We start from the raw sequence: 72,089 nt of genomic DNA, 5'->3' as shown, positions 1-72,089 counted from the left end.
ATCCTGACTAAAGGAACTCTTGTCATTGGGTTAGCACTCTAAAGTCAAGTATTATTTTAGAAGGTACCAAGTGAATCTTAGTCATCCTCTTATATTGGCATTGTAGTCGGTACAGTGGAAAATACATTAAAGAATTAAACAGTTCTCTTTTGTAGTCCTGAGTCTGCCACTTATCTTGGATAAATAACACCTGATTGTATAAATTGGTTAGCAGAGTTTAAGGCACATCATTTGTGTTTAAAAGGAGAGAGAAGTGAGAGGGAGAGAAAGAGGGAGAAAGAGAGAGCACACTTCTATTCCCTTTCCTCTATAATGGTGCTGCTTTGTAACTGGTGCGTTTGGTATGATATAGAACACATCAAAGACTTTCAGATGTCTTTGGGCTGTTGGTTTTAAGGCTAAAAAAGCCAGCAATGTTTGGAACCACATCAAGGATTCCATTCCCACTTCCCATCCAGTGAATGTCTAGTTAAAAGGCCATGCCCAAGTGCGTGTTGGATACAAGAAAAGACAAGTTCATAGCCAAGGAGACCTGGCACATTCCTTAAATCCTTGTCCAGCTATGGGAAGAGAGCTAGGATCTAAGTAGATGTCCAATTGAGACCCAAATTATGTGTGTATTTGTGAGTGTTAATAAAATAGTACAGATAGATTATCTTTGTGGTCACTATTCACTCTCCATGAAGCTACATAGAATGAGAACTGGCTATCTTTAGGGACAATACCCTGCGGTAGGAGGCATTCTTATTGTTAGGATGTGTTACAGCTGGTCTTTCTCCCACTGCTGACCTGACACTTGCATGGATATATTCTTACAGCCAGAAGTTACCACCAGATAAGCTTTTCCAGACATGGTTCTTATCCCCCTTCTCATGCTCTAGCCAGTTTCTTTGTCTCCTGTTTTCTCACGTTAAGAAAACAAAGCAAAGCTATTCTATCACTTGTACTGCATCTCTTCTACTAGCCTTTCAGAGACAAGCACTTTGCCTTATTTTACTTGCTTTGCCAGTGTGGCCCATTTCCAGACAACTCCTCAATGAATGCAGAAGCAAATACCCTAATCCAACACTTGCATTCTCAAACGTGGTATCTGACTTTAGGTGTCCCACAGAAAATATTGAGCAAAACACAGACAGAGGTTCAAGAATTCTTCCCTTTGGTTATATCAAGGCTAGTACATAATGCTAAATCAACACATGGAATATTAATTTGATCAAAGATCATATTAAAAATATTCTGTAACTAGTATGTTATGAGCACTGAACAGACAGAACCAAAGTCTAGAAAGCTCTCAAATATATCAGGAGTGAATCCATTAAATGCCAAATCAAGAGAAAGGGGATCTATTCCAGGTAAGGGGCCAGGGAGGTAGAGGGGCACTGGGTGGTTTATGAACTAGAATATATGAGTAGTTTTATAAACTGCTGATACCAATACATGCCATATGCATGTCAGTCTTACATTCAGTAATTATTTCACATATACTTGGCATTTTGCTAGCCCTACCTGCCAATGGGACCAACAGTAACATTTTTTACCTAGTAAAATAAGCTTCATCATTTTTTGAATCTCATGTGATCAAGAGGTAAATTAAGATAAAATCATAATTATTTCTATTTATCTAACTTAAACCTTAACTCCATTAGATTTTAGGCAATGGGTTAGAAAAGAATCCTAGTAATTTTCCATTGAATATTCAATTAATATAATCAGAGAAAATCTTTCTTGAATACACCTTTTTTGTTTGTTTGTTTTTTGAGATAGTTTCTTGCTATGTAGCTCAGGTTGACCACAAACTCACTGTTCACCTGCTTCTGCTTCAGCCTCTTGTACAGGTGTGAGCCACCATGCTAAGCTTAAAGACACCTTTAATTTACAAAGTAAAATAATATGCTTTGGAAAGTGTCTTTCCTAACTTAAGTATTTAAGTAATGAATTCATAACCTCTTTGATCTAAGTAAAGAAAACATGATATTGCTGTTATAAAAATGATTGTTTGAAAATCTTATTCTGTCATCTAAAATGTGCTTTAAAACCTGTGTTTCTGGCAGTTCTAAAAAGAAAAATCTAAGCACTGATTTCTTTTACAGGCATAATTCAAGATCCATCCACAAGTACTACTCAGGAAAATGCTATACATTGATACAGATCATCAGAAAAATGCTATGCCTTGAAAGAGATCCTAATCCCCACTGTAAAAAGAATATTGAGTCCACCTGTCTAAGGTAGCTGAAAAAGATGAAACAGGGCAAGTGGCAAAGTCAGTGTTGGAATCCAGCTAACCACATTTCTTTAAAGTTTCTTAAAGAAATATTCAGTTTTATCTTACACCCCTGCTGTTTTAATAAATCACCCTAAAAAATAAGTTCAAATGCAAAGCACACATAAATAATTTACTATTATTTATAATAGTTTATAATAATTTACTATTATTACTACTATTTAAGTTTTAAAGTTGAAATGGGTCCAAATATACATAACACAAATGTCAAAGCTTCTTTAAAAGTCTAACACAATTCATTATCTGTTGTATTTCTAATTATCAGAATAAACATTTTGGTAGCACTGGATTTGAACACAGGATAAACTTTTATTGTCTCATGTTAGTTCATAGCCTTTTCATCTAAAACAACACAATACACAAAAAAATGTATGCATAGCCGCAACTCAAGACTCTACCTTGCTTGCTTGCTCTAACTTTCCCTTCAAATTTAATGCAAAATCTATAGATGTGCATGTATGGATAAGGTGGATTGTCTTTACAGAGCAAGCCTATCCTCTGTTTTCTCAGACAGAATGTTTTTCCACCATCACCCCACTTTGCACGACTTCCTTAAGCAGAATGGGGAGCCTGGCATGTGAAAATAAAAGAAAGCTGTAGAGGGAAAATAAGAAGTGAAAACGTTTCTGAGAAATGAACAAATATAAAAATGTATGCACATGTGTGTGTGCATAGTTTACATAGCAGGCATAGAGTTAGCACTTTGGTATAAGAAGATAGATCCATGGTTGATAATTAGAAAGTAACAAAGAGTTCTCTGAATACCAGAATTCTTTAAACCTGATAAAAAACAACAAAAAGGCCATCTATGGATAAAGTCAGGAATGGATACATAACTATGATAATAATTATTACAGATAAAACTAACCAGTTTTCAAAGGATGAATTATTTATGCTAACAATAATTATTATCTATCCTTAAATGGTAACTGTCATAGAGGTGTCATTCTGACTGTTGGATATTTTGGTACAATACAAGAGCACAAAGCTCACAAATGAATTTTAGTGAACAGAATGCTGTTAGGTGCACTTTTACAGAACACCGGGTAAAGCAGCTCTTATCACAGTTTTTAAAATAGATGGAAAGATATTTTTCTTATACATAGGTTATAAACTATTCAAAGCTTAAAAAACTTCTGGGGGTACAGCCTGACAAAGCTGATTGATCTTTAAATTATTTGGTTAGACTCATAAATTTAATGGACTATAAAGGAATCTAGAAATATTTGGGGGTGGGGATTTCTAGCTTTCAAAATGACAATTGGGAAACCACAAAGGAGGAAAAGCCCTAGGCTGATGGTATAGCTTGCAACATTTCTTATTCTCTTGACATTAAACTCTTATGATTAATAACTACTAATCTGATTTTTATAGATATAAATCATGTTTCCAAAAGAATTTAAGGAGAACTGGATGTTAATTGATAAGTTATATGTATTTTCTAAAAGAATAATTTTCTGCCTTGATCCATGTTGAAATTTGTGAAGAGAAAGATTCTGAAATGAAATTCTTTCTAACTTCTTCATTTTATGTAAATGCAACTAGCAATAAAAAATGAAAAGAAATTATTGAAACATAATGAATATTAGTTTTTTTACCTTCTTTCCATATCTTGGAATTAATACATTAAAGCTTTGCTCAAACTAAATTAAATTACTGATTTGATATTAGTAAATTAACTGTGTTTAATGTATTCTTATTAAGATATTTTCTCTGTCACTTAGAAAGTATAGCTTGCTAAATTAATATGATATCATTCTTTTTCATCACTAGTATACAATTTCTGAATTTCTCAATGCTTTCTCAGAAATGTGTTCTTCTCAAATACTGTCTCATTAACTTATTTTAAACAAAGTCTTCTGAGACACCTTTACAGTAGAAGTTCATTGTTAAAGAGCTCTAATTTGGGAATCATAGAAAATTGGAGATGAACTGGGTCCAAGTAGCTATCTAAATATCATAAACTTGCCAAAACAGAATTTCTTCTGTATAGAATAATATCATTTGCATCTATTTCCTTGTATATTTAAATGTTTTAGAAATTATCCTGAGTTTTACTAGCTCTCATAATTATAATTTTTGCCATTTTCTTTTAGTTCAGTACTTTTATTAAGCCTAGTCAAAAAAGAGCTTCTTATTTATATTCTATGCATACATTCTTCTTTGATGTTGTTTTTGAAGAAATAAATCTTTTGCTGATATGAAATGAGGCAATTTGATAATTGCCTATTTTTTTTCAATGGCAAAGTTAAGAGAGTAGAAAACCCAAATAGTGAACTGGGAAAGGAACTTAAAAACAAATTTGTTAAATGTTATGTTGTTCAGTATTCATCTCTTTTCTTTCATTAACACTGAAGCTACCTCCTCCACATCAAGAAAATCTGGAAAGTAAAATGTTTCCCTTTAGAAAATCAGAATTAAAAAGGCAAAAATTAGCATAGTGGTACTACCACTAACAAGGGATAAAAGCGGATCAAGACTAGAAGTGTGAATTTTGTTTAGGGTCAGACATAAGGTAAAAACAAAGAAGAATGTAGCAGAATGAACCATCATTCAAAGTAGTATGGAGAATAAGAAATCAGCACTCAACTGATAGGACAAATGGAACACCAGAGATGACAATAATGCACTAGTAATCAGTTACCCACTAGTTATCTAATACATATTCTGCTTTGTGATAGACACTGGTTAACAATATGGAAATATAAGGTAGAACCCCTCAATAACTTCAAGGTGGTGGACAGACTTAACTAGGATGACAATACTCTTTTTATCTTAAAGCTCTTACTTAAGAGTTACTAATACTGTGAGCAATCAGAAAAGACTAGTAACCTTTGGGAGCAGGTTAGGTTTCTATGCTCTGCCACCAGTCCTAATACTCATTTGTCGTTTGGGCCCTTATCTTCATAGCCAAATATGCAAAGAATGATTTTTCTAGAATAACTTAGATTTTAAAGGATGGTTTCAGAGAGAAAAATAATATATCTCACAATCCAATTAAAGTGCTAGCTGTTGAAAAATTCTCTTCATGATTGCTTTTAAAGCTTTCCCCTTTATGCACTGAAAAAGGAAAAAAGTACAGAAACACTTTGAATGTGAAATACACTATTGTACAAAACTACTTTGTAGTAAATTTTGTTCACTTAATTTTATGGAATAGAATCTGAAAAAATAATCTGCGAGAAATCATGGAAATAATCTCCACTAAACTTCTTTTATGGATGAGGAAACAAAGCCTAATGATGTGTAAGTACTTACTCCCAGTCACGTGACTAGTAACTGGTAAGACTCCATGTTCTTTATTCCACACTCTTTGCAGTTGCAATATTTTCCAACTGAAAGTGATATTCTTTCTATGTCAACAACCTACAAATTTAGAAATTTCAGGTTATATTAATAAATGTTATAAATTTCAGGTTCTTGAACTGGAGTCAAACAGTGTTGAACTGGAATCATATTTAACTCAGCTTCTAAATAGCTGTATGATCTTGAGATGTTCATTTATTCATTTGTCGGATGTTTCTTGAGCACTTAACTATATCTCAGCTACTTTTATAGGCACTGGGGACAAGTGGCAAACAAAAAACACACATTCTTGAAAAGGGTGGTTGAAAATAGACAAGTAAATATATACTTACTATGTCAAGTATGATACATCTAAGAAGAAAAATAAGGCTGAATGAAGAATCAGAATCAAAGAAAGTTTTATAAAGACTATTAATAAAAACCTCTCCGAAAAATAACTACTATTGACAGAGTTCTCAGTATGTGCTAATGCTTTACATCTAATTATCCATCTATTTATCTAATCACCATTAAAACTCTCATAAAAAGTTATGTAATATATCCTATTAGTTATCTTCCCTTTACAAGTTGAGGGAATGAAAGCCCATAGATGTTAAGTACCTTGACCAAATTTGTCCTGATAGCAAGCAACAGAGCCAGAGTTCTATCTAACTCATAGGTCTGCCTCCAGAATGACCTCTAACCACTCTTCTCAACTGCCTTTCTAATAGGGTAAGCATGGGGCAGAGGGTTCTCTGAGTTAAGTTTAATTTGTGAACAGATTCATCTGAGATGTTTAAAGTATATAGAGTTCATCATGGCGGTACACACCTGTTAATCCAGCACTTGGAAGGATGAGGCAGGAAGATCATGAGCTTGAGGCCAGCCTAGGGTACATAGTTAGATCCTGCCTCAGGGAAAAGAAAAAGAAACACAATGATGTAGTATATACTGAAAACTTAGTACTGTATCTGTCACACAGTAGGTTCTATAAGGCAGAATTTTCTGGATGCAATTTATAAAAACCAGCTAAAGGTGTCTTAATAAGAAAAAAAGGTACTGATTCATATAAATGAAAGAAGGGACAGAAGAGGCCTCAGGAATAACTGAGGTCAGGGACTTGAATGCTAAAATGGAGACTTCTTTCTACCGCTGTGTCATTGGCTTTATTCTTTTCTATTATGGAACAACTTTCTCTTGTTAAAGTCCTTAGACCACAGGCTTATATTCTTTCAAATTTCAGTAAATGCTTGCTGTAATTAAGAGCTTTCCTTGTACTCACAACAAGTAAGCCTCACAATAGTTTTGTGCAATTGGTGCAACAGTTCTGCCCATTTCCACAAGAGGAAACTGAGGCATAGATATTTTAGAAATTTATCTAAAACCACTAGCTATAGGGGACACAAAATCAAGCAATCTATTCTAGGCCTCGTGTACTTAAATCAATATATTCTGCCTAAGCTAAATTTAAATTGAGTAATTTAAATCAAATTAAGAAAAAATACAGGTATTATGTACTTGAGACAGAATTTGTACCACCAACTCCAATCAGATTATGCTTGGGTCTTCTTCCTGTTTCCTGTACATTCTGCCTGCTCTACTCTAGGTCTCATTAGTCTCTGCACTTCTTTTCTCCTTTTGTTTTGGGTACCTTTACTGAATCCTTGCTCAATGACTGTGAACATTCTTTCTACTTTTGAGGCTAGTTCCTGAAACATGCCTTTTTGTTTTGAGGTTAGTGCCTAAGTCAGAAATGGAATGAAGCTTCCAAATACAGTATCAGTCAACGTGTTTCATATTTCACTTTCAAGTATAAAAGAAGTTAATTACCTAAAATGGAAGGAAGGGAAGATGGGCTCCCCTTTATGATGGGAAGACAGTCATAAGCCTCTACTGACTTCATTTAGCAATGGAGAGAATCAGTTATATCCAAAGTATTGGGTTATTTATTTAAAGGGAAACTTATTCGAGGATTGCACAACAGGTTTAGACTCTCTGTTCCTCTCTTTATGGAGCTTCATTTTGAAGTACCTTCAATGTCACATTTGCTGCAAATATGGATGTCAATTCACTTTGGCAAAGAACTTTCATTTTGTTTATTTCTTATGGTGTGAGAATCACACCCAGAGCCTTGCACATGCTAAGCAAGGTCTCCACCACTGAGCTACATCCTCAGCCCAGCAAAGTACTTTTATAACATCACAACCAATAAAGTTTTGTAAATGGGTATTGGGAAGAAAGATAATTGATTACTACAGTGAACTGCAGAACTGGGGCCATATCTATAACTAAAAAACTCTTTTTGTAACTGCTAGGGATGAAAATCAGTCCTAATTTAGAATTCTTTATTGCTCTTCTAGTTCATTCTAGTAGTTTAGCACACTGAGTTCAGTTTCCTCATAAAAGAAATGGTCTAAAATTAATTTTATGACATCCATAAATATTGATACATTAGATAGAAATTTTTTAAATTGATGACTGATGATATTGTTCAATACACTATAATTTCTCTTAGTATAATCAATAATATATTCTCTCATCTTGTGTCTATGACACATCTATAAAGCAAAAACAATCAGGCGAGTGATTATACATAGGCTAGTGTCTAGGGACTATATTATGGGAAGCTGGAAGATCAGATACCTGGGATCCATTAGATTCTGAGTTGCTTGGGGTAGAGGTGCTGTGTTACTCATTTCTACATTTCAGTGATAATCATAGTGCCTGTCACACTAGGCACTAAGTTGTTTTATATAGATTATTAAATGACTTGCCTCTGCTGAGACTTGATAAGGAAATATAATGGTAAGAGGAGGTGGTCTAAGTTCAAAGTAAGAGACCATACATTCCTGAATGGCCAAAAAAAGCAAGTCTGGCCTGGCACCAGTGGTTCGTGCCTATAATCCTAAACTACTCAGGATACAGAGATCAGGAGGATTACTGTTCAAAGCCAGCCTGGGCAAATAGTTCACAAGACCCTATCTCAAAAATACCCAACACAAAAAATTGCTGATGGAGTGACTCAAGTGGTAGAGTGCCCAAGTACCACCAAAAGAGAGAGAGAGAGAGAGAGAGAGAGAGAGAGAAAAGGCAAGTCTAGAAAGTGTGCTAGGGAAGGTAGGAGAGCTGTGGCAGTGATGGAATGCATGAGGACCTTAGCTTAAATAGGACCAAAAGATTCCTCTTCTGTTGAGCCCAAGTGTTCTGGGTTGGAGGAGGTCCATGCTAAACTCAAGACAATATGCTGATTGTTTGGATAGTTGTTTCCACTAGCCCTAAGCAGGTGAAAATAACTTTTCTAAGAAATAGCCATATGATAACATAAGAGAGAATTTGGAAAAAAGAATTGTATAAAGTAATTGATCTCTATTATCCTAATTCACAATTGTCATTATTCCTGTGTTCTGATCAGCTGCAGGATCAGTCACAAACCTGGAGCCAGTTTTCGTCAGGACAATTATCATGATGATGTTGATGATGATGATAATGACAATAGCTAACACTTATCAAGCATTTACATGTCATTTAGTTTTCATATTATTTCAGTTAATTGTTTCAACAACTCTCTGAGATAGATGTTAGCTAATAGCTCTAGTTTACATATATGGTTAGTAAGGCACAAAAAATTAAGTTGCCCAAGACTACACAGCTAGCAAATGAAGAATTTTGGCAGCCTGATTACAGAGTCCATGCTCTTAGCTTTCATGCTATGATGTTTCATTTAAGTTCAGATTCAGGTGGTATTTGAGAATGAGTAGTGTTGGTAACTGAGGCTGAGCTCCCAGAATGCCCATGATAAGCACTGGACAAACAGGCATCCATTCAAATTTTCCCTGCTTCCAAATTCCTCCCACATGTGCTTTGTCTGTAGAGGCAAGTTTTCCTTAATCCCTTTCATTATTACCAAAATGAATTTATTCTAACAATTGTGAAAATCTAATGGAAAATTGGGAACAGATGGTAAATCTGAATGTGGACTGAATATGAGATGACAGGAAACATATTTTCTTAGGAATAAAAAGCATGTGAGAGATGCATTCTAAAGAATTTAAAGGCTAAAGGTCTTTTTTTTTCATGGTCTATGATCCTTTTTTTAAATTTCTTTTATTCATATGTGCATACAATGTTTGGGTCATTTCTCCTCCCTTACCCCCACCCCCTCCCTTTCTCCCGCTCCTCCCTCTCTCCCCCCCACCCCCTCACTACCAGGCAGAAACTATTTTGCCCTTATCTCTAATTTTGTTGAAGAGAGAGTATAAGCAATAATAGGAAGAACCAAGGGTTTTTGCTAGTTGAGATAAGGATAGCTATACAGGGAGTTTACTAGCATTGCTTTCCTGTACATATGTGTTACATTCTAAATTAAATCTTCTCAAACTGACCTTTTCTCTAGTTCCTGGTACCCCTCTCCTATTGGCCTCTGTCACTTTAAAGTTTCTGCATTAGTTCCTTTGCATTGAGGACATCAGATGCTATCTTGTTTTTTTTTTTTGGGGGGGGGGAGGGGTTTCTTGCCTATCCTCATACCTCCCAGGCTAAAGGTCTTGATATGTGGGGATTTCTTTAAAATATCAAACAAAAGTAGTTGAAGGAAATACAGTAAAATGATAATACTTACTAAGACTGATTGACCAATATATGGGACTTTATTATAATATTCTGCTTTGAAGTATATCTGGAAATTTTTTAAAAAGGTTAAAATAAATGTAATGCTTACTAATTCTGGTTACTATCACACTTTCCCAATTCCTATAGTAATAGAGAGTACAGTCTCTGATATGAACCATCTCTGAACATCATTTGCTTTGCTGGGCATAATTTCTGCCCTCAATGAGCAAGGAGGGTAAGGAATATTTCTTTGTCCAGTGCAGCAGATCACAAACTCGTTATGCTGAACTATATCTGCTAGGTGATGTGTAAGTATGTGACACTCCCCTTGACATGATCACTTTCTAGCTTTCAGACTTGATATCAGCAACCTGCTTGCTATAGATCTTTGCTTAAAAGGAGACTATAATTGCATCTACTCTCAGACTGTTGTTGAAATTCAGAAGATTCTCATTCAAATCACTCAGCTCTGCCTGAAACACAATGAGCACCCAATAAACATTAAATATTTTAGCAGTGGTCAAAATAAATATATAATTAGAAAAAATATAATATAATTATATATTATATTATATATATATATATTTATATATATTTTAATATAATTATATTTGTATAATTAGAAAAAATATAATAAATATATAATTAGAAAAAATAAGTCACCACTTAGCAAGAAAAAGTACTGCTCAGTTTTCATCTTTCATATCTCAAGCAGAAACATTATGTGGGTCTTTCTCTCAAGCCAAAGAAGTTGTTTTCCTTTCTACTACAGTATTAATTCCCTTGATTATTGAGCAAGAAAACTATTGGACAATTTGTGAACTGTGAATAAGCAAATATAAAGGGGTTGAAAAAGCTGGGTTTGTTGAGCAGGCATGTCCATTCCAGACTGATGACACAACTTTGAGTTAAGAATAGTGAAAATAGAGAAAGCAGTTGCACTAATATTTCAACACATTCTTTTGACCTTGGTCATTACCACCCAGGCTTCTGGATTCAGGAAACTGACCTCTCTCTATTGAGGACATTCATTTCAGAGGTGTGCCTTTAAACGAATTGAAAAGAACCCTGAAGGGAAAACTTGCCTTTCATGTCCCTTCTCTCCTCAGTGAATCTGGATCCAGGGCTTTCATCTCCTCATCTCCCAGCTTAGGTCCCCTTTGGTTTTGTGATGCCCTGTTAGGTTGCTTTGTTTTGGTTTCTCTGGGAGGCCTGCCAAGTGGGCCTCAGAGCAGGTTTGAAATGATGAGATGGAAAGTTCTGCAACAGTGTTACATTCCCTTTTCTTCCCCAAGGTTTTCTCTGTTTAGCTCCATGCTAATGTCTTTTCTTCCTTACTTAGTGCCTCTGCAGTCAGAAGTTACTAAGTTATCTAATCAAATACTTTGAAGTGAGGCTAAGAGGACTCAAACTCAGCTACCCAATATGGGAATCTCTTGCAACAATGGTGACTTGTGCTTATATTCAAATGTGACTTGCACACCCTTCATAAAAGGAAATTCATTACCACACTGGGTGCTAGTTTGATTTGCTTAATTTTATTTTTGGAAAAATTCTTCCTTATGATCTTAGTACTATAAGTAGTCCTAATTCTAGCTAGGACAGTATGCTTATATAATATCATACTCCAGATTTAGGATTCCATTTTTTGAACATTATGGAGAAATTAAGGTGTGGAATTGGAGAGTGGTCATAAAAACTCATAGACGTACAGACTTTACAGAGTTCATTCAGTCATTCAAAAAATAGATCACAGTATGAGCCAGGCACTATACTGCATTCTAGGGCTATATAATAGCATACACAGTACTGAACACAGAGTTTACAATCTAACAAGAAACATAAACATAAGAAAGATTATCCTAAGACAATTGGGGTGAAATAAGACTGTACAATGGGGGACCTTTTCCTATTTGAGTAGTCAGAGAAGGATTTTTGAGCAAATAAATACTTGATTACCTGAAAAATGTAAGAAATGACCAAACAAGACATGTGTGTGGAAGAGATTGATATGGAGAAAAGGGAGAAAAAGAAATACATTCTAGGTTGGCAAAGCAGTATTTGTAGCAGCTCAGAAGTGGGGAGGAACTTGATATATTAAAGGAATTGTAACAATATCAGTGTGATTAGGTCCTCTTTGAGTTAGAAGAGAGTCTTCCAGGATGAATCAGAGTTTTGGAAGGACTCTGAACTTTATTGTGACAAAAATAAGAAACCAGGGTTGCTGTGAAGTCACAATGTTTCAGACATTGTACCACTGTGTTCACTCTCTTCTGGACAGATTCTGGTTATTCACCATTATGCCTCAAATGTGGTACGTAGCACTAACCACACCCACTAGACAGAATCAGGTGTCAAAAGTAGACTGGGACACCACTGTCTTTGTTCTGGACCTTGGATAGTTGTATCCTAACATTGCATTTGCTTGGATGATCAGTTTGTCATTTTGTGTTGAATCACATAGACTACAAGGTCTATGTGATTCAACACATAGACTTATACTTATTTGAGGTTGGAGTTTTTATCCTTATACACTACACAGAGCTAAAAACTTAGGTCAAACTCAGATATTCAGCTTTAAATTCTTCTCTTTCTCCATTTTAATTTGCCTAAATAGTTAGAGAATTTATCTTTCATTATGGTTTTTTTCTCTTTTCTTCTATAACTTTTGTTATTATTAAAAACTATAAAAAATATAACAAAACAAGCAAAAATAATAACAAATAAGCACACATACCTACTATTGTTGCCACTTACATGGTTGACTAAGTATCATTTTCTACAGTTGAGGTCAGACTGTAAGGTAGTTTTATAGCCTGTTTTATAGCTATCATTGTTAGCTCATAAGACTCTATTTTCAAATGTTATCAAGTGACATTTGAAATGTCTTACTTCAGGACATTCAAGGTTTTTAGTTTTTTTACTTTATAAAGAAAATTTGCAAAGAATACTTTTACAATTAAATATTTGCTTACACTTAAGAATATTTCCTCAAAGTAAAATGCCCCCAAACATACTTACAGCTTCTTTCACTCATATTTATAACTTCTTTACAAAATTGCTCAGCCAACTTTAATTTATGCTTCTTACCCACATTGTGTGTTTTCTTTAAATAAAAAAAATTAACCACACTGCTTAGAGAAAATATAAACATTATCATCATAACTTTCATTTTTAATTGTTAGTGATGTTAAAGTTTTTTAAATGTTTATTAAGCTACTTGTATTTTCTTGTCAGTTCTCATCTTTTTTCTTGTACATGGTGGTCTTAGTAATTGTCCTATAAATTCATACAATCCTTTTATATGTAAGAATTTTAATCCTTAGTTTGTCATAGATGTTATAATTATTCATCCCAATGTATTTGGAATTTTTAATTTGTGATTTTTTAAAAAATGCAAATAGTCCTAAAAAGACAGCCTTTACTGTACACGTACCATTTGACTGAGACTGCAGTGAAAAATACAGAGGTTCCTCCTATGACTTACTTTCTCTTTCAGTTTGACACAAGATTAAGAGCAAAAAAGAAAAAAGCTTTCATTGCTTCACTCTAAATAAACTTATTATAAATCCTTTCAGATGCAGACAGAATAAGTCAGGAAGAGTCTTCATTTTCTAATAAAAGTAAGGACTTTAAAATGAAACTAGAGGTATGAGTTGAGGCCTGCAAAGACTAAATTCCAACACCTACCTAAATATTTCATAGTGTGTATGTTTGTGTGTGATTAAACAGAGTTCTAGCAAGGAAATTGGTAAAATTCAGATAATTCTATTTTTTCTGGTATGATAACTTCTCAGCCACTATCAAATGATGTTAACTTGTCATTTGTTATAACTTTTGTTTTAATTCTAACCTTAAACCAATTCTTAGCACAACATTGAGGACCAAACAGCTCTGAGCCTATAAGAAAGACATCCTTGCAGTGCTTTTGTTAAACTGTGACAGAAAAGATAAGGTACTGAGTCAAGGCAGCACACATGAGATGCTTGAGATTTCAGACTCTGCTCCACCTCACCCTCCTGTCCTGGGCCATGAAAGACTGTGGGTCTTCAGAAACAGAAGGTATGCATCTGAGTGCAGGCATCCTGCCTTAGCATGAGCCACACAGCTGGGCAGGATTGGTAACTATATCATTTATTTATTTGATATGCAATCTAGTTTTTGCTGTTGTTTTGTTTTTTGTGTTTTTTTCAGACAATGTCTTTCTATGTAGTCCAGACTGGCCTTAAACTCAAGATCCCCTTGCTGCCATCTCTCAATAGGCTTGCACCCCCATGCCTGACTTCAACAGCATTCTTGAGAATCAAGCATGCAGCTTTGAAATTGTTAAAGGCCCTGGCCATATACAGAGAATAAAATTATCTTTCTGCATTGATAAACCAGAATGGGATATTGTGAGTAATATTTTGAGAAGTATTTAATTGAATTTTTATGATGCTGCTTTAATCCTAAATTTCCCTGGAAACAGGGAACAATCACACTGACTACATTGAAGAACCATATAGAGATATCCATGAGATCAGCTCTACAAATGTGCTATGAGATAGTCTAGAATAATCAAAGGAAACAACCCACTTATTGAGCAACTAAGTATAAAGACAAGGATTCTTACAACACACTATGCCATCCATCATTTAATGATACAGGTATGGCATATGTGTGCTTAAGAAATATTCTAAAAAAAGAAAATTCCAATAACAAAAGTGAACCATTTGCCAGTGGAAGAATTGCTGATTCATATTTCTCCAACAGGACAAATTACTGGCCATTTTACTTTCTGTGATATTCAAGTTTCTTGAAGTAACACAGCTTTCAATAGTAAGTAAACTGTAGATTTGTTTTTATGATCTTATGATTCACATTTTCCTCATGTACTTTTTTTTATTTTTAAGATATGTATACTTTTTTAAATATTTAATATTCACAGCATTGACATTATGCAATGGAAGTTTCTGCAGTCTGCAATGCTACTCAGTGAAATGACATTCTTTTTTATTACTGTTGTTGTACTGGAGGTACATTGTGACATTTACAAAAGTTCTTACAATATATCATAGTTGAATTCACCCCCTCCATCATAAGATTTGTATTCTTAATGCTTTGCTAAACTGAGAAATTTTATTTTAGAGAAGAATGGTAAAAGAGATTATCTTTCACCTACTTAATTTGTCTTACTGAATAGAATAGAAACTTAAGCCTTTTAAAGAATACTAATTGCCAATAATGGAAGTATTGAGCCTTTTTATTTTTAAAGGCAATTGTTTTCTGACAGTTGGAAAAATCCTACTTTAAAGAGTACTTGTTAGAGAAGCAGAGAGCTAATTCTCATTTATCTCAAATTGTGAATTTCTGATCTTTCTCTGAGACCCCCAAATCAGCCATATTTTAGATTACTTCTGTGATTTCCAACAGCAGACCTTATTTCTGGAACAGTAAATAATTTCCATAGGAGGCTCTTTATTCCTGAAGAAATCAACTACTTTATCATTAGATTAGTGCTTGATGTTTCCAAATGATATTTCTGCCATTCGATTAAACACTAGGTTTTAAGTGAACTACAGAATATTACTTTTGTTACCATCATGGTTCACACTATTGGGTTCTACTGTCTTCTGTACTTGGTTCTGGGACCTATTTGCTGAGTCTGACAAGTAGATCATTGGTAACCTTTCCAGATTATGAATCTTGGATATTTAGGAGGTCAAGTAGAGTGGGAAATTAAAGAGAAAAAGGAAAGCAAAGGACAGAAATGAAAGTAAAGGAAAAAGCAAGAGACAAAAACAAAGGGAAATGGAAAATATCTAGAGTAATGTTGGTGTACTTTAAATAATTTAGCATTTTTCTGAATCTTCTGCAAGAAGATGCACCAACAAATTGATTTTTATCTCAAGGCAGGATTGTGGAAAGTTTTAAAAAGAAACCTTGGAAGTGACAGAAATCTCTCCTGGCATGTTCTGAGCACAGGCAACGTCAGGCATTTTATTGCATTTTAACTAAAAGCCAAAGTAAACACTTGCAAAAATAATACCACCAACGATACAGATTGTATCTTTAAAGCAATAACCACTCCTGAGATTGTACACTGAGATGGAAATCACTATCATTTCCCACACTTTATGAGCACTATGTGCATTCTAACATACACATGTATCCAGAGGAACACACACTTGGTTTAACTTTACAATGTGCAAATAGAATTGAGACAGAATTTAGCTCAGTTGTTATGTCTGAGGGAAAATCACTCTGAACTACCTAGAGAGTGTGCTATGAAATTTGAAACTGATTTTAACATGTCTAAAGTGAAAATTGACTCACATGCATATTTTGCTTGCCAGAGTTTATTAAATACCTTTTATTTTGACCTCTCTCTCTTTGTTCCTTTCATTTTCAACTCATTCCAAGTGTAAAAAAGGAATGCCAAATATTCTTCACTTAATTCATATCTTCTCTCTCTGACAATTTGGAATTGTGACACTGACAGATGTTTTTAACAGTAGAGAATAAAAGTGAAGAATAGGAAAAGTTGAAAACTGTTGGAGGAACTACATTTTAAAAATACTAAACTGTCTACGTTATTTAACTGCAATCGCTATGAGAATACATTTCATAATGCTCAGAAGATTGATTTTTGTTTTCTTGCTTTGCTGAGTTTTCCTTTGCTTTATGATCCAGAAGTTTTTAAGAAGAGAACCATAGGACATCTTTGAGCTAATGACTAATTTTGGGTCTTCTTACAACTTATACTTATAGCTTATACTTGCTATAGTTCCACAAATAATCCAGGAATATATTTTATTAACTTATTTGGAGTGTGTGTGTGTGTGTGTGTGTGTGTGTGTGTGTGTGTTACAGAGAAAGGAGACAGGGAGAGGCAATTATTGGAAAAGTTTGCTTAAACACAATTTTTTTGTTGATCTACTAAAGCAGCTCTTTGGGCAAAGGAAGCTTATATTAATTTATATATAAATGTAGAAATATAAATGTAAATAAAACTGTGAAACAATATCAGAACAGCATGATAATTCCAGGGGAAATGTTCATCTCTTCCACTTATTATTCATTAAGTTTGAAAGTAGCAACATTTTGTTTTATAATCATAAGGTTCCTGTACTCAAACTGTGATTGTTTTCCTTGTTTCTCCCTTCTTCTATGGCCATGCTGTGCCTTGGAGCCTCAAGAGGGAAGACAAATTCTAGAACTGTGTGATAAAAATAGCTGATTCTGTGAAATATATAAGTACATTTGCAAATTAATGTGTGGGTGGAGGCATGGCTCAGTGGTAGAGCACCTGCCTATCAGGCAAAAGTCACTGAGCTTCAAATCCTGGTACATTAACAATAAATACATAAACAATAATAAAAATAAAAGCAAATGTCTGAATAAGTTTGCACAATCTGAGCCAGGGTGTACATACATAGAGACCAGATTTTCTTTATCCATTCTTTAGTCGGTGAGCACCTGGAATGATTCCATAGTTTGGCTGTTATGAACAGTGCTGCTGTGAACATGGCTGTGCAGGTGTCTCCACAGTATGCTGATTTAAATCTTTCAGACACATGCCGAAAGGCAGTATAATTGGATCTTATATGGTAGTCTGTTTTTGGTTTTTGAGGAGCCACCTGGAGGTTCTTTCGTTATTTTCTTACCTTGAAAACTGAGCTGAAATTATTTTTTTGTGAGAGCAAGCCACATCATACCACAGATGGATATTTTTGATGACAAATGTTAACATTTGTATGAGTTATCAGGTGCAATGTAGAGAGAAACAGTATCCAGTACTGTACAGATAACTTCTACATTCCCTTTCTGGTTTTTACAAATATTGTAAAAACCATCAATAATGGTTAAGTCTTAATAGTTCATTGCATCAGAGAGTCAGTTTTTGGATAAAACTCATAGGCATAGTCACTCTTTAGCAGATGGTATAAAATACTGGTTACAACTTCAGACTCTGGAAATGGACTGCCTAAGTTCAAATCCTGACTCTGCCCTAAGAGCTATGTGACTTTGAGTAAGTTGCTAAATCTTTACCTCAGTTTTCTCATTTGTAGAACAGCCATATTAACAGTACCTTTTTTATTGAGTTGTTATGAGGATTAAATGAGTGAATACATGCAAGATGCTTAAAACGGTGCCTAGTTCATGGAGGTATTCAATGAATATTAAGTGTCATTATTATTCAAACACTTCCTCTAGCATATGGAACTCAAATGATGTAGCTTTGGGAATGGGAAGTAATGGCTGAGTATAGCTGTGTTTTCTAACTTTTTACTTCACCCATACCTGAAATGTCTGCAAGTCTCAGTCTAGCCCAATTTAGAGGCCTGGTTCCTGTTATTACAGAAAAAAATAAGGCTACTGGTTGAGGAAAAAGTGAATCTTGTATAATCAGATTTTTCATGTTGTAGCCATCCTAGATCTGGTCTTCCACTTTCTTGACTAGCCTGTTCTTTTGTAATTTTTGCAAATCTGCTTCCTGATTTCTAAAGTGGAGATTTAACCACATGCATTGATTAGCCATTTGGCAACTTCTGTCCTATCATTTTATCTGCTCTGACTGACTGCCAACATTATGATTTCCGGCTTGTTCTGTCCCTTGTATTTAGTTCCTAAGATGACTCCAATTCTTCTGCATGCCCAGACCTTGGCTGGCTACTTTGTCTCCTTAGCCTTGCCTTCACTTCCTCCTGCTTCTTGCTCAAGGTTGGTTGTGGAAAGAAGCCTGAGAACATATTGCTTTAGTAGCTGAATCTTTAGACACCAGGAGAGGCCCTCTCTGGTTCAAAGAATGCAGAATGTCGTGGTGATTGACATACTGGAATGTATACCAGAATCACTTGTGTTTAAAATGAAGATTTCTTAATTCCTTCCCCAGAGAATCAGATTAATTAATTCTTGAATTGGGCTGATGAATATTCATTTTAACCCACATTTTAGGTAATTCTGATGGGGGTAGTCCAAGAACCTTAATTTGAGAGACACTTGACTCATTCTTTTTCATTGAATGTAGAGTCAGCCATATAGTAGTTCTCTTTAATAAACTCTTTTGTTATATTCTTGAAAGCATTCTGAGGACCAATCAATTGTGCCTAAAATTTAATTTATACTCAAAAAGGAGAATTTGAATGGGGAATAACATTTTCCTCAGGGTTAAAATTTCTTGTGACTCTGGATTTTTATAACAAGCTAGGTGTGGCTAGTGATTTTTTTTTTATATCTTGCCTTTGAAAAGACAGAAAGTCCCCCAACTTCCTCAAATTTACTCTTCTATAATTTTTCAGATTTATTTGCAACTTACCCTTTTAGAAGGATTTACGGTCAAGAAGACTTAAGAGAAAAATTTAAAAATTCTTTAACCTTTTACTGTTGAGTCAGTTTTTCACTCCAACTTTTCTTTCACTCTGTCTCATTTAGGCGTCCACATGCTAGCTTCATGTCACCACCACTAACCTCAAGCCAGAGGCTAGAAGAGAATAATAGGGCTTTCTTCACCAAGCAAGGCTGAGTAATGGTGTAGTTTCACCTTCCCTCGGGCTCAGCATGCTACTGTAGCCCAGCCAACTCTGGCCTATTCTGGAAGTGGTCCAGCCTCAGCCTCCTGCCTGCATGACCCAAATATACTATCCTTGCCAGACCCCAAGAGTTCTGTCTGTGAGGGATTTAAGATGCACTGGCAACCCTGAATCCATTCTTCTTTATGGTTTCTATGGTTTGGTAGTCTTCCATTCCATAACACAGTCCTATGTAGAGCATCTGAAACTTGTTACAACCTGGCTACATGCTAGAAAAGCAGAAGAATGGTCTCTCTCCTCCAGGAGCCCATCATCTATACAGGAAGCCAGAAAAACAATGGCTACAATGTACTGGGAGTCCCTCTACATTTGAGATGGATCAAGTGCTGTACATATCAAGGGCTATTCACACCCACCTGTCACTGGCAGTGTCTGTGGAGCTTGGGGATCCCTGGATGAAAGCACCACCATAATATAAGCTTTCTTTCCTCATGATTGAGATTCCAGATCACCAGCACATTCCCAGAGCTTGACTTAATGGTGACATCATTTGAGGTCTTCCATTACTATTCACTAAACATTGAAAAGAGCCCTTCAAATTCTTTCAGCTTCTGTCAATGGAAAACAATTCCTCCTGCCTTAGAAATCCATAATACTCTACTTCATCATCCCTGTGGTACTTACCAAAGTTTACCTTGCACCATGGCTATTTAAATACATTCTTTCTCTCTCCTCTAAGTTAGAAATTCCCAGAGAGCATGGTGTCTGCTCATTTCAGTGCCCTGCACTGTACATAATTGATGCTTAATATATAATATTTTAAAATCAATTAACAAAGGAAACACTCATGACAAAATGTCCTGAATCCAAGGTGTCAGAGATTGCCCTGATCTCAATCATTTCTTACTGATTTTTGGTAATTCAACCTTGATCACTGATCATGGGGTGGGGAAAAAAGCAAAAACAACAACAAAATGAAAACAAAACCCTCTCAATCCTAGAAAGAGTCTAGCAGATCCAAGGAGTTTTTATGTAAGCATATGTGTAAAAGACAAATATTACAAATTCTGATTATTCCATGTTATCTTTTAGTGGATGCACAAAAAATTTGTTGTATAATTCCAAAGTCTAAAGTTTTTAGCTTGAGAGACATAATAAAAACAGTGGCAGTAGAACCATCTCCAAAGTTGCTGAGTTAAAATACTTTACCTTGACCTTGAGGACCAAGTGAAAAATGTAGTAAAAAAATACTGAATCCACAATATTTACTTAATTTCTAAGACAGCAATTCTCGGTAATTTAAAATAATGAAAGGGGGAAGAGGCCATTTATGTACAACTACACATTATGATGGGCTGTGCCAATTGCTTTCACATAGACTACCTATTTAATACCTGCAGTCATAGAGTGGCATTTGCATTATTAGCTCTATTTTATAGATCAGAAGCTGGAGCTCAGAGACTAGGTAACTTTGGCAAGATCTGTTTAGGATGTGTAGAAGCCACTATACAAATCCAATTCTAACTCAAATCCCACCATCTTTAATTTTGCTTTTTATGTATGAGAAATGTAGCTGAGCTACCCAAATTAAGCATCATGGCTATCACATTTCAATACTTTTTAGGGAGAAGGGAAAAATCAAACCCAGGGCTTTGTGCAAGCTAGGTAGGCATTTGACCACTAATCCACATCCCCTGCCCCCTGACATTTTTAATGTATTGTAAATAAAATTAATAATTTGCCCACTATGAATAGGCAGCCTTTTAGTGACTACATTATTGTTCAAACTTTTATGAATTATAATGTGTAGGTTTGGAATGGAGATGCAGTGATAGCTTTGAAAATGCAATGTAAGAGATAAGATCTAGAACCTGGGAAAATCCACGAAATAAGTTATCTTCCCAGGTAAAGTCACGAAATTATGGTTTGGCAAACTTCTAGGAGTGTGCCAAGCTACTGAAATCTGCCCTTACCTAAGATGTGTTGGGGGCTGATGAGGAAGAGGGAAGAGGGCATTTAGATTATTTATTTAGTAAGTTATTTTTCCTAACATTCAGTTCTTTTACTTAATATCATGGGAAAAACAATAGCTTCTGTTTTGTGCAGATGTAAAATGGCATGATGTATATAAAATGATTAATAGAATGTCTGAATAAACATATCTATTTTAATTATCTTTTTTATTGCTGTGCATGGTATGGGTACATTGTAGCATGTACAAAAGTTCTTAAAATATATCGTACATGAATTCACCCCCTATTTTAATTATCCTTAAAGCACAGTAGTAATTTTTTCAACATTCATTCAGCAAATACCTATAAAGCATCTGAAAGTATTAGGTAATATTATATGTATGATAAATACAACAGTGAATAAGACATATAAATAGTTGACTTATGGAAATGTGAAAAAACAAAACTTTATTTAAGAGTAATTGTAGCCAGGCACCAGTGGTTCACACCTGCAGTCCTAGCCATTTGGGAGGCAGAGATTGGGAGGATCCATTTGGTAGAGCACTTGTAGAGCAAATGCCAAGCTCTGAGTACAAACCCCAATACTGTAAAAAAAATGTAATTGTATTGCCATTATAAAAGCATCTGCTTAGTGCAAAACATTGTCAAATGTTTGCTTATCAATCACACAAGTTAGAATTATTTCCACTTTTGGATAAAGAAACAGGCTCAGAAATAATATAAATGACTTAGCTAAGGCCAGAGAGCTATTGATTAAGGAGATTTAGGACTCACTCTTGGGTTATTGGTTCCAAAGTCTATGTTCTCTTCATTAACTCCTCAGATATTCTTCCAACTAGGTCCTTAACTTGAGCATTTCCACCTATTATTCCCTGAATTTGCAGAATGACAGTTTTGGAGTATGGTAGTCGTTTCAAAGAGTAATGGTTTAAATGGCCTGCTACAATTAATTGTGTAGAGGTAAAAATATGGCATCCATGTCACCTCTCTTTTCAACTCATTTATTAATTTACTTATTCAATGAGGAGTTACTGATTATTTTTCATGTTTCAGACTCTATTTAAAGCTCTAGAGATGTAGTGAGAATGAGTAAGACATAGTCTCTATCCTCATGAAACTTATATTTTAGCAAGAACAATAGAAAAGAAAAAACAGACACATACAATACTTTCAACAGCTTAAAATCTTGTAAAGGACACAACCAATTAGCTGATATGTAGAATAATGAGAAGGGTAAGTATCTACTTACCTAAATCAGTGTAGTCAAAAGGGCCTCACTGAAGCTCACACATGAGGTTGTGAAGGTCATCACCACAAAGAGGATGGAAAGGCGAGAACTCTGCTGTAGGATACAGAAATGAAACCCAGATGATCAAACAAATGTGGTGGCACGTGACTATTATCCCAACACTGGGGAGGATGAGAGAGGAGGATTGAGAGTTCAAACCAATCCTGGACTAGATAATGAGATCCTGTCTCAAAAAAAGATGACTAATAGTAACCAGAAGTGCCAATGTGATATCCTGAGAAATATCTATGGGTCTTAGTTGATTTTTAGCTCAAGCTCATCATTTCCTTCTTTCAATCTAATTTCCCTGTCCCAAGGATTGACCATCTCACTTTTTCCAAATGCTATATCTCTGTATTTGCACTTTGGTCACATCTTCCATTCCCAGATGCATTGATCAGCATCTCAACAGGAAATAGAATTCCTCTCAGATTTTTTTTAGAATCACTCTGTTTTATTTTTATTCTCAAGATTCTTCATAAAATAACAAGGTTAAAATATATGAAGTAGCAAATATGATGGTAAAACATGAAATGTTAATTTTAAAATGTAAATATGAAAATAAATTCATCTCCTTAGGTATTTTGTATTTTAGTATTCCAGATACTACTTCTTAGCTTTTGTTATTTAGCTCACAGTTCCCACTTAATACATTTTTTAAAAAAACCACTTTATTAGCATATATTAGTTGTACAGGGAAGATTCATTGTGACATTTCCATATATGTTTATAATGTACCTTGGTTAGGTTCATCTCCATCATCGCTCTCTGACTTCCCTCTCCTTCCCCCTTATTAAAATGATTTTAACAGTTTTCATTGAAAGTACATAGACCATTTTAAACTTCCTCTACCCTTCACTAACCCTTCCCCAAACTAGTACCTACCCCCTACTAGGACCTGTTTAACAACCCCATCCTTCATTTTCAAGCACATATTCATTGTTCAAAGCAGTTCCATAATAGTGCTTCATCTGTGAGTATATTGTATTTTCATCAGATTAAGCCCCTCTATTACTCCTCCTTCCCTTCACCTCCACTATTATTATTATTTAGCAACTTTCAGTGTGTTTCATTATGCCATCTTCCTACACAGGTGCAATGTATTTCTATATTGCTAATTCCCATTCTCTCTTCCTCTTCCTCCTTCCCCTAGTCCCATCAAATGGTCCTACTAATTATAAACATGTTACATATCTATAGATAGCTCTATATCTATAGAGATATCTTATATATATATAGCTATAGATATATGTTATCATGTTTGTATTTGTGTATACATTTATCTTTTGTATCTGTCTTCCAAATATGAGAGAAAGCATGAGCTCTTTGTCTTTCTAAACCTGGCTTACTTCACTTAACATAACAATCCTCTCAGATATTTTAATTTAAGTGAATTTAAAGAAAGGATTATTTACAGATGATTAAGCATAGTTGAGGAATACAACCAACAATGTCAGGAAGACATTCCATTCCCAGGCCTATAGCATTACTAGAGCTAAAACTAGAACAATGGAGGATGGACTGCCTGGAACCCCAGCACCAAATCAAGGCAATAGGGAAAAAACATCCTCTTTTTTGGTCTCCTCCTGGTGCTTTCCACGGACTGAACCCAACTAGAAGCCAAAAACCAAGAACATTTAAATGATGTAGTCCACAGATGTCAATCTCCTAACATTCATAGAAGGACCAAGAAAAGTGGAAAATCTCTCTGAGGAAAGGGCACAAAGAAAATAATATCCAGTACATCTCATCTGTGCACCAAATGCAGCACCAAAGCAGAGAGGGAGTGGTGAAAAAATACCAAGATCTGTCTTTTCTTCCCTCCAGCCTATTTCCAGTACCTTCCATTGGTTACACCCAACCATAAACCAGCCTAGAAGGAAGACTGAGCGATAAAGTCTGTAAAAGTCAACGTCCTGAGATCAAGAGTAAAGCAGAAAAGGGTGGAGAATAGATGGGAGGAAAAGCAAAAGAGAATAACCAGAAGAACAGATAACAGGAAACTCCTGTACTTTCTATGTGCTGCTCACCACTGATGAATATAGGAGTTCAGCATAGTTCATGGAGGAGAAATTCCAAAGTTCCAAGAAGCTGTAGCAATCTTACGTCATAATAGTCATGAGTGTTCATTAGACTGAAAAGGAAATGGAGTCTGATCTTTCTTAGGTTCTCTATTTCTCAATTTATTTTTAGAAATGATCAGGCCTAATCTCTCTATTTCCTCTTCTGCAGAAGAGATGAGGCATTTGGTCTCAACAACCCAAGGTAAATTAGGTTATTTGACACCTCAATGGAAAGTGGAGACTGAGAATCTCTAGATCTATCTGTTTGTCTACTTACAAATGACTTGTTTTGGAAAAGGCAGAGACAGCCCACAGGATGGCTGGCCATATGGCAAAGATGGACTTTTCTTATTTCCTTGTCAGTTTTCCATGGTTTTTTGGTGGTGCCATATACCCTATGTGTGCTAAAGATGGCCTTTGATGTTCTCTTTCACACTGAGGGAGTTTACTGATGCCATACTGAACTGATCACAGAGACTGCTGTTTAATGAAGAAGTGTTTGCACAAAGTCACACAGACTTGCATAAGGCCATGAAGTAAAGAGAGATGTAGCTACTTTTGGCATCTTTGGAGTTTTGATTAAATTCAGTATTTTTAACAATATATAAAATACATGGACTCTGACCAAGATAGTGTTTGTACAAATTGACATTTGGGATGATAAAGTAAGAAGAACCATTCAGAAAATGATCAAACACTAAATGGGAAAATGCCAGACTAGAAAGCAATAATCTTTGTTCTGGTCCTTGCTCTGCTATTTATTCCTGGTATTTTGGAGACACCACTTCATTTACCTGAATCTCTACCTTTATAAGCTAAAATGAGAAAGGAGCCCTTTTAACCCTACCATATCATGTCTCTCTGAATAGTGTCACTTTTTCAAATAAGCAAGGCAGAGGAATGGCAATAATAATCCTCAAACCAATGTGGGACAATTGTAAGACAGTCACTGACTTCCATCCCAGAAGAGGAGAAAGAAAAGAAGTTGAAATGCAATGGGGGAAATATCTGACATATGTCAGACACTATGTTACTCATGCCTCATATAGCAATTCTAACACCATCTCTACATTTATAAGAATTATTTCCCGTTACTCCACAGAGAAGAAAACCAAGACTAAGGAAACTTTGCTATTGCTCATCTTTGCTTAATTGATAATTTTTTTTTGAAAGGGTACCTTATGCTCACTTTCTTCACTCACCACCCACTCAATCCTCATCTGCAGTTACTTTTGCTCTCACCAAGCTGCAGCACTTCTTCATTCTTCTCAGGTTTTTTGGGGGACTGACCATGTGCTCTTTCTTGAAATCTTCAGTTTTGACACCTGACTTTTCTGACTTAAGTTTTATTGTAGCAGATATAATTTTTACATGAAGCTAGAACTTAAATGAAGATGAAATTCTACAGGGCACGGTGTTGTACATCTATAATCCCATCTACTCAGGAGGCCGAGATACAGATCAAGGTTCAAGACCAGTCCTGGAAAAACATAGTAAGACTACAACTCAAAAAACAAGGTGGGCATGGTATTGTACACCTATAATCCTAGCTACATGGAAGCACAGGTAGGAGGATCATAACCTGAGGCCAGCCCTGAACAAAAACATGAAACCCTATCTGCAAAATAAATAAAGCAAGAAAGGGCTGGGGATATGGCTCAAGTGGTAGAGTGCCTGTCCATTAAGCACAAGGCCCCGAGTTCAAACCCAACTACAGAAAAAAATGAAATTTTATTGTAAATTATTCAAAATTAGTTTAGCAACTCCCATGCCCAATAATGGTAAAACTTTAAATTTATCAAATTAGATTTTTGAGATTTTCTATATTAGAACACAAATCTCATTAACTCTTTCCTTCTGCATCTCCTATTCTTTCTCCTGGACTGATTAGAGTTCAGAGGGCCTTACCTTTGCTTCTCATATGGGAATGGCCTCTCTGATGGAACTGGTTTTTGATGGTATTCCTGTTTCCAGGTCCTGCGACTGCACAATGATTGCTGCTGGAAACTCAGTGGTCTCCTCTGCTGACTCACTCTCACCTCAGCCTAAGTGTCATCAAGAACCACTATGATCTTTAAGACTTCATCACATCCCCTTTTAATTCCCAGCTTTTCTTGGCTACCCTGAAGCTTCTGCTAAAGTCTCTCATTGCCTCACTTTATTCTTTAATAACTGGTCATTTTGACCTGTCATCTCTTGTGGTAACCTCTTGCGGGAAGACTATCTCTCACCCCTCAGCTATTTCTGATGCTTAATTTGACACACAAAAATGTTTGGAAGTGTCATATTTCTCAAGGAAATCTGAGAGGGCTGGGAGGTAGGTGGACAAAATGCAGAGAGGCTATTCAATCCACTTTCTACCTTCATTGGTCTTGAAAACATTTCTACTTTCCTCTTCTATTCTATGTTGGCAGAAGATCCTTGAGAACTCTATCTTCTTCCAGTATGAAAAGGAACTCAAAGCTGGGTGCTGATGGCTCATGCCTGTAAGCCTAGCTACTCAGGAGGCAGAGATCAGGAGGATCATGGTTTGAAGCCAGCCTGATCAAATAGTTTGTGAGACCCTATCACAAAAAAAAAAAAAAAAACCATCACAAAAAAAAGGCTGGTGGAGTGCCTCAAGGTGTAGGTCCTGAATTCAAACTCTGGTACCACAAAAAAAGGAGAAGGAGGATTAGGAGGAGGAGGAGGAGGAAAGGAAAGAAGAAGGAAGAAGGAGAAGGAGGAGAAGAAGAAAAGATGAAAGAAGAAGGAGGAGGAGGAAGAAGAAGAAGAAGAAGAAGAGGCTCAAGATCCATGAGTTCCTCTTCAATCCTCAAGTCTGTCTGGGCATCTCTATCTCCTACTCTGATTTTGACTTTGAGAAGAGAGCTCACCCCAACTAATAAACTTCTTGTTCTCTTTTCTTTTCTTATTGCTCTTCAGATTTCTCCTCAAGCCCAAAACAGATTTTTACTTTTTTCTCTCTATGCTGCAAAATTTGCTTATGAATGATCATACATTCTCAGACTCTGTAGTTCAAAAAAGAAAGTACTAAGGTCACCAGACTTTTGGCTTGGGGGTGGGATTACAAAAGGCTTTCTTGTTCATAGTTTGTGCCCCATCACTAGCTTTTAATAACCTATTTTGGAACTCAAAGAGAATAATTGCTTTCTTACTGAGAATTTTTCTTTATTCTTCATTTCCCTAACATTTTAAGTCTCCATGTCAGGTTCTAGTCAACTATACATAAAAAGGAATTGACAAGAAGGAAAAAATACAATAATGTTGGTTAACGTTTCTGAGTGCTATTCTTCTACATTGTTTTGGGCTTCTTCTCTGATTTCTCTTCATTTTTTTCACAGTGTCATCATTGGTGCTTATCAAGACATTGTCAATGAACAGCTTCTGTTATTTCTTTTATTTAGTGTATCTATGATTCTTCACTTCTTTGGGATCATATACCCTTTTGAGAGTCTGTTGAGAGCGAGAAAATTTTTCCAAGAAAAGCACAATTATACACACAAAGTTTCTCTTTAAAGAGGTTAATAACATTTTTCAAGCTTAGAAATGAATCCACTCAGGGTACAATCACCTGGGTTAAGACCTCTGCCAGTGTCATCCACTGCTGCATTCCCAGGGCCTGAGTGAGCACTGCCCCAGATGTACTCAGCATCAATTTTTCATTTAAATAAATAACAACTAGTGTTTCCAACTTTCATCACTCTCCTGAGTTCTTGACCATTTCTCCAACTGCCATTCTGATGTTACATCAGAATCTTAAATTTGATATGTCCAAACTAAAAGCATTATCCTTCCCTTTTGTTCCCTCTTAAATCAGTGCCTCTGCAGAATGCCTGGCTTCCCTGACTTCCCAGCTACATGTTCCTTTCTATTCCAGGACTCTGAGTGTATTCCTGCCATTTCGTGGTGTAAGGTACCCTTTATTTCAATTTGTTCTTGTGGTAAACATACAACATAAAAATTTTACTCTCTTAGCCATTTTTAAGTGTATAGATCACTGATATCAAATACATTAATAATTCCAGCATCATCGCCATCCATCTTCAAGACTCCTTTCAATTTGTAGAACTAAAATCTATACCCATTAAATAATAACTCCCCATCTCCCCTGGCCTCTAGCAACTACCATTCTGCTTTCTCACTCTATGAATTTGAGTATTCTAGCTACTTCATATAAGCAGTATCAGATAGTATTTGTCTTTTTTGTGATCTGATTAGTTCACTTGGCATAATGTCCTCCAGGCTCATTCATGTTGTAGCGTGTATCAGAATTCCCCTCTTTTTTAAGGCTAAATAATATTCCACTATATGTGTTCAACACACTTTGCTTATCTATTCATTGGTAGACACTTGAATTACTTCAATGTTTTAGTTATTGTGAATAATCTGTTGTGAACATGGATTTACAACTATCTCTTCAAGTCCCTGTTTTCAATTCTTTAGGGTACATACCCAGAAGTGGAATTATTGAATCATATGGTAATTCTATTTTTTATTGTTTTGGAAAAAATGCCCACTGTTTTCCACAGTGGCTATATCATTTTACATTTCTACAAAAAATGTACAAATGGCTCCAATTTCTCCACATCCTCATAATCATTTGTTATTTTGGGGTTTTTTTTTTTTTGTGGTACACATCCTAATAGGTGTGAGATGGCAGCTCAAGTCCTAACTTTCATTTCCTAATGGCTAGTGATCTGAACATCTTTTCACATGCATTTATTGCCCATATGTCATCTGGAGAGATATCTATTTAGGTTCTTTGAACAACTTTGCATCAGGTTACTTCATTGTTGTTGAGTTTCAGAAGTTCTCTGTATTATGGATATTAATCTCTTATCAGATGTATGATTTACAAATATTTTCACCCATTCTATGGGATTTTTTTACCTTGTCAATACTGCTTTTTTGTGCTTACATTTAAAATTTTTGTTGGTACTGGAGTTTGAACTTGGGGCCTCATACTTCTAGGCAGGTACTCTACCACTTGAGCCACTCCACCAGCCTTATTTAATTTTTTTATTTTATCTAATTCTTCTATTTTTCCCTTTTGTATGTGTAACTTTGGTATCATAGCAAAGAAATCTTTACTAGGTCCAATGTTGCAAATTTTTATGCTATGCTTTCTTCTAAGGATTTTATAGGTTTAACTCTTTAATTTAGGTCTTTGATCTATTTTTAGTTAATGTTTACATATGTTCCAAACGTCACTTTTCTGCATAGAGGTATCCAGTTTCCCTGTACTGTTTGCTCAAAAGATTTTTTCCTTTTCCTATCAAATGATCTTGGCATTCTTGTCACAATTGGTCTCACCATATATGTAAGTGTTTATTTCTAAGCTCTACTCCATTCAATTGGTCTGTATATCTGCCTTTACACAAATAAAATGGTTTTTTTTATTAGCATACAATAGTTGTACAGGGAGGGGATATACTGTGACATTTACATATGTGCTTACAATATGTATTAATTAGATTCACCTTCTCCATAGTTCTCCCTCATCCCTTACCACCCCCTTTCTTGGAACAATTTCAACAGGTTGCATTGTTCTATTTTTCATACATGAATACAAAATATATCCACCATATTCACCCTCATTCACCTTTAGATTACTGTAGCTTTGTAAAGTTTTGAAGTGAGGAAATGTGAGTCTTCCAGCTTTTTTCCTCTTTTCCAAGATTTTTTTTTTTTATTCAGAGTGGGACATCTCTTTTTTACTCTCATAGTCCTTCAAAGAAATTTTTCTGATTTCTTTGTTTGCTTTCTCTAGTTTTTATGGCTTTCTGTAATTTATGGGACCATTTGTTAAAAACCAATCTGTCTTGCCTCAGTCTCAACTAAATCAAGATAATAGATGCTTTACGTCATATTTAGTAGTTAAGAGATAGAACATATATATAAACCGTTGACACAATTTTTGAGCACCCTCACTCACATGAGACTCTAAAAGAACTGAAAGTGTAGAGAGCACATTAAGCTGACCAAGAGAGCCCTAGAAGAGTAAAAGAAATTATTCAAGGATTTCTTTATAGGAAGTCCAACTTCTCAACAATAAGGCTCTTCATTTCAAATATTAAGCCTGGTGAAAGCCTATGTGGAACCTGCTTATATGTTCTTTTAAAAGGAGATCCTATTCATGGGAGAGGTCTGCAGGGTACTGTAAGATACTGGGGAAAAATCAAGAGCACAGAGGAAAAGTACTGCCTTATCAACACATAAAGGTTAGCTGCAGGTCAAGCAAAAATTTTGTGCTTCAAAATCCTGGCAATCACTGGCCTCTCTATTCTGATTATTCTCCTCTCTCTTTCCCAACTTAACATCTTACAGTCATCAAAACAATAGGCTTGAATATGAATACCTCATTTTTGCTAATGAATTGTCTCCCAGTATAAAAAGGTATTAAAAAAGTCTTTATGGGAGGTACTTGATAAAGGTGTGACACTCTAGTATTATCTCCTGCTAAAGCAACCTCTAGCCAGAATTTAGTTGCATGGTCACACCTCAAGGGAAGCTTGGAATATTGACTTTAGTTGGGCTGCTATTTGATTAGCTTGGACTTCAGATTTCTCTTGCTAATAAGAGAAGGGGAGAACAAATACTTATAATCATATCCAGAATTCTCTTATTAATTCAATTTACCTACATACTACTTGCTGGTTACTCTTTATTATTATTATTGTTGTTGTTGTCTGGTTATTCGTGCTAAAGAACAACTTTATCATTTCAGTATCTTTTCAAAAAGTTTCAATGATCTTCACTTACCTGCTAAATAAAGTTCAAAATTAGCCCCCTTAAAAAATTTTTAATGTTTTTAAACAAATATAGTGTGATTTAATTATTCATTCTTCTATTCTTAAACATTTATACTGTTTCTTTTATTAGAATGAGCAATGTTGCCTTTATATCCTTATAGTTAACATCATTATATTAGTCATTAAAGCACATTGAAAAATTTTACTTATAATCTCATACAGTGTTTTGCAAAAAGCATAAGAAATATATTTATTATATACTTGCTTAACTACTAACGAATGGACTAACTCTGGCATGAAAAGTGGTTTATGAGCTTCAGGTGTACATATTAAGATCAACTATTTAAGCAAATTCTCAGGTTCGTGGATTAAGCTCAAATAATTAAGCAAGTTCTAACAGTTATGTCCTGAGGATTTTAGACATCCAATTTTTAATTACATGCTCTATAGGATTTAGAAAAATGATAATGTCTTTATAAAATAGTATCCTTTGCCATAGAATAACTTTCTGTTCACCTTTTCTTTTTATCTACTCATAGAAAACAATTGTCAGACTTGAAGTGAAATTCCTTTCATACTCTTGTGTCATCCTTGGTTTGATGGATCCTGAAAGCATCCAAAATGAAACAGGAAGGAAAAGCAATAACATTAAAGAGCCAACATAATGAATTAAATTGCATTGAGTCAGGTAATGCCAGGTGATCTAACAAACCCAAAATGTCAATGGCTAATGTACAAGTTTCTTACTCCTGTAATAGTTTAATGCTAAGTTTCATGTTTGAGAGTTGGTTGTAGATGGTGATAGTCTAGCAGAGACTCTTGTTGCCTTAAACAAGTGGCTAATATCTAGGTTCTAATATCTAGTTGGAAGAAAAGGAAAGAATACCAATGAAGAAAGCACACTTGCTTTTTAATGACCATGGTCTAGAAATGACTAGCTGCATAGCTCTGTTTAGATAAAAGAGATGCTGGGACATGTCCCTTGCCAGGCAGTCTCTTCACAGCCACAAACCTATGCTAAGGAAAGGAGCCCAGTCATTGGAAGGCAACAATTGATCTCACCAGCATTACTTAAATAATTTTAAATGTCTTGATATCTCAATAAATAGTACATGTGTGGAGGAGAAAGGAAGTGTAAGGGTGTTCTTATTGGTCTTCATCATTCTACTTATCTCACCACCCAAATAGTGCTGATACAGTCTTTATTTTCTTTAAAATTTGCTAAGATTCTCAAGAGTAGCCCCTATCTTCTCTACTTAATGTTTAGTATGGTATTAAGTGCAAATGCAGAAAACTTATTAATATAAATTTTCTGAATTCCAGAGTCTTATCTGTAAAGTGAAAAAGAGCAAGTTTTTGAACTGTACAAATTTGGGCTTAAATTCTGGCACTGATATGTTTTTGACACAAATGGGTTAACATTCTCTTTCTCTCTACCTATAAAACAGAGATGAGCATTTGGCTAACATAAGTACAAAAGGTTTGGTTTTGCCTTTTTTTCTTTTTTACCTTTTTTAAGGACTTGATCCTACCATACTGGGTGTGATAGATGATATTGCATAATGATGATAAATTTATTTTCCCCCCATTTCACTCTCCATATCCCTTCTATACCTGGCCTGCGGTTCTAGTCATTCTCCCCTCTGGAAACTGACTTAGTCATTGGTTCTGTTCTTTTCATCAAATCCCTTTAGGCCAATATCAAGACTAATTTCTCTGCTAGAAAAACCTTGGTTCATTGTTTGCAGTTGCTTTTATCTCTGTAATAGCCAAATTCACTCATGCTTTCCCTTGAGCAATTACCCTCTCAACTTAATCGGAACCTTGGAATTCTCTTTCTTACAGATTCCTTTCTATTTTCTTTGTTGGTTTCATTAAGCAAATCATAGATACTTACTCTCTTCTCAAAATCATTCCTGAAGCCTCTAAAACTATTGCCCTGTGTTCTTCTACATCCCATTTTAGCCTTCTTTAATGATCTGAGGAGAAAAACTTGCTAGATTGCACACATCAAACTCTCACACTGTTAATGATGTTTTGCAAGTGTTTCCTTGAAACTCCTTGCTTATCACTCTAAAAATTGCAGTCCCTACTCAGGTCATCATGCTGTAATCATGCCTTCAAAGCAGGTTAAGACTCTCAGACCACCATCTTTTCTGGATACTATACAATACAGGTAAACACCAAACTTGCTGTCACGGACACAGGAATAAGTCTCAGTCTTCAACCTGCTCTCCCTCCTCTGTACTCCTCTTTTCCTTCCTCTAATCTACTGGTGGTGGTGGGTAGAGAATGCACCTTAGACTATAGGCTTAGCCAGATACTCCTCCCTTGCATCTTCTAACAGCTTCATTCAAACCACTACATGTTTCCAATGAAAATGGTGTTCTCCATTTGGAGCCACAAATAGAACAAGTGGAAAATAAGGTCATTGAAGGTAAAAATGTGTTTAGCAAACACTTGTTATTTCTAGCTAGCCAGCAATCAAACCCCCTTTCATTTTAAGGAATTCCCTTCCCCTGTCTATGCACCATGGTGAGAGTTAGGACACAGACCTATATGTTTCTTCTCTAAACAACCACCTGGCAACTTGGGCAAGTGACCCAGGCTTGACTAATGAGATGCTCCCACCTGGGAATGTAGATTCTGAGGGATTGCAAAGAATCCAAGATATTCACCAAGGTTGTGACCAGTACATGAATAGAACAGCAGTGGTGACAGCTGCTGCTGGCCATAAGGATCCACCAGTGCCAGTGCCCTAACCAGCCTCTTCCTTTGGCTTGATCATGACTTCTAAGTTAATATTTTCTAAAAATAGTTCTCCAAATCTCCTGTCAATACAGCAAGCTTCCTGGTAACCTACCAATAAATTTCTTTTCTGTCTACACTAGCCACAGTAAGTTTTTATATTTATAACCAAAGACTCTAACTGGTACAGTACATGATGTCTGGTTTAGGAGCTCTCATAATATAGCAAAAAAGGTCACTGACTTCTAATCTTGGTCTGCATCCTGGCTCTGCCACATAACAAGCTATATATTTTGGGGCAAGTCAGTTGATCATTATGAGCCTTTCTATAAAATGAAGAAAATGAAACCTCTCATAAAAGTCTGGTCTGATGGATTTTCTTTAAAGCCCTTTCTCTTTGACTTGTGTAAGAATTCTATGAAACTGAGCCCCATTTATAAGCAGTGTTCACAGATTCAGTTATAAGTCATTCTGCTTCTCCGTCTCACAACTGAATTTATTTTCAGACCTTCTCACTATGTAACCCAGGCTGGCCTTGAACTCATGATCCTTCTCCCCCAGCATCCAGAGTTCTGGGAATACAGACATGCACAACTATGCCCAGCAACTGGTATTCTTTTGTACAATAAACATTCATAGAACCTGTATTTTCAGGTCCTTCATATTTGAGGATTCAACCAACTATAGATTGAAATTATTTGAAATATCTAGTCTGTACTGAACACATGCAGATCTTCCTTTTTTCTTATCATTTGCCTCTAAGTAATACAACATAATAACTATTAAGATAGTGTTTACACTGTAAATGTATTCAGTATTATAAGCAATCTAGAGATGACTTAAATTATATAGCAGGATGTACATGAGTTGTGTGCAAGTACCACACAATTTTGTGTGAGACTTTGCCATCTGTGAAATTTGGTATCTTCAGAGGTGGAGAGATCTTGGGACCAATCCCCCACATATGCTAAGGGATGACTAAATTTAGTAATTAAATGTACTCTCTCCTGAGCTTTTGTCTCCAATACCTTCTAACTCTAATATCCAACTATTCAATTCTGCCTTTTATCTTATGTCTGGAATTCCAAGTATGATAAATATCCTCTTAGAAAAATACTCCCAGTATGGAGTAGCAAATGAATCTCTTGGCTTGAAAATCACTGGATTCCCTTCTTATGTTCTACTTTCTATGGTATGGATCCTCGTGCTTCCACTGTGCGTGAGTATGACAAGGGTCTGTAAAGATAATTCAAGCGAAAGAGAAGACTGATCTGGAAAATGTTGTGTGTTAATTGCTCTATAAGAATGGATCCCCAAAAAACTTCAACTCCTATAGTAGTACCAGAGTACTGTGCATTCTTTTTTTTAATTTTATATTCATTTATTCACATGTGCATACATTGTTTGGGCCATTTCTCGCCCCTGTCCCCTGCCCCGTCCCTCTGCCCCTCTCCCACTCTCACTTCCAAGCAGAACCTGTTCTGCCCTTTTCTCTAATTTTGTTGAAGAGAAGACATATGCAATAATAAGAAAGACAAAGCGTTCTTGCTAGTTGAGATAAGGATAGCTATACAGAGAAACTCCTAGCATTGCTTCCATGCACAAGTGTGTTACAACCTGAATTGATTCATCTCTACCTGACCTTTTCACTAGTTCCCAGTCACCTTCCCATATTGACCTCTGTCACTTTGAAGTTTCTGTATTAGCTCCTCTGCAGTGGGGACATCAGAGGCTTTCATGTTTTGGGTTTCCTACCTATCCCCTTACCTCCCGTATGTGCTCTCCCCTTAGCGTGTGACCCAAGTCCAACAACATTGCTGTATTTGCCCTAGATCTAAAGTTTCCATATGAGAAAGAACATACAATTTTCTGAGCCTGTCTAACTTCGCTCAGAATGATGTGCTCCAGTTCCATCCATTTACTTGAGAATAATAAGATTTCATTCTTCTTCATGGCTGAGTAAAACTCCATTGTGTGTAAGTACCACATTTTATTAATCCATTCGTCAGTAGTGGGGCATCTTGGCTGTTTCCATAGCTTGGCTGTTGTGAATAGTGCCGCAATAAACATGGGTGTGCAGGTGCCTCTGGAGTAACCTGTGTCACATTACTTGGGGTATATCCCCAGGAGTGGGATTGCTGAAACATATGGCAGATTTATGTTTAGATTTTTAAGATGCCTCCAAATTTTTTTTTCCAGAGTAGTTGCACTAGCTTGCATTCCCACCTACGAGAGTTCCTTTTTCCCCACATCCTTGCCAACACCTGTTGTTAATGGTATTTTTGATGATGGCTATTCTAACAGGGGTAAGGTGGAATCTTAGTGTGGTTTTGATTTGCATTTCCTTTATGGTTAGAGATGGTAAGTATTTTTTCATGTGTTTCTTGGCCATTTGAATTTCTTCTTTTGAGAAAGTTCTGTTTAGTTCAGTTGCCCATTTCTTTATTGCTTTATTGACTTTGGGAGAGTTTAGTTTTTTAAACTCCCTGTATATTCTGGTTATCAGTCCTTTGTCTGATGCATAGCTGGCAAATATTTTCTCCCATTCTGTGGGTGGTCTCTTCAGTTTAGAGACCATTTATTTTGTCGTGCAGAAGATTTTTAGTTTTATTAAGTCCAATTTGTCTATACTTTCTCTTAGTTGTTGAGCTGCTGGGGTTCTATTGAGGAATTCCCTGCCTATACCTATTACTTCCAGAGTATTCCCTGCTGTTTCCTGTACTAACTTCAGAGTTTCAAGTCTGATATTAAGGTCCTTGATCCATTTTGAGTTGATCCTAGTATAGAGTGATAAACATGGATCTAGTTTCAGTTTTTTGCAGACAGATAGCCATTTTTCCCAGCAACATTTGTTGAAGAAGCTATCTTTTCACCATTGTATATTTTTGGTGCCTTAGTCAAAAATAAGGTGGACATAGCTGTGTGGATTCATATCTGGGTCCTCTATTCTGTTCCACTGGCCTACATGTCTGTTTTTGTGCCAGTACCATGATGTTTTTACTGCTATGCTTTATAACATAGTTTGAAGTCAGGTATTGTGATACCTCCAGCATTGCTCTTTTTGCTGAGTATTGCCTTGGCTATTCACAGTCTCTTGTGTTTCCAAATGAACTTTAGAGTAGATTTTTCAATCTCTGTAATGAATGTCATTGGGATTTTGATGGGAATTGCATTGAACATGTAGATTGCTTTTGGTAGTATAGCCATTTTTACTATGTTGATTCTACTAATCCATGAGCATGGGCGATCTTTCCATCTCTGTAATCTTCCTCGATCTCTTTCTTCAGGGGTTTGTAGTTCTCCTTGTACAGGTCATTCACATCCTTTGTTAAATTTACTCCTAGGTATTTGATTTTTTTTGAGGCTATTGTAAATGGAATTGTTTCCATATATTCTTTCTCAGTTTGTTTGTTACTGGTGTATAAAAAAAACCAATGATTTTTGTAAGCTGATATTGTATCCTGTCACCTTGCTGTAGCTGTTTATGGTGTCTAGGAGTTTTTATTTAGTTTTTTGGGGTCTTTAAGGGAAAGGATCATATCATCTGCAAATAGGGATTTTTTGACAGTTTCTTTACCTATTTGTATTCTTTTTATTTCTTCTTCTTGCCTAATCGCTCTGGCTAGAAATTCCAGTACTATGTTGAATAGGAGTGGGGATAGTGGGCACCCTTGTCTTATTCCTGATTTTAAGGGAAATGGTTTCAGTTTTTCACCATTAAGTATGATGTTGGCTGTAGGTTTGTCATATATAGCCTTTACAATGTTGAGGTACTTTCCTTCTATTTCTAGTTTTCTTAGAGCTTTTATCATGAAGTGGTGTTGGATCTTGTTGAAGGATTTTCTGCATCTATTGAGATGATCAAGTGGTTTTTGTGTTTGCTTCTATTAATGTGCTGTTTTACATTTATAGATTTGCATATGTTGAACCACCCCTGCATCCCAGGCATGAAGCTGACTTGGTCGTGGTGAATGATCTTTCTGATGTGTTGTTAGATTCAGGTTGCCATTATTTTATTGAGGATTTTTTGCATTGACGTTCATCAAGGAGATTGGCTATAATTCTCCTTTTTGTGGTGTTTTTGTCTTGTTTTGGTATGAGTGTAATACTGGCTTCATAAAATGAATTAGGCAGTGTTCCTTCCCTTTCTATTTCGTGGAACAGTTTAAGGAGGCTTGGTATTAGTTCTTCTTTAAAGGTCTGGTAGAATTCAACAGAGAATCCATCAGGTCCTAGACTTTTCTTTTTTGGGAGACTCTTTATTGCTGCTTCAATTTCATTTTGTGTTATAGATCTATTCAGGTGATTAATATCCTCTTGGTTCAATTTTGAATGGTCATAAGTATCTAGAATCTGTCCATTTCTTCAAGGTTTTCAAATTTATTAGAATATAGGTTCTCAAAGTAGTCTCTGATGATTTCCAGGATTTCTGTGGTGTTTGTTGTTACCTCCCCTTTTGCATTTCTGATTTTACTGATTAGGTTTTTTTGCTCCTCATTTTAGTCAGGTTTGCCAAGGGTCTGTCAATCTTATTGATTTTTTCAAAGAACCAACTTTTTGTTTCATTGATTCTTTGTATGGTTTTTTGTTGTTATTTGTTTCTATTTCATTAATTTTAGCCCTTATTTTTATTATTTCTCTCCTTCTGCTTGTTTTGGGATTTGCTTGTGCATGTTTTTCTAGGAGCTTGACATGTAGCATTAGGTCATTGATTTGAGGTCTTACTGTCTTTTTAATATATGCACTCCTGGCTATAAACTTTCCTCTCAGGACTGCCTTTGCTGTGTCCTTTAGGTTCTAGTAAGTCGTGTTTTCATTTTCATTAACTTCCAGGAATCTTTTAATTTCCTCTTTTATTTCATCATTGACCCACTGACCTTTGAACAACATGTTGCTCAGCTTCCAATTGTTTGCATGTTTTCTACTGTTCTTTTTGCTCTTGAGCTCTAATTTTAATGCGTGTGATCAGACAGAATACATGAGATTATTTCTATCTTCTTATATTTGCTGAGGCATGCTTTGTGCCCTAAGATATGATCAATTTTGGATAAGGTTCCATGGGCTGTTGAGAAGAATGTATATTGTGCACAAGTTGGATGAAATATTCTACAGACATCAGCTAGGTCCATTTGATCTATGGTGTGGTTTAGTTCTAAAATGTCTGTATTGATTTTTTGTTTGGATGACCTATCTATTGGTGATAGGGGAGTATTAAGGTCTCCTGCTGCCACTATGTTGGAATTTATATATGCTTTTAGGTTCTTCAGAGTATGATGAAATTGGGTGCATTGACATTGAGCACATATAGGTTGATAATTGTTATTTCTTTTTGGTGTATTTCCCCTTTTGTTAGTATGGGGTGTCCTTCTTTATCTCACTTAATCAATGTAAGTTTGAAGTCTATTTTGTCTGAGATAAGATTGCTTACCCCTGCCTGTTTTCAGGAGCCATTTGCTTGGTAAATCTTCTTCAAGCCTTTCACCCTAAGCCAGTGCTTGTTTCTGTCAATGAGATGGGTCTCCTGTAAGAAACAAATTGTTGGACCTTCCTTTTTTTAATCAGTTTGCCAAGCTGTGTCTTTTGATGGGGGATTAAGTCCATTAACATTCAGTGTTAGTATTGATAGTTATGTGGTTACTCCTGTCATTTAATTGTTTTTGTTGTTTAAGGGTTTGATTGTGTGAAGCTGAATCAATGCTACTCTCTGATTCCTTGTCTTTTCTTTTCCTGTAGTTTGAGCTGCCTGTCCTCTCATGGTTTTGCTTGCTTTCATTTTCTGTGTGCAGAATTCCTTGGAGAATCTTTTGTAGTGGTGGCTTAGTGGTCATATATTGTTTTAGTTTTTGCTTATCATGGAAGACTTTTATTGCTCCATCTTTTTTGAGTGACAGTTTTGCTGGGTAGTATATCCTAGGGTTGAAGTTATTTTTATTCAGTGCCCGGAAGACCTCACTCCATGCCCTTCTTGCTTTTAAGGTTTCTGTTGAGAAATCTGCTGTGATTTTGATGGGTTTACCTTTGTATATTATTTATTTTTTTGTCTCTTACAGCCTTCTATAGTCTTTCTCTATTCTCTGTGCTTGTTGTTTTAATGATAATATGTCATGGGGTAGTTCTATTTTGGTAAGTCTATTTGGTGTCATAGAGGCTTCCTGTGCCTGAATAGGCAGCTTTCTATAAATTTGGAAAATTTTCTGTTATTATTTTGTTGAATATATTATGAATTCCTTTGCTTGCACCTCTTCTCCTTCTTCAATGCCCATGATTCTCAGGTTTGGTCTCTTGATGGAGTCAGTGAGTTCTTGCATATTCCTTTCACAGGTCTTCAGTTGTTTGACTAATAGCTCTTCAGTTTTTCCTTTAATTTCAATTTTATCTTCAAGTTCTGAGATTCTGTCCTCTGCTTGTTCTAGTCTGCTGGAGTGGCCTTTCATTTTATTTTGTATTTCTGCTTCATTCTTTTTTCTGAGGTTTTCCATACCATGGGCCACTTCCTCTTTAATATAGTCAATTTTGTCCTTAATTCATTAATCTCTCTATTTATGGTGTTCTCTGTCACTTTAGTGTTTATTTAGGGCTCCTAGGAGTTCATTTATTTGATTTTGTGTCCTCTCATGTTCTTTATTTTTGTTGTCTTGGAGTTTCTTGAGTGCCTCTTATACATTTTGGTTGACCATGTCTAGTAACATCTCCATGAAATTCTCAGAGATTACTTGCAGGATTTCTTCTTTGAGGCTGTTCTTGTGGGCTTCGTTGGGTTCCTTAGCATAGTTTATCTTTTCTTTGTTTGAGTATGGAACTGGGTATCCATTTTTTTCCCTCTGAATCCTGTATTAATTTATTTTGGTGGGGAGAAAGGTTTCCATCTCTTTTTTGTCTTCCCATTCCTCCACTTGGTGCTGTTTCTATCCCTGGTTTGTGTGTAATTTAGTATTAGCTAACTTACAATAGTAAAACTAACAAAACAAAGAAAGCAAGTAAGAAAGAAAACCAAAGAAATCAACAGGGAGAGGTGGTAGACAAACAAACAGGGAACAAAACAAACAAACAAACCATCACATTAAAAAATTCCAGATTCAGGAACAATAGAATTTCAATCTTAGTAGTTCTGGTATTACTCCTTCAGCATCCAGCCCTGGTGTTGGTATTTAAGCAGAAGCTCTGTCTTAGTCTTGCAAGGTGGTTGGCAAGACTCCCCAGTTATTTTTTCCATCTTTCAGTGGCAACTGCTTAGTAAGCCCCTGCTTCAGTGAGGTGTGGCTTGTCCTCAGGTTCTGGAGATCAGCTCTGTGGTTCACCAGCCACCCTTCTTTGGAGTTGGGTTTTCTCTGTGTTGGTTTACTGGGGGCTTGTGTCTTTGCCTCACTCCCTTGCTCTGGGGCAAGGTCAGAGATCCATCAGCTATCTCCCTGCTGTCCATGTGTTATGGTGGTTTGCTGATTGTTTTTTAACTTTGGATGTTGCTCACTGGCTCAGAAGATGAGCTTTGTGGATTGCTATCTGCCCTATTTCAGGCAGCAGCTTATCACCCACCCACTCTCGGCCTGTCTGCCTTTCCAGTCTTTGCTTACTGTAAGTTCACGTGGAGATCACCTACTTGCCCCTCCCCCCGTCTCAGATGTGCTTAGAGCACCCTGCCCCCCTCTGCTACATGTTCCTTTTCAGTTCCTTGTTTATTATTCAGTTTTTTTGTTTTCTGGGGTTTTTTTTGCAGGGCAGGGGGTCAGTCTGTCCAGGGGGCTATGCTGGTTTATCCCAAGGGTAGCTGTGGGAATACCACGTGCCACTTATTTGCTCACTTTTTTAGTCTACTGGATGTCTCCCAAGCAGGTTTGGAGCCAACATCTGACATCATGGGAATCCTCCTGTTTTCTTGGTGTAATGTGGTGCGGAGAAGCTTTGTACAGGCTGTGGGTTCAGAGTGTCAAAGCCCTGATTCCTCTTGTTGCTTTTTTTCTGCCAAGTGTGGCTCCAGTATCTCAGCAAAATTTTTGATTTACAGAGGAGCTCACACTGTTTGCTTCTGCACTGTAGTTGCCATCTTGGATCTCCTGACTGTATTCTCAAAATGCTTGCTGAGGGGAATCCAGCAATTATGAAGAGCTCTATCATGGGACTTCCATACTGTAAGGAAGCCCAAGCTAACCATATGCAGAGGATACATAGAGAAAGAGGGATATATCTAGCTAACTCCCATTCTTTCCTGCTATCATCCCAGGAGCTGTGCATGAAGAAGGCACCCTGTACAGCCAACTATAGCAGACATCAAGTGGAGAGGAACTCAACTGGCAGTATAAATTAAAGCCCTAGACATAAGACTCTAGTTAGGTTGATGGAACATTTCCAGTTGAGGCCCAAGATGTCATGAAACACAGAGCTGTTTTCTTTGTTCCCTGACTGAAAACTAGACCCATGGAATCATGAGCATAATAAAATGGGCACAGTTTTAAGCTATTAAGGTTGGGAGGTGATTTCTTTTGATTCTATTAATAACAGTAACACACTAAGTGTGTTTATTATTAGATGAATTAATAAATTCTTCACCTGAGAATGAATAAAGTCTTCACCTTAGAACTGATCTCTTGTGATAATTCATGGTAAATTTCACAATATCCACTGGTATTCATTAGAGCATGACTAGCAGCTATGTGGTTTGTGTGTTGCCTCTCATGTTGAGGACATTGCTAAACAATCATACACTTTGTCCCACTGAAAGCAGCCTTGATCTCCTGTTATTTCAGGTGTCTATGCAGTCAGTGCTGAGGGCACAGGTGTTGCAGCCTATTAACCACTCTTCCTCAGACATTCACTTTTTCTTCTTTAAAGTACCTCTGAATTCAAAGTGAGTACAAATTAATACTACTACTATATCCAATATTTTCTTTAAGTCTTTTTAGACATAATTTTACATTGATTCTATCTAAAAAGATGTAATTAATTGAAAACCTTTTAAAAAATCCTCCAAAACATATTGATTTAATGGAAAAGCGACTCATAAAAAATGGTTGCAAGGAGGTAGAACTCCAGATAGTTTAATTGCCTGTTTTATGCTTTTTCATTTTTTTAATTTTTCCACAAGGAGCCCAAGAATCTTTTGTAATTGGGAAATAAAGTAAAATGCATTCATAAATACCTAGTGGAGCCAAAATATCTAACAATAGGTACAACATGGGCATTGACCAACAAAATTCATTCCTGGATGGTATTATAACATTGATCATGTGATAAAAATCCTATTAGTCTCCTTGTCAATACTATACTGCTACTTTAATTTTTAATACTTTTTTTTTTGGCTCAGGTTCTAGAGATTCAAAATCAAAGGTTGCATGACCCCCTTGGTTAAGTCTTTGGTGAAAGCTGACAAGAGTCCTGAGTCCTGAGGTGACACAGAGTGTCACATTGCAAGAAATAATGTGTGTGTGTGTGTGTGTGTGTGTGTGTGTGTGTGTGTTTTATACACCTCTGTCTGGTCTCTTTCTCCCTCTCCTCATAAGGCCACCAGGATTTGATCTTGGGAGCTCCACCCTAATGACATCTAAACCTAAACACTTTCCAAAGATCCCACCTCTAAATGCTATAATTGGATTAAGCTTCCCCCTCTTAACACTATTAACAAAAGGCTTTGGAGATTAAACTTCTGCATGAGTTGGGGTGGGAGAGGGGACAAACCATTGTTACCATTTCAAAGATGCCAAATTATTTTCTAGATAATGCCTTTGCTGGAATCTCTAAGACATCAGGAATTTAAGGTATTAATGAACTAAACTATGCATTTACTCTAAGGTGAATAATAACCATAATTTATGGAATTGGGGGGTCTTCAAAAGCCATCCTATATTTACTATTGTGTTAGTGAGGGTCCTAGAAACATACAACCATACCAGTAAAAAACTATTAGTCAGATTTTGTGAACTGAAAATGCACAAAAGAGAACACTGGGACATCACAAAGGTGATAACTGCAGAAAGCACTACCTCCATATAGGCTAGGGATGAAAGAAAAAGATTGGGATTATTAGCTGTTAACAGTGTGGGAAAAGGACTCAAATCTCCCAGAAGGAACTACTTGACTGGGAACTCTCAGCTGCTGAGATGCATGTCTCTGAGAAGGGAGTAGAAGCATCCTCATGCTAGTACCTCTGAGGGGGTTACTAGAGGGATTTAGAGAGGTATGGAAGATTGCAAGCTGGAACCAACTCCTGCTATGGATCCAACCACTGTTGTTAACTGAAAACATTTCTGTCAGGAACAGCAAACATACTGTTTGTCCCTTCTTCCTCTTTCAGCCTTTCCATCTACCCTTATTCTCCTTTAGATGTAGCTGAGGAAGCATAATTGTGGTTTACAGAGAGCCAATTCCAGAATCATAAGCAGTGTACAGAATATGAGAGATTCTTATTGCTACAAGTAACTTGTTTGTAGTGATGTAGTGGAGAGTGCCCATTTCTAATAAGCTACACTCAACCAACATTAAGTCTAACAATGTGCTATTGACATCCATCATGTCAATGTATTTAAGATCATCTTACTGATGCCCACATCAACAATAGGTCATTGCAAACAAGCCCTTACACAACCCCTGGAAGCTTTTGGTAATGAACTAGACTAAAAACATTGGAGTGAGTCTTTATTGCCAAAGAAAGTTCAGAACTTCCCATCCTTGATTTTCTATACTTTTATTTTCTTCTGTTCAAGAAACCTGTAACTGATTTAAAAATCTCTATAGTAATCTTAGTAAACTGATCTTCAATGGGATTTCATCAACTTATATTGAAGGTCTTTATAAGAAAGAGTTTCTAAATAAAAAAAAAGAAAGAGCCTCTAAGGCTAGGGGAGTGACTCAAGCAGTGAGAGTGCCTGCTTTGAGTTCAAACCCAGTGCCTCCAAAAAAAGAAAAAGAAAGAGAGGAAGACCCTCTGATTCTAATGTTGTCATCAAGAATGTGCTTTTCACATCAAACTTTGTCCTGTTTATGAGAACTCCTGAAAGAAATTACTGCCAGATTTGATTACTGAGAAGAGATGCAATTGTTCTTAGTCATGGATCTTTTTTTGTTTAATCTCATGGACTCTGAACTATATAACCACATTTTCTTCACTTAGCTGATGGCAAGCTTATACCAAATGGCCTCCCCTCCTCCAATGTATTTGTAAATCACAATCATATGCACCTTTCCTTCTATTTCTGCATGCTCTTTGTCCCTGATTTATTTGTTTCATTCCATCTTTAACCTAGGGTACTTTATCACATTTTACATACAAATTGTAAATCTTTTACTGCATATTAGGGGAAAAGCAGAATATAATTAAACATATATAAGAAGACAAACAAAAGAGTTTACAGATATTCTTAAAGAAAGATATCTGACAAGATCAAGTGATATAATTTCAGGCATTAAACTAAATAAAATAATAAAATTATATATACTTTAAAAAATTATGGTATTTTGAAACTGGTGAAATTTTTATATCTCTATTGCTACTAGTGCAGAAAATGCAACATGCAATAAGATTATTTCACAGTTTAAATATTATTGATTTTATTTCTGTGGTGATCTTTATACATATACCTTGGTCCTTATTTATAAATCAAGGACTGTAGTTAATCTTAAGCAAGAAATTATTTTAAAGAAACTTCAAAAATGAAAGAGAACTTGAAGTGTCCTTTCTTAATATTTAAAAAATGATTTAAGTTTTTGATTTAACATTTTATTAGCATATAATATAGTTGTATAGGTGGAGTCTATTGTGACATTTCCATATATGCTTACAACGGAGGACAGGTTTACCCCTACCATCATTCTGCTCCTTCTCCTCCTCCCTACTTAAAAACTATTTCAGCAAGTGTCATTGTTCTAGTTTCATATAAGTATATGAAGTACATTGACAATATTCATCCTTGTTTGCCCTCTCCATTCACTCTCCCCCTTCCACTAGTACCCACTCCTTATCAGGATGTTTCATTTTCCTGTCCTTCCTTTTTTAGTGTATATGGAGTATCCTTTGATTATGTCCTAAATCCAAACTTTTTTTCTGTACTAGAATATACTTCATTTTAATATTGACAGAAATAAAAAAATGTTTTAAAAGCCATGTTTGCTAGATTATTGGCACTTAGGTTGAGGGTCTTCTTAGTTGAGGTTCATGGTTGACAGGTAAAATGAATAGTATCAAAAGTAAGATTGACAAAAATGTATGATGAACTTACAAAGACTTTCCTGCTCACTCAAGTGTTGATTTCACCTGGCATACATCTCTCCCATACTCCAGCACCAGGATAACTGAATCAGTGAAGATCCCAGCACAGGAAAAAGAAGGTCTGTGGCTTCCAGCGCCCATTCCCAGAGATAACATTCTAAGAAACATAGACACTCCACCAGCATTCAAGATGAATCTTGGCTAAATAAACACTTAAATGACTTACTACCATTCTTGCCATTAAGGCTCTCTCTGAGACTTAAAATTCAAGGAAAACACTACTTTTCATTGCAGATAATGAAGAAGATTTAATTAGTTAATGTCTGTGAAAGAAACGGCTCAGAAGAGAATTTCAAAAATGATAGTTATAGTCATTATTAACAATCTGCCACTTGGGAGGAAACAAATTATATATCCTACATCCTCCTTTGGTTTCAATTTTATGCCCAGGATAGAGCAACAACAAGCAATCTATTGTTTTTAACTACCTGAGACCAAAGTAAGCAGCCCAGAGTATGGGTTGAAGCGGCTGGTTGCTGTAAGAAGAGATTAGCTTTCTGGAGTGTAAGAGATAATACCTCACTGCATTTTAAATAACATTGGCATAGTCCTAGAAGTAATTGGTATAGTCCTAGAAGCCCTTTATAGGAAGCCATATAAGAATTACTTGCTGTTCTGACTGTCCATGTTCTTGTACCTCATCTAAGAGGTGCTGCTGGCCAAAAATATCTTTGGGTCATCCCTATCCTTCCTTGTGGGACTGACAGGAACTGAGTCCTATATAGGCAAGGCTATGGTGGCAATGGGAGTTTTGCCCTTCAGTTTACAAAACATTATAAACATGGCCCTGCAAAAATTGCCTGAAGAGAGAGCTAAACTACCTACTGAGTAGCAACAGTACTTAAATGCTCAATACCCACTTAAAGGGCTGCCTTCTCATCAAAGTAGTCACTTCATGTAGATACATAGGAGATCAACTGAGAGAGATGGCAAGAATAACATCTAAGCATGAATGTTATTGATTGTAAAATGGCATAAATGTTCAGCATTCATCCTTCAGATTCTACTCAGGATACTACCCACATTTTTTCTTTGATCCTTATACCACCTTCCCAAGAATCAGCTTCTGCAATGTTTAACCCCAGCGTTTCACATTTCTAAATCACTATTATTTCTATCAGAATTGGAGCTTCTGGAGAACATGGTTTCTCTTTGCATTTTTATATGTGTATTGCCTAGCACACAGTAAGTGTTTAATAAATGTGAGTTAATTAAATAAAACAGCATGCACAACATGAAGCTCAGCACGTGCAGTGTTAAAAACATTTCAGCCACTTGTTCTCCTCTAGATTTGTTTACTGGGATCTTAATTATAGAGAAGCTTAAAATAGAGATTAAAAATTCTAAGTTTAACTAACAAACATTACACATGTCCATTCTTAGAGACAGAGAGGTTAAACAAATTACCTGAGTTCACAGCTCTGACCAATGGCAAAGGCAGAACTGAAATCACCTCTTTGAGTCTTCACTCATTATTGTCAGATGATATGCAATAAATCATCATTTTAAGCCAGAAAGCTCTTTTTTTCTATGTGACTGTTTCTGTTGGTTGCTTATAGCAACAAAGGTTTCAGTAGGATTTCATCTCATTTGTAGGGATCCATAGGACCCGCACTCTAATCTACTTTTCATCCCTTTACTAAAAATCCTCCTTACTTAGATATTCCAAAAAGAGAATAAAAATTCCCCCTGGGGATCTTATTCTGATTTTCCATTTAAACATTCATTTTCTTTCTGTCAAAGTCAATTAAAAACAAAATTTTAGTCTAGTGTTGTTTATCTTCTCTTTTTTGGATAATTTTCTCCCAAAACTAGAGTCCATCCACCAGTGCTTCCAAATATTTAACTATGTTTGTGATAAATCTTATAAGTGATATGCTTTGGTTGACTTTTCCTAAGTTAATTTAACAATCTTATAAACTGAAGGCATAAACATCATTTGTCTGTATTAGAATTTGTATCCTATACAAAGATGGCAAAAAAAACCCTTAATTTCTATGTTATTTTTCATAGACTTTCACCTCTATGAATTAAAAAAAAAGTTAAAAATAGGATGTTTATTCCCAAAAAGCACACTGCAAACTTTAAATAGAACTAGATATGACAAAATAATAACAATAACATCTACATTGAAGGTTTACTACATTGAGCCTGGGTCTGATAGCTTTGCTTTTATTAATTCACTGCATGCTTTTAACCACCTTATGAAATAGACACTAATGCTTTGCTTGCTTATATAACAGAACTATCTAGCACATCTAATTTCACATCTTCTGAACAACAACAATGAAACAAATACAAAATTAAGCACTTCATGAGTATTATTTAATCCTCATAGTATTCATGAAAGATTAGCATCATCTTACATGAAAAAACTGAAAATCCATGAGTTTAAGTCATTTGCTCAAAGCCAAATAGTAAGTGGTGAATCTGAGAAGCAAATCCACTTCCATCAAATCCAAAGCCCAGGTTCTGATAATAGGCAACAACGCTTCAGAAGATATGTAGAGATTTGTGATTCCTTCCTGACTTTTAAGGAATTTATTGAACCTCTCCCTACCTACCTTAAAACTATCTATAGCCTGAGGTTCATAAATTGACTTTGTTATGTATGAGATTGATATTCAAAATATTGAATATCCAAAATTGTATATATACTATCTTCTAACCCTACCTGAGCCATAGACCTGAAGCAGGGCTTTTCTGGACCTTGGTAGGGTGTGGAGGAGGAGAGTATCCCAGAGGCAGGGCTAAGATAACCTGAAAAATAGAAATATTCAGAAATCTCAGAATGGTGCCTATTAACCAAATACTGTAGAAGAATTTTAATATTTTAAGTCATGATACGTGTGTAAATTAAATTAATACCTCTACTAAATTTCACCAAAAAATAAAATTCTGTCAATAAAACTAATTACAAGAAGAAATGAGAAGTAGTATAATGTAGAAAGTAGGTGCTTAGTTTCTGGAACCAAACTGACTGAGTTTGAATCATGGCTTCCTTATCAAACAACACTGACAAACTACTCAACATCCCTGCCTTGGTTTACTCATCTATGAAGGGAGTCCCATAACAATATTTACCTCTAATACTTGTGGTGAGTGTTGAGAGAAATAATTTAAGCAAATCTCTTAGGTGAATATTTGGCCCACAATATGCGTCAGCTATATGGGGTTATTTAGTAAGAACTTACTTAAAAAGCATTGTTATGCTTAACTGTTAACGTAAGAAGTAATTTCTCTATTACATGTGAATGTAAAGTTTGCATACTGAGTATTTCCTTTTGGAAAACCTGCACTCTTTGATCTAATAGTCTTATGGTTTAATGGATACTTTTGATTAGCTTCATTAAGGAAGAATAGCAAAGACACAGATAATCCAAAACTAAAGATGGTACTGAAGATTACTGTTATCTGGAGTTTTAAAAATTTGCTTTCTGAGAATTTTCTCTTGAAGATTAATCATTTATTTTCATATCAATTCATCAAATATTTAATGAATACCCCTTGTGCTTCATGTACTATGCTACATAACACAAAATCTCTGACAATGAAAACAGACCTGCAAACAATCCTTCACAATAGAGTTCATGGACTGTGGTTGAAACCACCATCTCTGCTTGGGAAGACATGGAAGACATGTTGAGATAAGTGTCCATTTTAGTGAGGAGGCTGGACAGGTAATAGGACCTAGACCAAGGAGGACCTCATGTTAAGAAATCTGGATCTAATTCTGTAGACAAAGGATACCACATTAAGAGTGACATGATCAGACACAAGTTGTAGAAAGAACACAGTGGCAATGATAGCTGGGGACTCATTGGATCTGACAAGATAACAATGATACTGGATTGTTTTTCTCAAGTTCATGTCTTGGCAAAGTCCGTGTTGAAGACACCAGACCAGGAGTTAAAAGTAAAGCAAGCACAAAGTTTATTGAAGGGACAGTAAAGCTCACTGCCATGGGAGGGAATTAGTGAAAAGAGCTAGGGCATAGTATAACTAGAGTTAAGAGTAATATAGGACTCTGCCTGGCTTAAGTCCAAATATTCTACCTTGAAACTATATTTGTGATTGGTTGGCAGCTGAATCAACTCCTTCCTGAACCTGGTCACCTGCCCATCCCCCTATCACTGTGCCTCTTGCCCCTTCATAGCATTTGTTGAAATTTGTAGTTATGCCTCTTTAGTACACTATAATTACTTCTTGAAAATTCACAATACACCAAATATATTTAAGGCCCTGAGAATTCCTACAATTTGAAAAAAATCTTAAACTTTGTTTAACTTTGTGTTTATCAAACTTATTAGAGGGCAGAGATCTTTCCTCTGCCTTAGTTTTCCCTTTATATAACAACCATTACATTCTTTGGAACTAAGATATTCACTTGCACATTTCTGTGTGTTGTCTTTTTTGTATTGTTATTGTACTGGGGGTACATTGTGACATTTACAAAAGTTCTTACAATATATCATAGTTGAATTCACCTCCTCCATCATTCTCCTTTATCTCTTGCACATTTTGTAAGTGAAAAGCAAGGGGAAGATATTGGTCAGGGAGTATTTAATGTGTTAGAATATCACACTTAAGTCACATTAATGTGCACAATTGACTAATTAATATATTTTAATTAAAATTCTCTAAAGAAAGCAAGAAAAATGTAATGAAGACCTATGTGGATGTTGGGGAAGGGAAAAGAGAAAGAGAGAGAAGGGTGGGGATAAATATACAAATACATTCAAGCAGATCTGCTAGATCATAGAAAAAATATTTTTTAATTTAACTGCACATTCATTAATACTCTTTGGAGTGGCTTCAGCAATTTAGACTTCAGTCAGCAGTAGATAAATGCATGGTTTGCCCCACATCTGCACAAACATTCTCATGCCATTTAAGTATTTCAATTTAAATAATGGTGAAAGTGGCACTCACTTCAATGTCAATTTCCTAGTTATAAGTTAAATCAAGTCATATATAAACCTTTCCTCATTATTTTAAGGCTTGGGTTCCTAGAAAAGGCTAAGTTGGATGTTCAATCCTTTTATGAAATTCTGCCTAAGCAGGCTTCTCTCTCTCATGACAGGACACGTGTCACACCTGCACACTCCCTGACACAGTGATGGCACCAGTTCTTCTTAGCTGAGTAAGTGGATAATAGAAATGTAATCAGTAAATTGGAAAAGGGACAGCTGACAAGCTACTTTAGTGACTTTTAAATTTGATATTTGTCATACACACTTTTGATCTGATCATAACCAACCACACTAGGGATCTGTATCTTTTAAAAGGAAACAATTTTTACTTTTCAAGCTATTTTTAGATTTTTAAAATTAATTTTTGTAAGTAAATGGATTTTTTAAAAGAGTTTGAAAATAAGGGTTTTACCACTGTTCCCTGATGCACCTCTCTAGAAAGCTTTTTAAATTTTTTGTCCTGGACAATATTTTAGCATTTTTTTCCATGTAGTCATTAATTTTTAATTATGGAAGTATTCCTAGTTCAGTCTTTCAATTTAGTGCCCAACACTGAGCTCAGAAGGACAGAACTGCATTATTTTTATTTTCAAAATTGTCTTTATTTAAAAATTATAAGCACTATTTATGCATGTTTTTATAAGTCAAACATTATGAAAAGTTATTAGCAACTTTATTCATTCAAATATACTTATTGAAGGTTCAATGTATTCCAAGAAGTTTGATAATATAAGTGGATAAAATTAGATGGATAGAAAGAAAACTGGAAAATCACATTCACTTATCTAATAAACATTGCTACATATCAGACACTAAAGTATGCCCTAGGGAACTTACAATCTGGTAAAAACAGAAACACAATACAAAATAATCTTTACTATAGAGAACAGAGCACGGGAGTTTTATCAGATCCCTCGGGGAACTGATAAATTCTTGGTTGAGTAAGGCTGAAGTTAACATAGGCCAGGGTGCTAGCCTTGAAAGTCTGACAGAATTTAGCACCACATTTGAAAGTGAGATAATCAAGGCACAAGTCTTACACCACCTGTGATGTTTTGTCATGATGGTCTACATATACCACAATAGTCCCATAAGATTATTTTTTGTTTTAATATTTAAAAAACCAGCACCAAAAACCAAAAAGAGCTTGCTTTATAATAATTCATTAAGTAGCATGTTTGTTTTGAGATTTTTTCTGCATACATGTTATTTTAATAATAAAACATTTAAAAATGTTTTTAATGTATTATTTTAACAATAAAACATTAAAAAATTAAGACCTACCTGTCTTAATTTAAGTACACGCTATGACATTTACAAAATGATGAAAACTGTGTGACAATGTAGTTCTCAGAAGGTCCCTGTGGTTAAGCTACACTTGACTATAGTTCAAGGCGAACATCAAAGGCAGATTGAGGGGGATACAAGCCATTCTGAAGGCCCTAGTGGAAGAAGGTCAAAGATTGGGAGGACACAGATTTGGGAGAGATACATAACAATGGTGAGTTCAGCCAGAAACTGTGGCTGAGGCCTGTTTATATGTGATGCCAGTTGTCTGCTATGGAAGCAGGACTGGCCAATTAAGGGAGCCCAGAAAGAGCACCAAGTTAGCCGAAAGAGTGCATGAGGTTTGTTTCTTAAAGAAGAAGTAGCAATCTGCCTAGCAGACAAAGTGGGGTACATTCCTAAAAGAAGGGCAACAAGTGGTCAATGCATTGGATCCTTAAAAGACCCAGTGGTCCAGGCAGTGACAGAAGATGTGGCTCCAGCAGAAGATAGGCAGAGCTTTATGGCAGAGTAAGGCTGACAGCAGGACACAATAAGGCGTTTAGAAGGTCATGAAAAGGTTTTAAGTCAGGCTGGGGATGTGGCTTGAGTGGTAGCACACCTGTCTTACAAAGTGCAAGGCCCTGAGTTCAAACTCTAGTATCACAAAAAAAATTAATATTTTTTAAGACAAAAGTCTTTAGTTATAGGTGGAATCTGTACAGGAGAACACTTAGGAAGATATTAAAACTGCCCAATGAGAAGAGAAGGCATGAAGCAGGGCAGGATAGAAAGGGCAGGCTGAGGAGTTTAGAAACATATCAGGATACTGAGGAAAACCACATATCAAAGTATTTCCAATGATTTTTGTTCTGAAATAACCAACCACAGAGAAAATGTGTGTGAGAGAGAGAGATGTATAAATGTATTTAGAATTTAATTAGATTGAATAGAATATTAAAAGTACAGTGTAAGAAGCAGTTTCTTTTAGTTCCAGTTAAAGGCACGAAGTAGATATGCACATGAAAATAAAAATGTAGGACAAAGGAAAATTTCAAACTTTTAATAGGAGGATGTGTCTTTCTACCTTTACACTTGGTGATCAAGAAATCCTAACAAACTGGAATTGATTTTCAATGAGTCTATCAGGCTAAATATATTTTGTTATGTTCTATTAGAGAAACTTAAAATTAGTTTGCATCCTCCAGCCCATTATGATACATTGGTATATTTTATGCATTTACCCTACTCACAGATGATAAAAAGATAAACAAATAACTGCTCTCATAACCTGAATTTTGAGTCCTATCCTGGAAACATTTTCCCTACTATAAATAAAGAAAAGAAATATTATCCATTGACTTCTCTTCAAAACATAATTTTAAATTGCTTTTTAAGGAATCATTAATTCCAGAGTATGCCCCTGACTTCAATAAGAAAATCATTTCTTTCATCATCCTTTCCCTGAATCTAGCCTACTTCTTTCTGTTTTGTTTTCCACAAATTTCTTTTTAAAATATGGATTGTTCATATGTGTGTTTCTTCCTTGCCTCTAGCAACACCACTACCCACTACATATTTACATAATCTGGGGGCCAGCTCATCTGTCCTTCCCTCTTATGTGGGCATCCCTGGAGTCCAAAGGTCTCTCTGAGGTGGCTCTGCATTAATTATCTCCACGACATCACTAGAGAAGCCATGCTTGTTCCCCACTCACTCTGAACTTATCGAGGAAGGATGTGGATGACATCAGGGGAGGATTTTACAAGACTCTGTCTAGACTGCCAAAACAATCTGTGGTGGGAGAAAATTGCGTAAATATGGGCTACCAGGAAACAGGCGTTTTTCTTCTCCCCTCCTTGTGGTCTTTTTTTGGTGTGGGACAGAGTGCAGCCTGGGCTGGCAATTCTGTAAATTATACTCTTTGAATCATGTAATAATAACTCAAGGACCAGAATGATTTAATGCCATATGGTAAGTGAATGTGGGGATAATCTCAGACCAAATAAATAAATAGAAGAAGCAAGTGACTTGAGCACATTTTAACTTACATGTTTCTTTCAAAGTTCTTAGCTTTATCCAAGGTTTTGTGGGAATTCTAGATAGACAGACACTCCAATCAATAATAGATGGACAAGCAATGATCCAGTTTCCTCCTTTAGTTGAAAGACAGTGGAAGCCAGAACCAATCCATGAGTATATATGAGACCCTATTTCCCTATACAAAAACTACTCTGTGGTCTGGCAGAGCCCCCATATAGTTAAATTAGGGGAAAAAGGTCCCAAATGGCTTCCATGTGCTAAAGATTGTTCTCTTTTCCAAAAACACAAAATCCTACCAGCTTAAGGTGAGTATGTGCTTAAATCACAACTCAGTGAGCTTTCTCCACTGAATCGTTTTTTAAATACTCATACTTAAGAACGACCAATAAAGAAGAAAACAGATGTACTCCTTAAAGAGTAAGACCCAGTACTATGTGCAGTATTTATCTCTATTTTAAGAAAAACCTGAAATACAAAGACAAGCTTCAGAGTTACATAGAACTGAATTTGAAATCCTCACAACTGTTGGTTTTTCTTCCTCTGCGTTGCCTTTTCTGAGTAGTTATTCCATCTTTGGCATAAACTCTCTTTTCCTTCCTTACTGACACCATCTGTCTTCTACATCAAGCTTCTCTAGATTACTCAAATATGTTTTGGAATATTTGGAGCCCAAATCTTTTGAGGAATTGTTGAAAGTTACTAAACATTAAGAATAGGGCATAAGTGATTAATTATGCTGTATAAAATCTATCTAAAAGTTTACTGTCTTAGAACAATAATGATTCTTATTATATTTCACAATTTTTTGATTTAGCTAGAACATGCAAGGTGGTTCCTCTCTTGGCCTGACTTGAAGCTCCTTTTGAGGGTTATACTTGAGCTGCAAATAGGAGGATTTGGTGGCTGGCACCTAAGTGTTTCTCCACAGGACTATCTCCAGCTGACCTCTCAACTTCCCGGGCCTCTCCATATGGCTTCTCTTTGTATTAAGGCAACCTATTTTAGACTATTTTAGAAGTCTATTAAGGACTTCTTATATGGTGGCTCATAGCTCCAAAGGGAAAGAAGCAAAAGCTTTCAGGCCTTCTTAACATCTGGGCTTAGAAGTCTTAGCACATTACTTTCTTCTTAGCGCCAATGCATATTCAAGTGAAGGGAACATAAGCTCCATCCTTTTCTTGAGGCCGTCTTTAATGAATAAGAGTTATTATGCCAGTTAGAAAAGAAGAAAGGGGAGAGAGAGAGAGAGAGAGAGAGAGAGAGAGAGAGAGAGAGAGAGAGAGAGAAGGAAAGAAAGAAAGAAAGAAAGAAAGAAAGAAAGAAAGAAAGAAAGAAAGAAAGAAAGAAAGAAAGAGGAGGAGGAGTCGGGAGGGAGGGAGGGAGGAAGGAAGAAAGGAGATGATTCACAGCAGTCATGCCTTAAAGGAATGAATCTCTACCATTAGACATATTAGGTAGCATGTCTACATTGCAAAATTGATCATCTAGTATATGCTTTAAGTTCTAATTACACCATGTGTATTGTTTTACATTGACTGAAGTCAATTTATTATGTTCATACCTCTTCATCTCTCCTGAAAGTCAGAGTCCCTCTACCTTCCTCTATTCTGACACATTTGTGTTCAGCCATAACTATTCTAACAGGAGTAGAAGTCAGCCTCATTACACAGAGCACTCCCTCTCACCCAATGCAGGACACTACAGAATCTGTGAGTTAGATAGGAAGCAGAGGCTAATTAAGCAGGGGCAATATTAGTATACACAAAGATTTAGAAATAGAAAACTGTGTGGTGCATATGGGTAACAATGTACAGTTGGGATGAAAAGGGAATTTTGCATTTGAAATCCAAAATCTGTTTTTTTTTTCTTTATTCCAAAGGAAGATTCCAGTCACAGTTCTGTCCTGGAGTTCCTTAACCTGCATTTTCTTCATCTGGACAATGGGGAGGTAGATCTGCCAATCTTACAGGCTTGTTAAGTTAAAAATAAAAAGAGAAAGGAGATCTATGTGTAAAGTTACTTTGTAAACTCTAACATGTCTTGCAAATGCATAATATAAGAAATAGAAGGAAATGAACTAGAAAAATAGCTTATAACATTATAAGAAGGTATAACAGTAAACAAGTTCAGTAAGGCTGGGAGGAATTCAAAAGCACATAAACCACATAGATGACCCAAGTAATGAATCTGTTCAACATAAAAACATACTTTATGTTGCTTCATAGTTGAGTTTACACTACTGGTTTAGTCTGGAAACCAGAACACGTCATTTAAAAAAGTTCCACTAACCAGTCTATTTGCAATGGCTCTACATTTGTATTTAAAACAGAAATTATTCCATTATTTAAAGTCCCATAGATGCTTGCCTTTAAGGTCATAGTACAGTTAGCAGATTGGTACTAATTTTGAACTTATAAAAATGGTATAGTTGGCATGCATAAAACCTTGTCAAAAACAATGAGTCTCACAGAAAATTGTTTTACATAGAGTAGTTAGCTCATGGTCATCAACACAGATCAGTTGACTGTAGCTCTTAACAAATATAATGAAGATAGGAGATGAGAGGTGAAGAGAAGAAGCATTTTCCTCCCACTGTTAGTAAAAAGAGTTCAAAGGGTATGTCTGCACAAAACTCTAAGGCCAGAGAAAACATGAGTTTTCACATTCAGTAGAGTAAGAAGTTGCCTGAGGGGTAGCCTACATCCCTGATCAGGATTTCTCATGCCTGCTACATGAAACACAAAATGCTGCATTCACTAAAAGAAAATGATTCACGTACAGAGCCTCCCTTGTAACCAGAGGATCTGTGTGTAGTCTCCAGGAGCACCAAAATAGGTCTAGGGCTATGCAAGCATGATGTGTCAACTGAGCAGGAGTAAAGATGGTGCAAATGGTAATAATTCAGGAAAATAGAGTTAGGCTGTGGGGTAATCCTGACTTTGCTTCATTTCACCCAAATTGACACTGATACTGATGCCTCTCTGAGTAAGTGGTGACATCAAGATGACTAAGGCTTATTCTTTATAGCCTGCTTTTGAGTAATAAAAGGACAATCCCTTAAATTTTCTCTTTCTCATGTTTGTAATTCTAGAAGATATTATCACTTGAAGATCTGAGATAGGTTGATCCAAATAGCACAAAAAAGCAGATTCACAAGGTATATGATGGGTTAGCTATTAGTGGAAGGAGATCCCTTGGAAAATTTGACTTGGGAATACAAAATTTAAATTTTGTACAGACAGCAAATCCAGTTTTAACTATTAGTGGAACCCTCAAATATATTATACTTGGATTTAAAGAACAGATAAAAGAACTCATAAAATAATAGTTTTTTTTAAAAAATCACTTTTATTAACATAAAGTCTTAGAATGGGAACATCTCCAAATTCATTATATAAGAATTTGCTGGCACTATCGGTAATTAAAAATGAAAGAGGGAGCTCTTGGAAAAAGAATGGAATACAGTTGTTTGGGGATATACATTTTGCACCCCTTGAGATAAGTTACAAAATTAAGTTGGCAGATACTAAGGAAGAAATTTGTGTGATGAACAGTGGGAGAAGAGGAAAGAGCTTTGACCTCCAGTGGCTTAACATAAACTCCATTCAGTATACCACACTCTTAGTGGACTCTGGGATCAAGGCTGTGTTGAGAAGTATGTTTCAAAAAGAGCAGTACTGTTGAGTCCACCCCAGCAGCAATTTCTGTTGGCAGAGTTCAAGCCTGATATAGGAAACCAGCCCCAAACACATAATGCCAAGAGACCTCCTATCAAAAGTGACTCGCTTAGTACTTTTCATCTGTGTGACATTTGATTAATCTTTTTCTTTTTAAAAACTCCTATTAATTTCTTTTTCAAAGTGTTGAATATCTTAGGATATGTTAGAAATACAATGATTTGAGGGTTTTGTTTTCTCTGACCTCCTTAAGAAACTAGTTCTAATGGAACTGGCTGGGCCGGGGAGAGGCAGATATTAAAAATATATACATAAATATGTATATATAAGATAAATATGCATATGTAATTACATACATGCATCTATATAGAACATATGCATATGCGCATGTGTATAGTGTAAAGTAGCATCTATGTGAAACCAACATGAATCAGCCGAATCAATTTGACATCATTGTTGGCAAAACAATCCTTTAATGGCTTCAGTTTTTAAGTTGACATTATGTATGCGGGCAAGCTAAGTTTTTATAAAGGTAGAAAAGAAAGATGCTAAGTAGAAAGATTTTTTTTTCTTTCATAGTTCTTAGTTTTAATTGACTCTGTCCTATCTTCAACTTAGAATCTTGGGGTAAATGCTCAAATTTCATTTATGTAAATAATTCCTGGAGATGTTCATACATATTTTGTTTTTTGGATTAGCGTTTTTTGTTTTTAAACTTTAAAGAGAAATAGGAAAGAAAAGTGTGCTTCCTCAAAGACACATCTCTATGTGCAGTCAACTGATTGAGAGAAGGGACAGTAGGTCATCTTGGATGGTGGGCGGAATGCAGTAGGCAAAGAGCACCGGAGCTGGAGTTAGGAGACTTACATTACTCTCCAGACTCTAGATTATGTCTAGCATCTTGGTCTACATTTTCTAACCTATAAAATGAGAGAGTTAGATTAAGTCACCTTTACAGTAACCTCCAGCTTTTCTATGTTATGATCTTTTCATTATATTTGTACATTAACTTATGTTGAAAATATAGGAAAATTCTAGATATAAATGAAGCCATTATTTTCAATAACATGATTTGACTTTACTACAGAGTTGATCCAACAGTTTGTGTTCCAATTAAGTAACTAAATATTTGAAAGATATTTAATTGATCAGAATGTAGAGGATTTTATGATGAATGTCCTATTAACTTATGAGGAAATAAAAATACATGTAATTAAAAACACTGTAATGCAGATCAGTTTACTTATGATGCAACATCAATGTTGATGTATGCTTAAGACTTCCGAAGTATAGACATAGCCCTCAATGCCCATGATGTTACCTTAGCAATCAGACTTTTTATACTTCAAGTTATCCAAGCCCTTCCTATACTTATTTTCAGAAAAATATTTAAGTAGTATATACTTTTTTACAGCAAATTAAGAACAAGACTCCTACACCTTTTCTCTATTCTATGATTTCTTCATAGGCAAGCTCATTCTGCCCCATATGTGTAACTATTACTGTTGTAGAGACAAGTCCTACAGCCCATGTACCAAACTTGATTTTACCCATGAACACTGAACCAATATTGTCTATGGAAGATCGCTTCATGAAAGCTTCTGACTATTTAGATTCAACTTCATTATCTTCCTGAAAAAAAAATGCACCCCCTTTGATGTTTCATATCTTGTTTTATAATTTTGTCTACCAATCACTCAAGATAAAATTTGGCAGTCATTCTGATACATATTTTCACCTCACATAGCAAATTTGATTCTTTTAAGAACTGGAAAATCAGGGATGACCTCAATTTTCTTCTTTTCCTTTTCTTTCTTTTTTTCTGTTTTTTTTTTTTTTTTTTTTTTGGTACTAAACCATTCTTTTATTATCTTGTTTGCAATGAGATACAAATCTCAAAGTACCGGAAGACAGAATCCTTTTAAAGAACCACACATGAAAGTTTATTTTCTATCAAATGCAATACTTGCAAAACAATTGGATATTACCTCCAAGAAAGCCTTCTGTTTCAATTTGGAAACTAAATTTTTCAAGTGATTCTAAGTTTAAAATTAATATGGTTTATTTATGACTGAGTCAAAACACAACTCAGTAGCCAAAACCTATAAATTGAAATGCTGAAGGGAATTTCCAGGCTACTGCTCAAATATCAAGAAAAGAGTAGGCTCATCTTATAATTATTCTTAGAGCAGAGACTGAAATACTTTTCCCATTCTCCCCAATGAACAAACCCAATTAGTCCTTACCCAGAGGAAATCCATCAGGCCTTAATTGCCCTAATTGATTGGACAAGCTTATAAATAAATATATATTATTTATGTTCACATATATACATAAACACACACATATATATGTATATACATATATATATATGTATACCAATGAGTCAATACTTTGGTGCAATATTTTTCATTATAGTCATATATGTGACCTTATCTTCTACAGACTGCTGGAAGGAAGGTAGAGTTTACTTTAGATGTTTGTCACTACAATGTGTTACATATGCAAATGCTCAATAAATATTGTAATGAAATTTAATATAATACCTTTCCAGTCACTTTCAACTGAGATGTTTTTCAAATGTTGCAATCACTTTTTAACTATAATTCTTTGTTAGGGATAGAGATACTCATTAACTTAGTCACTGTATGAGAGGTGAGTGAATCAATGCTGATGTTGGTAAAATTTTCACTTTTTTTTGTTTTTGCCAAGCCATCAAAGCTGCTGGTGCATGAGAAACATCTTGGCTCAGGTCAGATTCAATAGCTCAAACTGTTTGTACATGCTGTAATAGATGGCCCCTTTTGCTCTTGCAGAAATTGCAGCTTGATTATGAATTATAAACACTCTAGGACTATGAGGAAAGGTTAGATTAAGAAGAATTAACCTAGAAGGTAACACACATACACAGGAAATCAATGTGAGTCAATGCCCTGTACAGCTATCCTTGTCTCAACCAGCAAAAACCCTTGGTCCTTCCTATTATTGCTTATACTCTCTCTTCAACAAAATCAGAGATAAGGGCAAAATAGTTTCTGCCTGGTAGCAAAGGGGGTGGGAGGGAGAGGGAGGGGGTGGGGGCGGGGAAAGGGGGAGAAATGACCTAAACATTGTATGCACATATGAATAAAAGGAAAAAAAAAGTGACTAAAGCCAAATAATTGTCTTAAATTTCTGTTTCATATATTCTTTATAGATGCAAAATAAGTTGATTAACCCATCCAGACCAATGAATTTCGGACATAATGTCATAGCAGCAATTAGCTTGGGTCTAGGCCTGCAAAATTCTCATTTACCTTGATCTCTTCAAGAGCTAGAGAGCATCAGCACACTTCCCAGTTCCCAGCTGACAAATTAGCATCTACTTCTGCACTGTCTACTCAAACCTATCAGATGATTGGAGTCCTGATTTGTTACATTCAGACAGAGTACTTTTCTCTAGGCACCACTTTACCTTCATTTTGATTGTTTGTTTGTTTTTTTTTTTTTTTGTGGTTCTGTCTTTGAATTTACCTGCTTTTTTAAAGGACTCAGTAGGCTGCTTTGCTTCAAAGCAGATATAAGGGTTCAAATGGCTGCAAACCTATTCACTAAAACAAAGTCCAAAGAGATGGAGGAGGAGGGGAAAGAATTAAGATAGTTTCAAGAAAGCCACCATGGAAATGAACTATTGATTTTTCTGTAGAGATCAAGCACCATTTGGGTAGGAAGAAGACAATTACATTGAATTGGCTATTTCAAGAGGTCCAAGACAAATAATCAAAGCAAAGAATCTCATTGAATTTCTTGAAATATGGTTGGTTGTTGAAGAGGCAAAAACTTTATCTGAAGTCATCAAAACAACTTCATTTGTTTAATTCAACTGAATTATTGGTCCTTCATCTAGTTCTTCAGAATAACAGAGGAAATAAAAGAATAAGCAAAATTCTAGTAATTTGGACAGATTTACTTTTTTTCTTGTATATCCAAATGACAGCAATTCACTCCAGAAAGCCCTACCCAGTCGAATTTCCTGCTCTTTGTCTGCTTTTCACAAGTTTGTCTTGCTGACCTTATTCTTTCACTTGCCTTTTCCTCTCAACATCTTTATAAATTTCAAAGAGGCTTATGTTGGGGCATAGCCAGGTTTGGGCAATAGGCTTGGGGCTGGAAGGTGTGGTTAGGGTGGAGGTGGAAAGAAGGCATTCTAGTTCTTTTATTTTCTCATTTCAGGTCTTGGTAAAATTCAGCCTTTGTATGTGTGGGTGTTTTTCTACAATAAACAGGTATGCACAACTCTATTTTCTCAAGTGAGTAACTATGAGTATACCCATCTTGAAATTATCTATGAATTTATATTAGCTTTAAGGGAAATTGTACACTCAGAAGCAATTTTGCCTGATGCTCAAATAATGCAAACACCAAAATAGTTAGCAGAAAGAAATTACAGAGACTGGCATTGTTTTTTACTTTATTTTTATTTTGAGTGGGATTAAGTAGAATGTTTCTTTGAAGATCACTCTGAATTAATAAATACTTTTATAGGTCCAAGTGGAATTTTATTCATCATTGCTTTGGTAACATCAACATAGTAAACTATTAATTTCCCTAAAAAAGGAGATTATTTAGTGATATACAGGGAATTTCTGAGACCATGCTCCCAGAAGTCTTTATAGACAAATGTTTTGTGGATGGATTATGATTTGAGAACTGGGTGGTTAAAACTGATGCTCTGGAATTAAGGAATTTAAAGCAGGGTGAAACCTAAGCAGTCATTTGGTACATTCCCTCATTTTAGAAACAGAGACTCTATATCTTCCAAATGAATAACTCCCTCTAGATTATTCCCCCTTTAGAGACAGAGGCAGTGTCTGCCTTTGCTATACTTTCCATTAATGAACACTACCTTTTTTTAAAAAGTGATAACATGAATTGTACACATTTATGTGATATTTTGATACACGTATATATGCATAATGTTCAAATCAGGATAAGTGTATCTATCTACTCAAACATTTATTACTTCTTGATGGTATAACATTCATTTTTTTTCTACTTTTTCAAATAAAGATAATACATTATTGTTATCTACAATCACCCTGTTATGCAATAGAACACTAGAACTTCTTTTACATACCAATTATTTAATAATACCCATTAATTAACCTTTCTGCATTCCTCCCTCTCCCCTTCTCTCCCTGCCCTCTAGTAACCACCATTCTATTCTCAACTTCCAAGAGATCAACTTTTTCTAGTCAACATGAGTGAGATCATGTGGTAACTTGTCTTTCTGTGCCTGGCTCATTTCGTTCAACATAATGATTGCTAGTTCCAGCTATGTTACTGCAAATGACAAGATTTCATCCTTTATGGCTGAATAGGATTCCATTGTGTATAAGTGCCACATTTTCTTTACTCATTAATCAGTTGAAGGACACTTAGATTGTTTCCATTTCTTGGCTATTGAGAATAACATTGCAAAAACCAAGGAAGTACAGTTGTCTTCTTAACATACTGTTTTCATTTCTTTTGGATATAGACTCAGTGGTTGGATTGCTGGATCATATGGTAGTTTTATTTTTAAATTTTTGAAGAACCTCCATACTTTTTTCCACAGTAGTTGTACTAATTTATATTCCCACCAACAGGTCACATTGCCTTTTAAGGCTCTTTTTTATTCTAGTATGTTATGACCCTGAATGAACACTATCAAGAGCTTAAATATCAAAAGAAACGAAATACTCTTTGTTTTTTTGGCAGTACTGGGACTTGAACCACCTTGAGCCACTCCACAAGGCCCTTTTTTGTCATGGGTTTTTTGAAATAAGGTCTTGCAAAGTATTTCCCTGGGTTGGCTTCAAATCTCAATCCTCCTGATATGTGCCTCCTGAGTAGGTAGGTTATGAGTAAGTAGATTATAGGTGTGAGCTATGGTGCCCAGCTTAAGACACTCTTGAATTTTTGACATTGCAAAGGCTACTGAATGGAATCGATATTTATTGTGATCTTAGTTCATCAGGTCCTAATGATGATATTTATTTTTTCTCTTACTAAAATATTCTATGATTTGGTTCATTTAAGAAAGTCATAATATAATGTAAATAGATATTTGTAATATGTGGAGAACACTCTGATTCTCAAATTTACTATAAATGATACATGAATAGTGCAAACAGGCTTGATTTTAGCTTTTTGGTTCTTATTTAGGATCTCATTCAAGTTTCATTACAGCTAGAAGAGTCAATATTAGATTGAAGTTCTCATGGAAGTGTATTTGTGATGGAAAATAGCAGCATCACACTGATTCTGAATGAAATTTATAAGGTTGGTTGAATATGCCATAGGCTAGCTCCTGGGAGAAGATCAATTGCCTTATGCTCTTACTGAATAATGTGCCATTACACTTAATAGTTTCCAGATTTCAACATTGAAATTTTAATTTTCTTTTTAAATCTTAAACCCACCACTAGTTATTTAATACAGTATACTTGAAAACAGGAAATAAATGCAAAGTACACCCAGGATATAAAAAATAGAAATTATCTTCTCCAGTCATAATTCTGTTCATTTGCATTCATAGATTTGCATAAAATTGAATAGTTCTGATGTAGTTCAAAAAGAAACCCATCTTTTTTTGAAATAAATCTCTTTTCCATTATTTCTCTTTTTTTGTGGTACTGGAGTCCATTATTTCTTATCCATTTCATAATTTTCATTTTTCCTAGCTTTCCTAATGACATAAGAGAAGAGAGAGGAAAAGCAAAGTGAAACAGGGAGAGAGACTTGGGAATATACATAAAGCCTATTCTGTTTTTGTTTGTGGTCAAGGTTAACATCAACAGCAATGACCTACATTGGTAGCATGTACCTTGATGTGATGTGATTCTAATGGTTACCTCTATGTTCTTCCTCCCCCAAATCCTGATTGAGTAAAATTGTATAAAACATCTGACCAATAATCCTCATAATTTTCAAGGCCATTAAAATAAGGAAGGTCTTAGAACCTTCAAAATCAGGAGGAAACTAGGGTAACATGACTATTAAATGGAATGTGGTATCCTGGAAAAGATCTTGGAAAAGCAAAGGACATCACAGAAAAAATGAGGCCACTTAGATAAAATTAGATAAAATATAGACTTTAGTTAATTATGTTGTATGAATATTAATTAATTAACTTGATGAGTATAACATACCAATGTAAGATATCAATAATAAGGAAATTAAAGTATAGGGTATTTGGGAATCCTCTGTGGTATTTTTCAATAACTCTACAAACCTGAAACTGCTTGAGAGTGTAAAATTTATTTATTTATTTATTTATTTTTATTGTTGTGCTGGGTGGGGTAACTTGTGGCATTTATAAAAATTCATATAATATATCAAGTATATCATACTTAAATTCATCCCGTCTACCATTCTCCTTTATCCCCTCCCCCACCCTGATTCCTGGAATAGTTTTAACAGGTATCATTTTTCCATTTACTTACATGAGTACACAGTATTGGTTCTCCCACTCCCTTCCTCTACCTCCTCCCCCCTCCCATTAGTACCAACCTCCTTCAGGCAAGACCTGTTCTGCCCTCTTGTTTAAAATTTATTTTTTAAAAATGTTTGGGTTAATATATAGACAAAAAGGAGAGGGGAGGGCATTCTAGCAGGAATTGTATGCAAAGGCACATTGTCATGAAGCCCACTGGTCTCCTTCCATTTCACTTTTGAGGGAACCTAGACCCAAAAGTCCCTATATCCATCTTCTTAGCTCCCTAAATTCTGATGCAAATTGGGTCACTGGAAGAACAAGAAGTTAGAGATAGAGATCTAGACTTCAGTTTCCTTTTAAGGCTTCCCAGCCTATGACCTTGAGCAAAGTGCTTAAACTCTTTAAGTTTTCTTTCTTCTTTGTAAAAATGGAACTAATAATCCTACTGTTAGGACTATTAGGACCATTTAGACTGTTGTGAGGTTCAAATGAGGAAACAGATGTGAAACAAGTGAAAGTTGTGATTATTTCCTAGAGACCACACTATTAGTGAGTTTTGATGCTAGCATAGGACAGAAATCAGGGTTTAAAACTCATTCCCCACCCCTTTCTGCATCAATTAATATATTTGTTTCCTCATCCATAAAATGTAGATTATATTGCCTACTCAGCTTACTTCCCATGGAACACTGAAGTTATTATAGAAAGTACCATGTGTTAAAATTATCCTCTTAACATTGTCTGTAAAACATGATTATAATTTGCTTCATATCATTAAGTGGTGCTATTGACACTCAGCTCATGTTTATACACAGTTATGTACTCAAGGGTTGAGTAAAAATTAAATACTAATGAAATGATTGGCAAATTTAAGACTGAAATTTCTGTATGCATATGTTCACATCCATGAGTAAATCTGTTATGTCATCTATCTGTGGAATTATTCTGATAGGAAGGAATTAATATGTCCAATATACAAATAAGATGCTGAGAAGTGTCCAAGTGCATGCCCCCACTCCAAGCTTTGACTCTTGAAAATCCGAGCACCCTGTCTGCAACACTCTTCCCAATGCTGTCACAGTTCACTTTGTCATCTCTTGCAAGTGCACACTAGGATGTCACTCTCTCCTCAAAAGCTTCTCTAACCAGCCTTTGAATTTGTAATTTTTCAAATTTTATTCCTATCCACAACTCCTTCTCCCTTAGCCTACTTTATTTTTCTCTATATCAGTTTTTATATACTAATTTCCTAGATAACCTACTTTAACATTTTATTTATGATATGAATTCCCTCTTACCTTCCCCAACCTACACACAATATTATGTAAACATCATCAGGTCAGGGATTTTTGTCCATTTTGTTTACAGATACATCTCCAGGGCTTAGAAGAGTGTCTGGAACATTGAAGGAATGAATAAATAAATGAAAGTTAGTCCCAGATCTGCTACCAGCAGGGTGACTTTAGGTAGCATCACTTCCTTTCTCTTTCATGGGAGTGGGACCTGGGATCTACTAGTTCTCCATTTTGTATCAAGGAGTTTCTCTACAGTGAATGAAAGATTTTTAAATGAAGTATTTTTATATCTTTGTGAATTTTTGTTGATGTGGTTATTTTGTTTAATGTCAACTTAGATAGCTTCATTAACAATTAGGATTAGTACCTGGAATTCAAGATGCTCTTGGATCCCCTGAATGAAATTTCATCCCCTTAAGCTGAAACATGCAAGAGAAATTAAAATAAAACCAGGGGAACTTCTTTACTACATCTTAAAAGAATCACTTGCTTACAAAGTCCCATTTGTGCTAAGGAAAATAATCCACATATACACACAGGGTGAAAATGGTGAAAGTGGAAGAATTTTAAACCTCTGAAGATTAATGACAGAGGTTAGTAGGATCTAAAGTTTGAAGGACAATTAGAACAGAAGTAATGTTCTTTCTTCTTTTGACTTGTATTGGCCTAAAAATTCCAATTTATATAAAAAAGCTTTGGATTTTCTGCAAAATTCTTTCAATTACACTTCACTCATATAAGACTTTCTGTAATTGTGGACTGAGAAGTAGTTAAGGAAATGTTTGACCTCATAATAAGAATTACAGGGGTTTCTGGAACCTTCTGCAGCCCCATTATACAGCAGGTTCCATGAGTAGGGATTTATCTGTTTTGTTCACTGCAGTACTTTCAGCTCCTACATTGCCTGGTACATAGCAGGTGCTTAATAAATAACATTGAATGAAGGAGTGAGTTTGTAGGATGGAGGAAGCATGAGAACTAGTATCTTCAAAAGTTCCCTCAGTGCCTCTGCTATGAAAAGTTTCCCCAACCCAACCACAACTGAGAAACCAAATTTATCCTTTCAGATTATTCACCATTGTACAGAGGTGATGTCATCACAGTTGTAAGGGTCTTCACTACCTGATAATACTTGTAGCAGTTTTCTGATTCTTCAAACATTTTTGCCATTAAATATAACACACACTGAAAAATAATGGCTGAATAAAAAATTCATAAAGCATAACCATTATCCAAGTCAAAAATAAGAAAATTGCCATTCTGTAGAAGTCTTTCCCCCCTTGTGTCACTTCCTTCTTCCCTGGTGAAATGAATCACAACCATGACTTTTCTGGTACTCAAGGCCTTGGTTTTCTTTACTGTTTTCCAATCTAAACAAACATCCTTAAACACAAAATTTTGTGTTTGCTCATAAATAAATAGAATCATATGGTTTATATTATTTTGTTCCTGGCTTCTTTTACTCAACCTCTGTTTGAGCAATTCATCCATGTTCTTGTGAATGCAGGCATTTGTTAATTTTCTTGCTGTTCACAATTCTGTTGTACGAAAGGGTAAATCTGAATAACTTCATCATTATTACTACTGGTGAAGTCATGTTTAGTTTCCTGACCTTTTTGTGAGCAAGGATAAAATGGAAGTAATCATCAATGTGGATATAGATGATCTAGATATTTACACACCATGTAAGTGTAGCACAAAAGGCCATGCTGTAAGAGAATATACTCAATAGACAAGTTGCATTTATCAAGTGATTTTTTGTTTTGGCAGTACTGGGGTTTAAACTCAAGGCCCTACACTTGCTACGCAGGCATGCTACCACTTGAGTCATGCCCCAGTCTTTTTTACTTTACTTATTTTTTAGGTACAGTCTTGTGTTTTTGCCTTGAGCCAGCATCAGGCCACAGTCCTCTTGCCTACAGCCTTCTGTGTAGCTGTGATCACAGGTATGAACCACCACACTCGGCTTATTGATCAAGTCTAACTAACTTTTTATCCAGGACCAGCCTGGACCACAATCCTCCTTTTTATGCTTCCCACATGCTAGGATGGCAGGCAATCACCACCATGCCCCAGTTTATTGGTTGAGGTGGGGTCTCACTAGCTTTTTTCCTGGGCTGGCCGTGAAGAGCAATCCTCCCAACCTCTGCCTCCCCAAGTAGCTAGGATTACAGACAAGCTACCATGCCCAACTTAAAGTAACACTTTCATCAATTTGTGTTAATTAAAGTGTGTATACCTACTACTCAGAGCCTCCAAGTGGGATGAGTTAATAAATGCTATCTGCCTTTCACACTTGAGATCTTAGAGCCCAGCCAGTGTGTGGAGCCTAATGGTGGTGTGGTCAGGCTTTAAAGTCCGACTTGCTCTGTTTACTATCTGTGTGTGCTCGGGTTGCCTGTTTACTCCTTTTTTCTTTTTCTTTTGGCTGTACAGAAGTTTGAACTCAGGACCCCATGCTTGCTAGGAAGGAGTTCTACCACTTGAGCTAGTCTGACAGCCGCTGTTTATTCTTCTTGAGCCTTGGCTTGCTTGTCTATAAAGTGGGAAACTTAATGCTTCCAAGGATCACCGTGGTAATTATGGAAAGATAATGTCTGAGAGGCACGTGATTGCTCCTGGTACTTGCCATGTGTCTGTCGTGCCTCTAAGGGCTCCTAACAGCCTTACATGTAATTAATTAATTCCTTGGCCCTTCTCTTGACTTACAGACCCCCAGAGGACATGTGGAAAAAGCAAAAATATAAAAGACAAATATAGTGTGAGTTCTGGGTTTCTGAGGTCAAATGGATTCTGTTCCACTCTCCTGTGCATTTATAAAAGCACAGAATAGCCTCTGAAAATGAGCCCTAGAAGGTAGTTCTAGGTGTACTTGTGAGAGATGCTGTTTTTCAATGTCTTTGCTTTTTTAATGATCAGTGATTAATTGCATTAATAAAATTGTCTCTTTCTTCAGTTGTTTTCTCTGAACAAAGGCTCTTGCTAGCAGAGTTATCCTAGAACAAACTTTTAAAATCTTGTTCTAGAAAGCCATACATGAAGGTCTAGAGGAATAAACTAATGAGGAAATTAATCTAAAATGAAAGATAAGGTGGCAAAAGGTTTTAGCTACAAAAACAATAATTGTTAATATTTAATAGCTGGTCATATTCTTATTGTGACACAGGCACAAAAGTGAGATGGTGTTTTCAGATAATAATATTAGCTTTCCTCTGATTGTTCCCCTTTCCTTTCACTTCATTTAATTAAAAAGTCAAAGCAGGAAAAATGTGGGCTGGCAGAGTAGAGGTGTTATCTCAACAGTAACCAGTATGACCCCATGTTACAAACAACCAGCCGCTGTCTGAATCTGGGTCTGCACTCTCCAACATGCTAGTCATCAGCCCATGTGCTACTGAAGACTTGAACTGTGACCAGTCTAAATTGAGATGTGCTCTAAATGTAAAATATACGCCAGGTTTTGATAACTTACAATAAAACATTTATTGTAAAATATCTCATTAATATATTGATTATATTTTGAAGTGCTAATATTTAGATATATTGAGTTAAATAAAATGTATCATTAAAATAAAAGTCGTGAAATTTTTAAAATGTGGCTTCTACAAAAACACAACATTCCATAGACATTTCACGTTATATATCTATTAACAGAACTTGTCTAGAATCCAGACCAGCTCAGAGTAGAGGAGTGGTCTGTGAAAAACTAAGGCTAATTTTTACAAATAGTCAGGTGGTGTGGGAAGCATCATAACAAACAAAATTGAGTTATCAAAGTAAACTTCTGTTTCTTACACATCTGAATTTTGGAACTGAACTTGATAACTGTTATACTGTCTAATTTCAATCATAAGGAAATAGTCTCCATTTTCAAAGATATTTTTAAAGCCAATGACACTGAAAACTGGGAAAGTTAGTAGACTAAACCAAAATTACTCAGCCAGGTACTCAATCTAAGTCAAGAAGTCTGCCTCTGAATTCATCTTTTTAAATGCCATGCACCACTGTTTCCTTAGAGTAGTATAATGTCTGCAATAAAATGGATACAAAGTTCAGGGCAATTGGCATAAATCCTCAATATATATGTCTCTAACTCTGAAAGACAGAATGAGAAGATTCAAAATCTGCATCCAAAGAGGTGTCTATGTGCTTTTAGGTTCTGTTCTTAGAGAACTGAAAATAACATATACAGTAACATCATTCTTCTCCTATGTTTGTGAATCCCCCACAGTTTAAAAAACACATTCACACAAATTGAGTACTTTAATGAAGCCTGAGGACTGGGAAGGGTCAAGTGACTTGCACAGATTCTGACAATTTAGGAGGTTTATGAATCTCGGATAAGCTGTCTTGCCACTGAACAATATTAACTTCTATAACATTAGAAAATTATCAAAACGAGGGCAAGGATATGATTTAGGATGCTAGAGAGAGAGAGAGAAAAACTGACTCACTGAACTGAGAGAGGGATCACGATGGAGGAGAGAAGATGGATTAGTGATCTTAGAGATCTTTGAATGCAGAGAGCACAGATTTGTTGCCTGACAAGATGCTTGTGATGATTAATTTTATGTACAAGCTTGAGTAGGATATGGAGTAACAGATAT

Source organism: Castor canadensis, chromosome 13, assembly GCF_047511655.1.
Source record: "Castor canadensis chromosome 13, mCasCan1.hap1v2, whole genome shotgun sequence".
NCBI lineage: Eukaryota > Metazoa > Chordata > Mammalia > Rodentia > Castoridae > Castor > Castor canadensis.
Note: the sequence above shows the minus strand (reverse complement) of the source record.